General features: G+C 36.0%; 5 protein-coding genes across 5 annotated transcripts; 3 read left to right on the top strand and 2 right to left on the bottom strand.

Moving 5' to 3' along the window:
• Positions 1 to 9,107: 9,107 nt before the first annotated feature.
• On the bottom strand, positions 9,108 to 10,356 carry LOC145046080 (uncharacterized). The gene is made up of 2 exons (XM_078994393.1): positions 9,787 to 10,356; positions 9,108 to 9,614 (listed from the first exon to the last, which is right to left on the bottom strand). Exons 1-2 carry the CDS (start codon positions 10,267 to 10,269, stop codon positions 9,297 to 9,299), a joined length of 801 nt encoding a protein of 266 aa, XP_078850519.1. The 5' UTR covers positions 10,270 to 10,356; the 3' UTR covers positions 9,108 to 9,296.
• Positions 10,357 to 29,231: 18,875 nt separating this feature from the next.
• LOC145046017 (O-fucosyltransferase family protein) lies at positions 29,232 to 33,864 on the bottom strand. The gene is made up of 10 exons (XM_078994316.1): positions 33,056 to 33,864; positions 32,318 to 32,390; positions 32,074 to 32,141; positions 31,892 to 31,980; positions 30,865 to 31,062; positions 30,488 to 30,692; positions 30,241 to 30,408; positions 29,983 to 30,150; positions 29,722 to 29,912; positions 29,232 to 29,626 (listed from the first exon to the last, which is right to left on the bottom strand). Exons 1-10 carry the CDS (start codon positions 33,482 to 33,484, stop codon positions 29,467 to 29,469), a joined length of 1,749 nt encoding a protein of 582 aa, XP_078850442.1. The 5' UTR covers positions 33,485 to 33,864; the 3' UTR covers positions 29,232 to 29,466.
• Positions 33,865 to 38,510: 4,646 nt separating this feature from the next.
• Positions 38,511 to 39,442, top strand: PSAN (photosystem I reaction center subunit PSI-N, chloroplast, putative / PSI-N, putative (PSAN)). Its single transcript, XM_078994251.1, has 3 exons — positions 38,511 to 38,896; positions 38,984 to 39,109; positions 39,269 to 39,442. Exons 1-3 carry the CDS (start codon positions 38,603 to 38,605, stop codon positions 39,356 to 39,358), a joined length of 510 nt encoding a protein of 169 aa, XP_078850377.1. The 5' UTR covers positions 38,511 to 38,602; the 3' UTR covers positions 39,359 to 39,442.
• A 3,782-nt stretch (positions 39,443 to 43,224) lies between these two features.
• On the top strand, positions 43,225 to 45,662 carry LOC145045866 (receptor homology region, transmembrane domain- and RING domain-containing protein 2-like). Its single transcript, XM_078994174.1, has 4 exons — positions 43,225 to 43,742; positions 44,078 to 44,302; positions 44,413 to 44,814; positions 44,919 to 45,662. Exons 1-4 carry the CDS (start codon positions 43,619 to 43,621, stop codon positions 45,437 to 45,439), a joined length of 1,272 nt encoding a protein of 423 aa, XP_078850300.1. The 5' UTR covers positions 43,225 to 43,618; the 3' UTR covers positions 45,440 to 45,662.
• A 14,035-nt stretch (positions 45,663 to 59,697) lies between these two features.
• Positions 59,698 to 61,733, top strand: LOC145045792 (uncharacterized protein At4g08330, chloroplastic). The gene is made up of 2 exons (XM_078994127.1): positions 59,698 to 59,965; positions 61,183 to 61,733. The coding sequence occupies exons 1-2, from the start codon at positions 59,883 to 59,885 to the stop codon at positions 61,580 to 61,582; spliced, it is 483 nt and encodes a 160-aa protein (XP_078850253.1). The 5' UTR covers positions 59,698 to 59,882; the 3' UTR covers positions 61,583 to 61,733.
• Positions 61,734 to 72,089: the final 10,356 nt, after the last annotated feature.

The following is a 72,089-nucleotide window of genomic DNA, read 5'->3' as shown; positions in this document are numbered from 1 at the left end:
ATAGCTTTCAAAGTTATGGAGTTAACTTGGTACGTCATTAGTACAACTGCAGACTGTAGGAGATATCAGGGATACCTTGTGTGCATGCACATGTAGCAATTTTATACACCAACCAAGATCTAAAGGAATTCATTAGTACTTGATTTAGCAAGAGTAACTACATGGATACATACCAATCTAACATACTTCCAGTTAATGGATGTAATTTGTGGGAAGTTACTAACTTTGCTAATCCCCTACAGCCTACAGTAAGGAGAATGTCAGGAAGACCCAATGTTAAAAGAAGGAGACATGACTACGAACATGAGGATAAGTACCACCAGGTGTCTTACAAGGGAAGAACTGTACATTGCAAGAATGGTCTTCAAAGGGGACATAATAAAACAGCTTGCAAAAATCTAAAGGTTGTCCCAGAACCAAAACCCAAAAAGAAAATAGGCAGGCCCATGTTGGATCCTGATTTAACTATATGGATAGGATGTAGAAGAGAATAGGTGATAGAGGAGGAAATAGAGGTGGGGGTAGTGGATCTGGTGGAAGAAGCAATAGAGTTGGCGACAGGGGATCTGGTGGAAGAGGCAAAATAGGTGGTGTATGGGATGTGGTGGAAGAGTGAATGAAACTTCTGGAGAGGGAACTTCTAAGTTTCCAAATGTTGAGAGTTAAAATGAAGTTACTCCTACTATTGACAATGAACTCAGTCTTGAAGTGGTGAGTCCTGAAGTTAACAATAAAGTTAGAGTAGATGTAAAGAGTCATATTCAAGTCATGAGAGAGTCAAATTACACTACAGAGGAGATTTTGGACTGTTTTGGAATCAATGAAGAAGAATTAAATGAATTTAAAGGTTTAAAATAAGTACATGTAGAGATTGATATATCACAAGTATGCTTTCTAATGTTTAATTTCTGATGTTTAATTTCCCTAACAATATTTTGTTATGCTTGTTACAGGCTTTTGGATTTCCTAGTCATAACTATAGAAACAGTCTCTGAAAGTCAACCATCTGGAGCTAAAGTGATGGATCAAGAGGGTATGGGTGAGGAGGACATAGATCAACATGATATGGGTGAGGATGACATGGATCAACATGATATGGGTCTAGAGGTGATGGATCATGAGGGCATGGATCAAGAGGACATGAACAATGACGGAATCAATGCAGATGGAAGGGGTATACATGGTATGGCTCAGGAGGGAATCAATAAATATGACATGGGTATAGAGGGGATGGATCAAGAGGCCTTGGGTGTGGAGGATATGCATCAAGAGGATAATAGAAGGAGGATGCCAAAAATGAGAATACGGAAGCCTTCTGAGAGGATAACAGAAATACAGTTGAAGAAAGTCGTGATTGTCAAAAATCGGAAGGGGGTGAGTTCATCCAACCCACTTAGCTTAGATTAGTGTGTTTCTAACCCATGCTTTTGTTAATAACATGTAATTTGTTTTGGCTTTAGGAAACTATAGATAACCCTTTTTGTTAATAGCCCCTTTTGTTTATTGCCATCAAACTTTAGGCATTGAGCCCGTTGATTATGGTTTTGGACTTTTGGTTAATATTACATGTTCTATGATAAAAATGGTTTATCTGTGTTTAAGTTGATTATATTGTATATGTGTATGTTGTTAATTTCATTCCAGTTGTTTAATCATGATTACATTGTTTAGTTAAATGGAATTCCAACTTTGTTTAATTACATCCATACTTGACTCCGGCCACAAATGATTCCAATCATTTCTAATGCCATTGTTTATTCATTCAATTCACCACTAATTCCTTTGTTTATTGATTCAATTCATTAAGCATTCCATTTATGACTGATTCCATTCATTGTTAATTGATTCTATTTATTGCTAATTGATTCCATTCATTCATGATTACTCTAGAAACACTTATAAGTCCTACATAAACATAAACTTGTTAAGTCATTTCATTAAATAATGGGACACAACATAATACATATTCCAAAAGACAGTGATAGTACCCCAACATACATAACTCAAACACATTAATACTAGCCAAACAGACACAACCAAAACACTACTTCCCGTCAATTTTCTGCCTATCCTACCAATCCTTCAACATCACCAAAAAAAAAAACCATAAACACATAAAACAATGATTTCCATCTTCCACCATCATTTCTATTCAGTTGATGAATGTACACTCCTTCCATGGGTTGTTGTGCAACTGGTTGTTCGACAATGCCTCTAAAAAAAGTTCCCTATGACTTGTTGTTGTCCAAACTCCCCGAATATTGCATTGTTATCTAAATTACCATTGTTGTGAAATTCTAGTAAGAGATTTGTATACCACTGGTTTGGTAGAGAAGGATCCACCCAATGAAAGTATTTGCAGTCTTTAAGTTCATCGTGGTAATTTTGGCAGCCTATAAACCTTCTTTCTGAGTTTAACGTAGTCCATGAAGTCCATCTTCCAACAGGATCACCACAATAGCATCTACTTCTTAGACGATTCATCCTCTTCGATTTGCTTCCTACAGAAGATGAAGATGAAGATTATGGATCCTCCTCCTGCTTCAATTTCTGCCTAATTCAACTTTAGGGCACGAGTGAATGAAACTCTTCTATGTACGTATGAGCTTTATATTTGACTCTCTTTAATGACTCACATCCACCTCACCATGTATAGTCCACATAGACATTTGTAAGCGGTTAAATGAGTGTTACCGGATGAAGAGGATTGAATTGTTAGGTTTATTCGGTTTACTTTAGTCTGATATAACATTATATTTTAATATATTATTACGATGTGAGGGTGTCAGCCCCCGTTATTCTTAATTCTTGGTTATGCCCTGTTTGTTTGTTTCATTATTTATGATCAATGTGTTTTAATATCATTTATTAGTTTGCAAACTTCAAAGAAGAACAACTTTTTTGTAGAGATGAGACATTTAGTCGACATATTCTTCTGCAATATGGTTTTAAGACTACAAATTTTTTATTTTTGAAAAAAAAAATTAAAACAAAGTGTTGCAACAAAACGAGTGTTATATGCGACCTTATATGCTTTGAGTGAAATTTTCAAATTCAGTTGAAGCTTAGGCTCCATTTGATACCCGTCTGACCGGTCTGAGCCAGCGATTTCGGCTGACTCGGTTAGACGGAAGTTGTTTGATGTGTGTTGATTCGGTTAGCATGTCTGGCTGAATTAGTCAGCTTTCAAGGCCGATCTGACTGGAAAAAAAGACCTCCCTACCCCGATCTATTCTTCCCTTTATGACCTAAAAGAAAAATGACAGCCTCGCCTTACAGCTCCCATTCGACAGGTCCCAATCACCGCAAGATCGTCACCTTCTTCTTTCAGTCGCCGTCTTCTTCCATCATCCGAACATTTTCACTCCTTCCATCCATGGTCCGTATGTCTTTTCCGGCCAGAATCGTCCCGTCTTCTCTAGCCAGAATCGTCAACACAGGTAAGCTGTGAAATCCGAAAATATTTTAAATATATTAGGAAATCAAAAAATGTTAGCGTATAATATCTGAAATTCGAATCCTTTTTGCTCTAACTAAAATTGTGTATGTATAATCTCTGAAATCTAAAAATGTGTATAATGTATGAAATCAATTATGAAATCAGAAATTTTTTTTGTGTATAATCTATGAAATCAGATATGTTGTTTCTTCTAATGCTCTCATGTTAAGAATTCCCAATTTATGTATGTACAGATTATGAAATCAATTTTTTTTCTTTGTATAATCTATGAAATCTAATTTTTTTGGGTGTATAATCTATGTTCTAATGTTATGAAATCAATTTTTTTTTTGTATATAATCTATGCTCAAATGTTATGAAATCATATATATATATATATATATATATATATATATATATATATATATATATATATATATATATATATATATATTGTATAGTCATATGGTCTAATCTTATGAAATCTCAAATTGTATATGTATAAGCTATGAAATTGATAGAAAGTTGTTGACTTTGATTGTGCTATTGTTATTTAGGATTATGTTGATCTCATTGGTAGAAAATTGTTTTATGTTTAGATATTTGTGTTAGCTTGTTATTTATGTTTTAGAATGTTGGTTTGGAACGAGGGTGTGGATAAAACTTTTCTTGATGCTTCTATCCATGAACTAACCACTCATGGTCATGAGGGTTCTGGGCTTAAGGCAAGTTCATGGAAGACAATACGCGAAAAATTGATAAACGAACACGGTAAAGAGGTTGATTAGAAGCAAATGAGAAACCACTTTGACTACTACAAATGAAAATATGTTGCTTGGGTGAAACTGAAAAACAAAACCAGTAATATATATGATTCTATATAAAATAAATTTAATCTGAATGATGAACAATGGAAGGAAGAGGGAAATGTAATACTTTTTATAACAAATACTAGTATGATTATTTTTATAACAAATACTAATATTTATACAAATTGTAAACAGTTGAATAAGTTCGTGTTGTTATTAAAAACTAAACTGCTGCTATTCCCTGATCTTTGCACCCAACTATTTAGAGGCTCGACCTCAATCGACTTTCAAAGTTGGGAGCCATCTTCTACACCCCATCGTCATGTAGTAGAGTTTAGTGCCCATGATTATGATGATGATGTTCTAATAGAAACCTCAACATAACACGTAGGTGCAAGTGAAGAATCTTCAGGGTGTTCAAAAAAATAAGGAAGTTAGTGGAAACAAAAGAGTTGGTGGAAAAAAAAAGAGATGAAAGGGCATTAGAAATTGAGGATGAGATTATCAAATTTGCAAGGTTATTAGTGGAAAAAAATGAAAGAATTGAAAAAAGGAAATGGATAAAGATATTGATGCATGTATGGAGAAATTGAACAAAATGGAATTAGGGGATGAAGATGAAAGACACAAGACCGCTCTTTTGCTATTTGGTGAAAGTGCCGATGTTAGGAAAGTTTGGTTACAACTTTCGCATACAAGTTGTGAGTCGTGGGTGATGAGTGCGGGTAGGAAGTATGGTTACCTTTGATGATGTATACTAGTTTTTTTGTTGCATGACTTTTTGTTACTTGCATAATGTTTGGATGTTATGTTTGATGATGTAACGACCCAAATATCACGACTAAAATTTTCTTTTTAAAACATTACTAAAATCATATTCATAAAATCGTATCATAAATCATAACATAATTTCGTAGCATTAATTCGAAATACAAACTTATTATCAGAGTAAAACATCCCAGGCTAGCTGACTATGGTGTGTGCATTGCAATCTCTCCGAGCTCCTCTTTTGAAAACTGAGTACCTGAAACCAGTAACTGAAACTATAAGCACGAAGCTTAGTGAGCTCCCCCAAACTACCACATACCATACAATAACATATAAAGCACATACTGGGCCTTGCCCACTACATCGGACCGAGGTCCGGACTAACTGGGGCCTTTCCCCCTGCATCGGACCGAAGTCCGGAAACTGACTGGGACTTTGTCCCCTGCATCGGACCGAAGTCCGGACTAACTGGGGCCTTGCCCCCTGCATCGGACCGAAGTCCGAAAACTGACTGCGACCTTATCCCCTGCATCGGACCGAAGTTCGGGCTAACTGGGGCCTTGCCCCCTGCATCGGACCGAAGTCCGGAAACTGACTGGGACCTTGTCCCCTGCATCGGACCGAAGTTCGGACTAACTGGGGCCTTGCCCCCTGCATCGGACCGAAGTCCAGAAACTGACTGGGACCTTGTCCCCTGCATCGGACCGAAGTCCGGGCTAACTGGGACCTTGTCCCCTGCATCGGACCGAAGTCCGGGCTAACTGGGGCCTTGCCCCCTGCATCGGACCGAAGTCCGGAAAATGACTGGGACCTTGTCCCCTGCATCGGACTGAAGTCCGGGCTAACTGGGGCCTTGCCCCCTGCATCGGACCGAAGTCCGGAAACTGATTGAACATAGCATAGCATAACATATCAACTAGCATGAACACATATACTGCATACTGCATCGGGTCGTAGCCCGGAACACATAACACATAACACATAACACATAAATTCTGTCTGAGCCACGAAGGCATCAAACATACTAACTACTGCATCGGACCGAAGTCCAAAAACTACTGCTAACTGAACGGGCCAGCATTGTGGCCTTAAACCCGTTCCTACTAGAAGGAAACTCACATGATCTGCTGAATTCTGCTGGTAATCCTCGGACTGCTAACCAACCACCGTCTGAAATGCTGCTCCTCTAACTCTCCAAGCTACCAATAACAAAGCGACACTTAGCCTGACAGTCCTCTAAAAGTCAATTAACTCAACTCCGATCAAAGTCAAAGTCCTGACCAAAGTCAACCTTCCATGTTGACCCTACTCGCTGAGTCAGCCTATTGACTCACCGAATTCACTGATTTCCGAGTTCTGACCTGTCCAAATCACTGAGTCCCCACTCAACTCACTAATCTGGGCCTTGACTCGAAGGTTTTGGGGTTTCGCAACCTGACTCGCCGAGTCCAAGAACAGACTCGCCGAGTACAAGGCAATCTTCATCTGACTCGACGAGCTGTTCATCACACTCGCCGAGTTGCTCCACTAATTCATGCTACTCGTCGAGTCCACTCAAAGGACTCTCCGAGTCCATTCGAATTCCTCAACATGCAGAGGGCTATTGAGTCATGCATGGACTCCAAACTGTAGATCTACCCTTCCCAAGCCTATTCATCACGTAAAGTTGCAAACTTTACGTGTAGAGAAGGAGATCTAGACAAAATACACCATGAACTAGGGTTTAAGGCAAAGAGGCTTCACGATCCACTCAAGGGCTGATACTTTGTGCTTCTCAAGACCATCACATGCTTAGAACTGAAGTAGCAACTTCAGATCTGGCTTCTAACTTGAAAGAATAACATCATGGCTAAAAACTCCAACAACAACACATAGATCTAGGTGCAAAGAGGGGTCCAAGAACTATTTATTACCTCCAAATGCTCAGAATGAACTCAAAATACCAGATCTATAGTCCTTTCTTGCTCCTCTAAGCTCTTTCTTCCTCCTTCAAACTTTAATGCACCTTCCAAGTCAATAAATGGCTCAATCAATGGATGTGACGGTTAGGGCTTGATGTCCTAGGTGAAAGAGGCAGTAAAGGAACCTTAGGGAAAAGAATGAGGCATTTAAATAGGCTCCAAGTCCTGATTTTAGGGTTTTCCTCGTTCAAACCAGACTCGCCGAGTCACCTTGGCTTTCCAACTTTGGGTGTTATAGATGACTTTTTTGGATGGTACTTTGGATGATATGTTATTGGATATTGAAAGTTTGGTAATGTTTGATGACTTTTTTTGTTATATGACTTTTGTTACTTTGGATGATGTTTACTAGATTTTTTTGGTGCATGAATATTTTTTACTTTAACATGTTACCTAATTACTTGTAATAGGTCAAATATGGCTTGGGATGGTGAAGTTGTATCTTTTCTTTTACTTGTGATTTATTGGTTGAGGTCAAACCGGCGCAGGCTAATCAGAATTCATAGAATTAGAGATAACGATTCAGGCAGGAATGCATATACGCAAGGCTTGATGTACGGAGACCCTACACAATGTTACGATATGATGCGTCTTACACAATAGGCATTTGCATTATTATGCAACCATTTTACCAAAAAAAATTTGGTTGCAACCTAGTAGGACAATAAGCATTGGAGAGAAGATGGCTATTTTCTTACATGTTATACGACATAATGAACGTTTTCGCGCAGTTAAGGGAAAATTTTATCACTCCACACAAACAATTCATCAATGTTTTCAAGAGGTCCGAACTACAATGATGTGTTTTGCAAAAGAAATTATAGTACCAACAACTCCTAATCCAACAAGACATAACGCAGAACGACATAGACAGTTAAAATATATTTTTTCTGGAGCAATAAGTGCATTAGATGAAACTCTTGTATATGGGGTTGTACCCGTTGATCAACAATCTCGTTATAGGGAAAGAGGAAAAGGAGAATGTTTTCAAAATGTAATAGGAATTTGTGATTTTGATATGATATTCACCTTTGTTTGGGCTGGATGAGATGGTATATCACATGAGTTAAGAGTTTTGAAGGAAGTTGCATTCGATTTAACTTCTGGATTTCCATTTCCTCCACCAGGTTTGTAATCTTTACATAACTTTTATTATCTATCTTCTTTAATATAATATGTGTCACACTCATTTGCAGATAAATATTACCTTTGTGGTGTCGCATATATAAACACTTGTGAGTTTATGGCTCCATACCGCAATACTAGGTATTGGTTAGCCGATTTTCGAAGAGGCAGACCTTTAACTAGAGAGGAAAGGTTCAATTATGCTCATGCACAACTTAAAAATATTATTAAGCGTGCTTATGGTGTATTGAATGCGAGATTCCCTATCTTAAAACAATGGTTCCTTATCATTTTACAGTACAAAGAGACATAATCATTGCTTGTGTCGCGATCCATAATTTTATAAGGAAATACAATATAGAAGATGACTTGTTTACAAAATTTGAGGAGAACACTATGGTTACTCCACACGTCTAAGGTGGAAGAATTGATAGAGAAGACATACAAGGCATAGAATGGGGTCCAGAAGCCGTTTAATATATGCGTGTTGTGTGTGATCAGATTGCAAATCAACTATTTTCACCTACTTTACATTAATTTATTATGTTATTTTAAATTTAATTATCTTTTTGTTTGGATATTAAATTATTTATGTTTAATTTACATTTTGTATAACAACTTTTATTTGGAATTTTAAATGACTTGTGTGTAATTCACATTTTGTATGATAATCTGTATGTTTTTATAATTATTCAGCAATTTTATTCATCACTATATATAACAACAAGGTAAAATGATCATTTTTCATTAATCACCACATTCAGTCACATATACAATCAAATAATATGATTTCTTATCCAGTCAAGATTTATTACCCCAACAAACATTTCTTAGTTCAAACGGTGTTGCAGCCTAATTTAAGAGGCTCTAATATGCATCAAGTAGCTCTTTTGAAGCAATCAGGGTTATTCCACATCAAAATATACTTTGTATAACCAACTTCAATATTATCTATCCGTTTTTAAGACTCCACCACATCTGTCACTCACGACACATATAGTCATATACCATAAAAGCTAATATTATTCGCATTTCCATATCATACAAGCAAATACAATATTCCAAATCCAACCCTGCATGTTCACTACTATCTGTGTCAAGTAGTAGCTTAAACGAGGAGGTTTGATAATATAATATATAATATATTATGTATATAACAACCAAAACCATGTGTACGTTGCATCTTATAATGATTCAATTAGTCACTTGCGGCTTGCGGCGAGCTTCTTTAACCTTTTTCTTTGGGGCTGTAGTTGGAACTGGAATCGCAATTTCAGCATTGGCACCACCATCTTTCGTTTCTTTACTTTCGATCGCAGTTTCAGAATTGGCACCACCATCTTTAGTTTCTTTACTTACGATCGCAGTTTCAGAATTGACACCACCTTCTTTCATTTCTTTACTTACGCTCTTTCTGATGAAGCTGGTTATACTCCTGGCGTGGTTTGTATATTTAATGCCAACAGAGGATTTTATATACTCAATCATGATCCGATCCGGTTTCCTAAAAAACTGTCGCCAAAAGAAGGAAAATTTGAGGGATGAACATTTAATTACCACATTATCATGTCAAGTAGCTATATATATTGATTAACGTCATGCGACATCAACAATCAAACAATAAGCGAGAAACCAACATAACATAAAACCGTGTTTATAATTTGATTAAAATTAAAATATATACCTTTTCCTTGTAGAGTTTCTTGAGATCAGCCACACTAGTAATGCCATGCTCCACAAGCTTCGTCGAGTTTTTCGGTCCCACTTCTGGAATTTCCATCAAATCTAGATCTGCGGGGAGAACGGGCGCCGGAGAATTATCCAATCCCGTGGGCTTCACCTCCAAAGAGGACAACCATGTATCAGCGTCATAACCACTTTGGCCTTCAGTACTTTTCTTTGCAGAAATCAAAAACCCGTTATGATCAGATGAAATAGAAGAGATACGAGCTAACCAGGCCAAAGGAGACCCACTTAGACTCCCCTTAAACACAACACATGCTCTGTCTGGAAGAACTGTAATACGAAACCGATTACCAGATCTCAAAGTGTAACGATGGGAACTCAAAGAAGAGGTATAATTGCACATGGAAATCGTGGGTTTTGGACCACTAAGAGTGAGCATACCGGAACTAGGCAAGTGTAACGCGGTGGCGGCCGGAGTCATTATGGGAGGAAAATGAATAGGGAATGTGTTGTTTAAAGCTTAGAGAATGTAGGCGTTTGGTGCTTTTTGCTTAAACCCTGGAGGGATAAGGAGAAAAGGAGGGGGGTAATATAGTAGATGGAGGCACATGATCGGGGGCCCTGAACAAGGATTTCAACGCTGTAGCTTATGCATAACGTGCTTACAAGTATTTCCTAGCAAAACTCACTCTCGCTTCTCTTTTTTTTTTTTTCTTTTGAAATACTGGCACTGCAACTCAAAAGGACACTGCGTAGGAAAACTTCAACAAACCGTAGAGGATTATTTTTACAAGAGTAAAACTAAAAAAAAAAAAAAAAGAAAAGACAGAATTTAATGGATATAATACTTGTTGTTTGTTTGGCTTAAAACTGTCAAATGTAACAAGCAAGAAACTCCGACTAAAAACTGGACGAAATTAAAGGCGAAGGGTCTTTATGAAACTATCGTGAATGGTTTTAGAAGAATGGGGTAAAAAGCCTTTTGGTGTGTTTCACACCATTACCTATTTGCTTTCATTTTCTTTTTTTCGCGATAATATTTTTCAGACATCCATTAGACTTTAGTACTTTACAAGCTATAAAAACAAATCTGGATGGGTGGTGAGGGTGCGCGAAAAATTTCCAAACTCCCACGTAAAAAAGTTAAAAAAGTGATTCAGATTTTCGCATATTTCTAGTTAAATAAAACGATTTATTATTTCATATATATCTTTGGAGAATTTAGTATATATCTTTGTTAATTGCCTAACCAAAAATCTAAATATCATACTTGTTTTTTTTTTATCTTTTAAACTATCGTATTGCTCAAATTTAGTTTTTAAACATTTTTTAAACTCTTTTAATCAGTTTTTATATTTTATAGTCCTTTTAATTTATCAAAAATGCTAATTGATCAAACTATCCTTCAATTTTAATGGTATTCGGAGTTATGAAAGCTTTGTGTTTGTTCTGGGTAATGGGAGGATATGGTGAATTAAGAACAATTTTAAGTGTTTTTATGAGCGTTATAGGGATGTTGTGGTGATGAAGTTCAAGAATGGTTAGTTTAGGAAGCGGAGAGAACTTGAACATATGTGAGACGAAGGTGAGAAGAGGAGGCTAGGGAGAATAACTAGCTAGGGGTAATTCGGTTAATCCACTGTATGGCAAAAGAGTTTTAAAATTAAATAGCAATTTCATCAATTAGGTTTTTACGATAAATTAAGATGATTAAAAATATATATTAAAAAAAACAGATTAAAAGAGTTTAAAAAATAAGTTTTGACAAATACCATATTTTAAAATTTAAAAAAGATAAATATGATATTTAAAATTTAAACCGTTCAAATATGTTATTTTTGTTGGTGATTTATTTTATTAATTGTATTTAAGTATAATGAGTTGAAATGTTGATCAAAATCAAACTTGATGAATATAAAATAAGTAAGGAAGATGCAGACTGCAGAGTGTACACTTGTTTAATTTTATTCAAATTAAAAGTAGATTGTCATTTAGGGTGAAGCCCGTGAACGAACGGAGGTCCGGGGGCAGCGCCTCTAGGAGCGGGGTCCAAGGGGCAGAGCCCTTGGCTGGAATCGAGCTGACCCGTTTTTGGGTTTGCATTACTCATTATAAAAACCCCGGATTTATGACGGTCTTTGTTTGTTGCAAAAACTGTTTATAACAATTTTGACAGTTTTTATCAAGGTTGTAAAAAACGTTCGACGTTAGCTAGTTGGTGGACTGGGGTTAAGGGATTAATCGGTTAGGCGGAGATTAAACGGTGGATTAATCGGGGACTATTAATTGATAATTTATTGTATTTTAAAAAATTAAATATGAGTAATATTATATCAAAGTTCGTAAGTACCACTAATATCGTAACAAAATTGGTTAATATGATTAATACACAGTAATCAATGCCTGAAATAGTTTCCATTGAGATAAAAATTCTTCAACATGTGAAAATTTTATCGTTTTATACGGTTTAATTTATTATGTATGCAGGGATTAATCGCTAGGCGCCTTCTAGTCGGTCGAGTAGAGCCTAGGGATTAATCGGAGATTAATCGAGATCTAATCAGGATTTTTACAACAGTGGTTTTTATACATGAAACTGTTTTGTAACAGTTTTTATACAAAGGATGTATTTAATCGATTTTTGGTCAAGTTTTTGGTACTCACGAAATTGATACTCCTCATTTTTTGTTCTAAATCTTATATAATCAAAGATTAAAAAGTATCACCCAAATACTTTGATTTAAAAGTGAAATCACAATTCTTAGATTATCTAAGTGTCTTTATTACCGCAAAATTCTAACAATTTTAAATCGAGGATTTCATATATATCCTTAAACATTAAAATATCATATTTATCAAATTTAATTTATTAATATTATATTTACCTTTTATAAACTTTCAAAATATTATATTTGTCTAAATCTTTATTTACAATGTTTTTAATACTGTATAATGATTTTTAATATTATAATAATTAAAAGTTTTAACCATATTATTCTTATGTTTGTAACGATGGAACGTCTACCTCTAAATATTTGTTGTTGTTGAATATTGTCATGTTGTAAATAGATGATATTTTAGATATTATCATTGATATTGTGATATTTAAGAACGAGATATTCATGATATTTTAGATATTATCATTGATATTTTGATATTTAAAGATATATACAATATTTTGATATTTAAAAATGACATATACGGTATTTTAAAATTATATGCATGATAAACATGATATTTATAAATTAAATTTAACAAATATGATATTTTAATATTTAATAAAGATATATACAAAAACTTTTTATATTTTAGTACTCAACAAAAAATATATACAAAATTCTCCTATTAAAACATAACGCTATCCAATGACTTATTTATTTATTTATTTATTTAAGATAAAATTGTAAAAATGATCCCTGTTGTATGCATTTTTTTGGCGTTTTAGTCCAAACAATTACTTTTTTGGATTGGTGGTCCTTTTGAGATGGTTCACTTGTGATTTTGGTCTCTCGGTAAATTGAAATGACTATAATGCCCTTCTAATTTATTTTTTTTATGTTTTTTCCATTTAATTCAAATGAAAAAGAAAATAAATAATAAAGTTGGCCCACCTCCTCTTCCTCTCTCTCTCTCTTTCTCTCTCTCTCTCTCTCTCTCCTAGAAGGGCGTGTCTTTGATCGCTTTCTCCAAGCTCTGTAAGAACTAGAGCCAGTAGCTCTTGGATGAGCTTGACCAAAACATCCATTGTTGTGTACACAAGCACCACTCATTCCCATGGTTTTGCCTTCGTTTTCAGGGATAAGAGACAATGGTATCAAAGATGAATGTGAAAATGATGAGAAAGCCATTCGATTTTCAAACCCCTTTGATAAATCTGGTACACTGCCATCATCAGTTCCAAATTGATCCATGGATCTCGCTCGTTCTTGCTTTATTGGGGGGGGGGGGGGGGGGGGGGGGGGGTCATTTCCCCGAATTTGACCTATATTCAGATGAGAGCTTGAATTATCACCATCCCCGGAGATGAATCTCGATAAAATGCGTTCCGTTTCGGGGTATTATGCCCGAGGGTTGAAGAATAGGTCAGCGTCTTGGTCTTCATACATGTCACTGCTTATCAAATTTGAGAAATACGAACTTGGTGTTGATCTTTATCGCATCAAACCAGAGTTCATAGTTTGTTGCCCCTGCCCCTGTTGTTGCAATTAATGTTGATGTTGCTGTTGTCGTTGATTATGAAGATCTGAATCTGTTAGAACCCTAGAAGTTGCTCCATTTGCATATGGTGTTATTTTTGCAACTGTCGAAATGTGTACAGATGAAGAATATGTGATGACGGGGAGAGAGAGAGAGGGCCCAACTTTAATATTTATTTTCTTTTTCATTTAAATTAAATAGAAAAAACATAAAAAATAAATCAGAAGGGCATTACACCATTTCAATTTATGGAGGGATTAAAATCACAAGCAAACCACCTCAAAAGGACCATCAATCTAAAAACATCGTGGTTTGGATTAAAACCCCAAAAAAATGCATACCACAAGATCCATTTTTGCAATTTTGTTTTTATTTATTTATGTTAGATATGTTTTTTTTTATGTTAGATATGAAAATCCAATAATATGAATAACGGCCCACCAAATGTTATGGATGATTATTCATTCAAAATTCAAATACAAGAGGGTTGGATCGAAAATGACCACAAATGATGCGTTTGTTGACCACAAATGATGCGTTTGTTGGGATTTCCCTAAAGAAAGGCGTTTTGTGTGTGTTTCACAAAATCATTGTTTGTTTTCTTTTCAAATTCCATTCAAAATCATGTTTATTCAACCTCCATAAATTAGAGGTTCATATCATTTCGCGTCATACAATATGCCACAATAGTTGGGATGATCATCGGAACTAGATACCCGTTATCAGAACCGAAACCGTCTTGGAATTGTCGGTTTCAGAATATGAACCGCCTTAATCAGTTCCAATTATGGTTCCGGTTTTCGTTTTTACGGAACCGCTACCTGATAGGTACCCATCTGAACATATATATGGGGCAAGATTCATATGAGATCACTATATTTTGTTAAACGGGGAGATATAATTCTAGCAATTAACTTTGTAGATAAAAAAACATTTTTAAAAGACAAAATAATTGAAAATTTTCGAAAAAAAATTAAAAATATTATTTTCATTACTTTTTTATCTAAAAAATTAAAAAAATTACCGTTTTTTTTTTCAAATATTCTAGTAAAATATTACAATATTCAAGTAGAATATTAAAATATTTTACATTTGTAACAAATTTACTAAAATACTTGAATATTCTAACATTCTAAAAATCACATTGGAATATTTACAGTGTAATATTCTATTAGAATATTTAAGGTATTTTTCAAAAAATGGTATTTTTTTATTTATTTTTATTTTTTTAGGTAAAGAAAATGACAACAATAATAATTAAAAAAATAATTTTCGAAATTTTCCTTTTATTTTGCGTTTTAAAATTTTATTTAGATTGCGTCTCACGGTTTCACAAAATTAACATGGTCTCAAATAAACCTAAATACAAACACACACACACACACACACACATATATATATAGGTTTATTTGAGACCATGTTAATTGTGTGAGACAGTGAGACGCAATCTAAAAATAATTTTAAAACGCAAAATAAAAAGAAAAATCCAAAAATTCTTTTTTTAATTAATTTTTCATTATTTTATTTTTACCTAAAAAAATAAAATAATAATAATAATAAAATTCTCGTTTTTTTTTAAATACGTGAAATATTACAATAAAATATTACACTGTAAATATTCTAATGTGATTTTTTGAATGTTAGAATATTTTAGTATTCTACTAGATTTTATCAGACATGTGAAATATTCTAATGTTTTACTAGAATATTTCACAGATATTTTGTTGAGATATTTATAGTGTTGTGTCAATATTAATTTTGCATGTATTTAGTCTTTATCGGATTTGGTATGTTCATCCGTCATTATGGTGTTAGGGTTAGACTATAAATATAACATGCATGTATCGTTTTAGGGTTAATGTTTTTGTAGCCCTACATATCTTTACAAAGAAGTTCTAATCGAACTCTTCTAAGATATTGATAATAAAGCATTTGACACTCTTTCAATCACATTCAATCTTTGTTCTTATTGTTTGATTCAACTAAACTGTTTTGAATCTATTGATCATTATTTTATCGTTTCAACAATTGGTATCAGAGCAGGAGATTGTGTAATATATACGCATATCTTCTGTCGAGCTTACTAGGGTTTTGAGTTTTTATCAGATCTGTTCTAGTCATCTTCATTGTTTTCATCGACTATAGACGTTAGATATGGGTCATTGTTTTACCCTAAACTCGATTAATATCTTACACATCCGATTCTTTACAGTTTCGATTATCTTGTCAAAGATGAATCTAGAGATCCACACACCGTTTCTTTCAATCTTCCTAGCAGCATTGGATCGACTACCAGGATCCCAATCAATTTCCCTCAAGACTATGAAGTTTGGGCTTTACACTTTGAAGACTATGTTCTTGGTCTTGAAGAACATGGAACCCTAATATGGGAGGCTATCACAACGCAAACTTTCTCTCACACAGCTTCAAGGATGGTTGTTAAAACCCAAGCAAGTTACAACGTCATTCTGATTAATCATAAAGATACTCCTATTGATGAAAAAGACACGCTTTTAATCAATGTTAAGGCGATGAGAATCATATGGTTCGCTCTTCCTCCAGACAATTTTCGTCTGGTAAGTGCATGTGAAACAACCAAGGAAATATAGGATAAGTTGAAGGAACTTTACTCAAGCGATGCAGATCTAGAACAGTCTGTGCAAACCTTTCTTTTATCAGAGTTTAGTGCTTTTGTTCAGAAGCCTGAAGAGAAACTCGATCAGACTTTTAATCGCTTCAATCATCTACTGAGCATGATGCTTAAGCACATTCTTAAGCGTGAACAGATTAAGTAGAAAGTTACATTTATGAATGGTTTAAGGTCTGAATGGAAAGCATTTGTATCAATTGTGAAAGCTCATGAACACTTCAAGAACTATTCTTTGGCACAACTTGTGGGTATTCTTAGATCTCATGAAGACGAAGTGATGAAGGACGTGAAAGTTGTGTCTAGCATGGAATCGTTGGCACTAGTTGCGAAGGCCAAAAAGGTTTTAGAAGAAGATTCGGAATTTGAACTCTCAAATTTTGAACTTACCAAGGAAGAACAAGCACTAATGGTTTCTAATCCTAAAAGGTTCATCAAAAAGTACTTTGGACGATTCAAAAATAGAAACAGGTCAGGAAACTTTAATTCGGAGAAATCAAAGGATGAAGGATTTAGAAGCTCCCAAAAGGATGAAGAAAAGCAAGAGAAAAAGCTGCTTGGTGATTCTGGTTACGATTGTAACTACTGTCATGGTAAAAACTATTTTGCCAAAGAATGCATGCTGAGAAGGTTGAATGAGAAGAAGGAAGAAGAGAAGAATGAAGCTTACTATCTTCAAAAGATAGAAGAACTGAGGAAGAGAAAGAATGTTCAGAATACGAAACCTGCCTTGATTGTGTAGGAGGATGGGGTTGAGTTTGGATGAGTTGAGATATGGTCAACTTATTCAAAAAATGAAGAGGTCTGAAAGCCGATGCATGGTGCAAACCGGATTCTCGGAGCAGAAGGAATTCGCAACTGATGCACGTCGTCCTACTGAAAGTTGTTTCGCAGCGAAGGCTGTCTCAGAACAAGCGAAGGAGTGCGAAAATGTCATCAACAAGGTACACTCCATACTTCAATCTTTTAATATTCCTGCTACACGCTATGAATCTGAATTAGATGATTTGAATTATACTTTCTCTAGTTTTACTGATAGTTTAAAGAGAACCTGTCTAAATAATTCTAACCTAATTTATCAAATCAACAGGATAACAAGTAAAAGTCAAGAGAGATGTATGTGGATAGAGAAGCTGGAGATTGAGTTGAGTAGGTCTAGGGTTGGTGTCATTTATTTGAAACGAGACAATTTAGCGCTTTTAAAACAACGCAATATATTTGTTCTAATTACAAAGCAGTTATATTTTAACATTACTCAACTGCATCTTGATGGTGAAATAGGCAAAAAGATTCACAAAATGATTTTACACTTTCTTGATTTGAAAGAGGATGAAATCAATGAAGAGTGCTATAAATACGAATCCATAGTATCTTTCGAAAAGGTTTCAGACGCATATCGAGTTGGTCTTGACAAAATTGAAGCCTACATACAATCCAAAGACCATAAGAACATGTTAAAACAAGTTTTGGATGAAAAATATAAAGAGAAAATTAAATTTGATATTGTGCAAAAATTTGACTCGTTGTACACGAAATTGAGTTTAGAAAACACCTTTGATGCTAACAATGTTTATGAATTTGATAAGAGCAACATGAGTGAAATTTCTGTAGATGATGAGATTGACTGTTCAACTTTTGTTCAAAATGAAAATGAACCTAAAAGTAAATTAATTTATGAAAACTCTATTGAATATGTTCTTACTATAGAGAATAAAGGTTCAGGTGTTTTAAAAGAAAAGGTTGCCATTTTCCTAAAATTCAAAATAGTTCCGAACCAAATGTTCGTAACAACTGGACTGGACACAAAAGATACTCCAGAACTAACAACCATCGTTAATGATGATAATGCTGATGGTTGTCACAAATTTTTCTGGGATGATCTTATAGACATTGTAAATGAGATAAGAGGTCTACGCGAATTGACCTCTTGGAAGACAAAAGTCAGATACGTCTCAAATCACATCAACTCTATCAATCCCTGTTGCGATCAGGCAAGTCCCAGTGGCACCAAAGATGTCCCGTGTGACACCTCTTCTGAAGCGTCCTGTCCTAAGATCCGAAAGGAAAATCCTAGATCTAAGGTTCATTTGTCTGTTGAAGAAATGATTGCAAAGAAAAGGCAATTTAACAATAGATACAAGAAAAATCAACAAGCTAGGAAAAAATTCTGGAAAATTCATTATTCTAATTACAATATTGTTCATTCAGTAAGATCTCCGGTTTGCAATATGAAATCTACTCCTCTTTAGAGTTCGAAGCCAAATTCTATTCCGAAACAGGTTGCGAAACCTACGGTTGCAAAACCTGTTGTGAAACCAGAAAAGTATGCAAAATCTCAAGTTTCGAAACCATTTGAAAAGGATAAACCAATTTTTTCTCATAAATCCAATTTTTCAAAAACTGCCAATCCATCAAAAGATGTTAAAGGCAAAGGCAAACTAGTTTCAGAACCTAAAATCTCTTCCAAGGATTCTGAAGCTTGATTGAAAAAGGATGAAAAGAAAACTGCTAAAAAGGTTGTCAAGCAACAAATAGCTTCAAAACAAACAAAAATTCCTTTAAAAGAAATCCCAATGATGAAAGGATTATTGTTTTCAAAATCATGAAAGGAGGGAATTCTACATTAATAAAGAGATCTTATTCAATAGATGAATCTATAACATTTCATGTTCTTAAGAATACCTCACAAGGACCCAGGCAACTTTGGGTTCCTAAATCTCTCTGAATTTTGTAGGTGATACGTGATGAACAATAAGACTTAGAATGATACATTGACAATGGTTGTTCACGTCACATGACATGGAGGAGGGAAGAGCTTAGGGAATTCCAAACATTGAAGGATGGTGGCAAAGTGAAGTATGGAAATAACGCCAGTAGAGAGATCAAAGGATACGACATGATTACGAATGGGGAATTCACTATTTGGAAGGTAACTTTTGTAGAAGGCCTGCAACATAACCTAATAAGCGTTTCTAAATTGGTTGTAGGCGCAAGGCTGAAGGTTTTGTTTGATGATGAAGGATCAGAAATAATAGAGAAGAAAACAAAGGTGGTGCTATTAAAATCCAAAAGAAAAGGAGAGATTTTTCCTTTGAACATTAAACCAATAGTCGGGAAGCTAACCATTTGACTTCTTGCGAAAGCATCTTCGGATGATAGTTGACTTTGGCACCGAAGGCTCTCGCATTTAAATTTCAAGGACATCAACAAACTCATTCTTGGCGACCTGGTGTGAGGACTTCCTCTTCTAAAGTATGACAAGGAACATCTTTGTGCAACTTGTGAACTAGGAAAGAAAAGTCAGAAGATTCACTCCACAATTATCAATACCCAAATTATCGAGCCACTTGAAATCTTACACGTTGATCTTTATGGCCCATCTACCATTGAGAGTGTTGGTGGTAACTAGTATATTTTGGTTAGTGTAGATGATTTTTCTCGATTTAACTGGGTTTATTTTCTTAAACAGAAATCAGATGCTACCTCGAGGCTAAAGGATTTTATCAAGCTGATTGAACTTCAATTGCAAAATCAAGTTCGAAACATTCCTAGTGATAACGGTTCAGAATTCAAAAACCAAGTGTGGAAGAATTCTTGGCTGAAAAGGGAGTTGCTCACAACTTCTCTGCTCCTTACACTCCTCAGTAGAACGGAGTCGTTAAAAGATGAAACCAATCTCTCTGCGAAGCTGGGAGGACCATGCTTTCATTTGCGAACTTACCACTCTATATATGGGCTGATGCGATCGGAACAGCCTGCTTTACTCAGAATCACTCCTTGATTAACAAAAGATTCTCAATCACTCCTTACAAGATTCTTAATAAACGAAAACCTATCCTTAAATTCATTCATGTTTTTGGTTCCGGGTGTTTCATTTTCAACTCCAAAGAGCAAAGGAACAAATTTGACGTGAAAGTAGACGGAGGAATCTTCTTAGGGCATTCTCTTACTTCTAAGGCATATAGGGTTCTAAACAAGAAATCCAAAAGAATTAAAGAAACCTACTATGTCAATTTTGATGAAAACTATCTCAAGAAGTATCTCAAGCAGTGTTTGAAGTAGACATCCGAAAAGAAAGATAAAGTTTAGATTAGATTAAGGATCCTTAATATAACACCCAGATGAAATATTAAGTCTAGGACCCAACACAATATTCTACAATTCGGAAGAGGGATGTCGTAATCCAATTTCAAAATATTTGAAGGTGGGTAAATGATGATTTACCAATTTCCCATGAAAAATGAAATTTAGGATTAAGTTTTAAATGAATTGAAACTCCTAGATCTTTGAGATTCAATGAACTTTTCAATGGCATTTTTAAATCTCGATTATGCCCTTCAAGTTTGTGACTGGTACTCTTGATGTCATTTATCACCTGATCAATGTGCCGGTTAACCACATATGGTCTATTGATCTATGACAAACATCAAGCTACCCTTTTCCACCCTTTCTAGTAGAAGTTAGTGTGTCGGTTACGCACACACACTCCACTAACGACTTGGCAAGGTGCAAAGCGCAATTTCATGGAATAGCATCAATTTCACATTTTTCCTAAAGTAACTAAGATTGGGAATTTATAAAAACATTTAGTTACTTTTATAATTATCATTATACTTTTTAATGAGAATTAATGTCTTATCTTACCCATTCGGCTAACAACCCTCCACGAGTCAAGGAAGCGGTGGGTGAGAGTGGACACTCATTCAATTGTCATTTTATAAGCAATTTCCTTATACCCCCTTATAGACCAGCTTCTTGAATGAGCCTACTAACGGTAAGACTAACTTATCTTTTATATATATATATATATATATATATATATATATATATATATATATATATATATATATATATATATATATATATATATATATGTATTAGTCCTTTAATATTATAATAGTATAAGGGTCGAATTTTAACCTTTTAAAATTCTAGGGTTTAGAATTTAATGTTTCATAAATGAGATTTTTCAAATTCCAAAACTTGAGGTCAAGTTTTGAAACTCTTCATAACCTCTTGAATTTTAGAATTGATGTAACGACCCGTTCCCGGTATGTTGATTTATTGGTAATTATAGTGAGTTTTCTAGAGGGACTCGGCGAGTTCTAGCCTGACTCGCCGAGTCGGGTCGCGTCTGAGGGCACGCGTGAGCCGGGGACTCGACGAGTCCATATCCCCGACTCGGCGAGTCCATCTGTCTGGGTGAAACCCTAAATTCCCCGGGTTGCCCACTATTTATACCACCTTATAGCCCCCATTCTCGCCTCCCTCACCCTGAGAACACAGTGAGAGAACCCTAAACCTCCCTTGAAGAGCTTATATGTGTTTTGGTGCCATTTTGTGAAGGTGTGAAGAAGGAGAAGAAGAAAGAAGCAAGGAGAAGTGTGGTGGTGCAAAGATCCAAGGGCAAATCTGAGTTTATTGAGGTATTTTCGGAGTTCCCTTCTTGTTATATGCTTTAAACTTCCATTAGAGCTCTTCTAAGAGCTATTTGATGTTTGTTCCAAGCCTTATGGTTGCATGAATGTCTTAATAAGTCGAAATACCTTTGGATCTGAATGTTGGGGTGTTGTAGAGCCCAGATCTACTGTCTTTTTGGAGTTACATTGCATATTAGCCATGGATCTACTCATTTTGTGCATCTTTTAGCCTTATTTCCCTTATTCATGAGGTTGTGCACGTAAAGTTGGAAACTTTACGTGGTAAAACAGCTTATTGGACCCAGATCTATCATTTGCATGTGTTGGATTCAAGAGAAATCGAGTAAAAACTAGCTGCATGGCAGCGACTCGGCGAGTCGGGTCGCGAGTCCCCGGTTCCTTCGTTTTTTAGCTGTGCCGAGTGCACCCAGTGAGTTAGAGAGTGGACTCAGCGAGTTGAGGGTAGACGCAGTGATGGAGGGACTCTTCGACTCGGCGAGTCGGATGAAGATTGTCTGAGTTCTTGGATCAAGAGGGTACTCGTCGAGTCGATGCCAGACTCGACGAGTAGCGGTGAGTAAGAGTGAAAAGTAAGAGTGGGACTCGGCGAGTTGGGTGGCCCAACTCGGCGAGTCAGCCCAAAAGATAATTGACTTTGACCGAGGGTAAAAGAGTCATTTTACCCCAAGCGCAGTGTTTAGTGTTTGATTGAGTGTGTTTATGGACTTGTAGCCGAGGAGATTCAGGAGCAGCCGCCGTTAGCTTCCCGAGCCACACACTCAGCAGCCAGCTTACGAGGTGAGTTTCCTTCCAGTAGGGACGGGTCTAAGGCCACAATGACGGCCCGTCCAGATAGCAGTAGTTTCCGGACTTGATCCGATGCAGTAGTTAGTATGTTTGATGCCTTTGTGGCTCAGACAGGATTTGTGAACTATGTTTTATGTGTTATGTATTATGTGTTCCGGGCTACGGCCCGATGCAGTATGCAGTATTTGTGTTCATGCTAGTTGTTATGATATGCTATGCTATGCTCAGTTCCGGACTTCGGTCCGATGCAGTCAGTTCCGGACTTCGGTCCGATGCAGCCAGTTCCGGACTTCGGTCTGATGCAGTTAGTTCCGGACTTTGGTCCGATGCAGGGGACAAGGTCCCAGTCAGTTCCGGACTTCGGTCCGATGCAGTTAGTTCCGGACCTTGGTCCGATGCAGGGGACAAGGTCCCAGTCAGTTCCGGACTTCGGTCCGATGCAGTTTCCGGGCTTGTCCCGATGCAGTGGGCAAGGCCCGATATGTGTTTATATGATATTGTTGTTGTATGGTATGTGGTATTTCGGGGGAGCTCACTAAGCTTCGTGCTTACAGTTTCAGTTTTGGTTTCAGGTACTTCCGCAAGCAAAGGGAAGAGCTCGGGATGACGGCATCGCACACACCACCGCCTCAGCTTTAGCCTGGGATTGATTTAGTTGTTTGATTTAATGTAGTATGATACAGTTTTCCGCACAGTATCTTATCATGTTTTGGAATACATCACGCATGGTTTTATTATATGATACTCTGATTACAGTTTTGATTATATTAAAAACAAAATTTTTTTTGGGTCGTATTTTTGGGTCGTTTCAATTGAAATATTGGATGTTTCATAAATGAGACTTTTCAAATTCCATAACTTGATGGCAAGTTATGAAACTCTTCAAAACTTTTTGGGTTCCAAAACTTGATGGCAAGTTTTGTAACTCTTCAAAGTCATTTAGATCAAATTTTTAAACAAGTAAAATAATCACATATTTCATCTCTTACTAATTTGACATAATTCAACTCACATAGCAAGACAATTCAAATCAAATAATACAAATAATCAACTTATTATCTTAAAATTTGATAATTATCTTTTAATTGGACGAGGATAATCATCACCATATAAGAAAAAACGAATTTTATGATGCAAAACAGTTTTTGGTAATGATCCTAATCCAATTTTGGCCCAAAAAAACTCGAAAAACTGCAAACAGGAGATCATACTCGTCGAGTTCATCACATATGACGCAACTCGTCGAGATCCCTTATGGGACTCAACGAGTCCAACAATCATTGGCCAAAAATGACATTTTTTCAGCTATGAAAATCAAACAGTTGCATCAATATATAATAGAAAACACCCTAGGCTCTAATATCACTGATGGGTTTTGAGAATTATAACATCCCTATGGTGCACATACAACCCTAATGCTTTGGATCTAAGTTTTCTCTAATTATACATGCAGTTTCATTTTTCCAAAGCCTGAAGCCTAACTAGCATACAACTTTGATAATTAAAACATAAAAACAAGTTAGATGATTACTTCTTTGTTGTAGTTTGTAGAACGTGGGCTTACAAGATCTTAGCACCTCAAGTGTAATGCCTCAAATGTTACACAAAACACCAAGAACAAATGGAGGATTATGAGAGAGGTTTAGGAGGCACCCAAAATCGTCTATATTCTTCTTAGAATACACATATGTCTAATTTTAGGGCTTAGGGGTTACATATATAGTGTAGAATTCCAAGGGTCACTATAAACCCTAATCCATCCACTTAGGCTTTTGATCCAATAATTCATTTGGACTAATCACTTCATGGACTCTCACATAAGCTTAGTCCATCACTAATCAATCATGGATCATTAGCTCAAACTATATGTATCATTAATTTACATAATCAACCCCTGTTAATTTAATCAGTCTCTTTTGATCACTAAATTAATTCTTGATCAATACCAATTAAATAATATGATTTCTAATTAATATATTATTCTTATAATATATTAATAAATCACAAATAACCTCTTTCTCAAATATCCTTCCTATCAAATTGCTTCGGTGAATGCAACCCAAATGGACCATGCTACTATCGGGTCAAGTACATACCAATTATAGTTATGGGCTTAGACACCTAATCCAACATTCCCAACTCTAATCTATGACACAAGCTCTCAACATATCCTCAAGCGTCTAAATGGTCAACTCGCTCTAAACATCAGTCTGCGGATGACAAGCAGTGATAAAGTGAAATCTCATAACCAGTTCCTCGTGGAACCTCTGCCAAAACTGTGAAGTAAATCGAACATCTCGATCAGATACAATAGAGACTGGAACGCCATGTTAATAGACGATCTCGCATATATACACATCGGCCAATTTCTTAGCCGATGAACTCTCTTGAATAGCTAGAAAATGGGCACTTGGTCAGACGATCCATAATGAACCATATTATGTCAAATCTTTTATCAGTCCTAGGTAAATTGGTGATAAAATCCATGGTGATATGTTCCTATTTCTACATGGGAACCTCCAAAGGATGTAGCTTTTCGTGTGGCCTCTGGTGCTCGACCTTGATCATTCGACATGTCAATCACCTCTCCACATACCAGGCTATCTCTCTCTTCATGAATGACCACCAATAACTAAGTCTCAAATCCCGATACATTTTTGTTGCTCTATGGTGTATTGAAAATATAGACTTATGTGCCTCCTCCATCAATGTCTTCCTAACCACACCAAAATCTGGAACCCAACCCGCCCGCACTGAGTCAACAATCCATGGCTATCAGTATAAAACCTGACAATCTCACCCTTGATTCTCCTTCTTGACTCCCTCGGCATGAGTCTCTTTGGTAAACTCCATAAGCGGTGAATAGATAGAAATCCTCATGCATAGACCCCCAACATAAGTACTGGCCAACTTGCGACTCAAAGCGTCAACGGCCACATTCGCCTTTTGAGGGTGATACAGAATCTCGCAATCATAATCCTTGACCACGTCAAGCCATCTATGTTGCTTCATATTCAGATTCGGCTGGTCCATGAGATATCTCAGACCCTTATGATCTGTGTAGATGGTATATTGGAACCCATATAGATAATGTCGCCAAATATTAAGTGCAAACATCAACGCGTAAGTGCAGTAAGGAAAACTCAATGTGCCAGCGTTGGTGCCTTCAACCCGTAAGTACATTGATGAAAACTCACCTCTACTAATGATAACTGAAACAATACTCAATCTGCAGCGAACACTGCTCCTCACACTAAATCAAAACCAGAAACAAACCCAATCAATAATTAGGGTTTAACCCAAACCCATGGTCTAGTCTATAGCTCATCGTGATGAGGGAAAAAGACCATTTTGCCCTTTATATACAAGCCCAACTAAACTAAGCCCAAAACCCCTAATGGCCTAAGGCCCAAAATCGATCCATTGGGCTTTTGCTGAGAGCGCCTGGCGTTCCACCCTATGACGCCTGGCGTCCGAACGTTGGGCATTCCCATGCAAACGCTTGGCGTTTGCTCGCTGATTGCCAACTTCCAAACTAATGTCTTAATGGCTTAAGATCTCATGTCCAAACTTCAGATCCAATCATAATGGAACATTTAAAGCCATAAAGTTGCAAACTTTATGGCCATGCATGGCTACACTAAGCCCAACACCAAGATCCTCACTCAAAATCAATTATTAGGCTCCAAAACTCTTGCATGGAAGATTATTAAGACCCAAGATTGCATTTTTATGATTCTAGACTCACTGTTATGCTTGAAAGGACATTCCAAACCTCTGAAGCATTCCAAACTTACAAAGATCAAGTCTTTGGGACCAAAAAGAACATAAGCTAGCCCTAAATCAAGATCTAACAAATGAGACTTTAAGATCTGAACTTTATACCTCAAAATGATGCTCCAAGATGTTAAGAGTCCAGATCCGCAAGCTCGAGAGCAACCACAATACTCTAAAGATCTTCCTTCTCTTATCAAGAACACTAAATGATACCAACAAGATGAATCAAGGCTTCAAACTCTCATACACACTTAGGGTTTTTGAAATATTGATGGAGGCTATAGTGGTGAAGGGTTTTGAGGCCATAATGTTCTTTAAATAGGGTGCAAACCCTAAAAAAGGTTTGGTCTCTGTGTGCAAACGCTTGGGGTCCATCATAGAACGTCTAGCATTTGAACTAAGCGTACTATGCCAAACGCCAGGCATTTGGATAAAAGACCTCATCATCGGGATGTTACAATCATCAACCAACATCATTAGTTTTGCCTCATCGTTTGCAGATTCATCAACATCAACTATATGAGAAGCATCAGCAAGAGCCATACCTTTATTCCTATAACCACCCCTTAGGGCCGGCTCAAACAGTTTTGGGGCCCAAAGCAACCCAAAAATTTGGGGCCCTTTGATAATTAGTATAGTTAATGTTATAAACTTTTCTCCATTATCCGGGTTGGGACCGACAATAATAAACTAAAAAGTTTATAAATGGCGGAGTATTTTATTAATAATAACAATTTGGTATTTTTCTGTCCCAATATTCAATAAGTACTTCTTATAGGTTTAAAGCTTCTAAGATGTATTAGTTTAAACCTTAACAATTTATTCCACATAATATCGACTCTTAAATTTGAATAATGTATTTTTGGTTAAATTCTTTTTAATCTTGCAAATTAGTTTTTATTTTTGCATGTTGTAATTAATCAAACTTGAATGGGTTTAACGAACTAAAACAAAACATACATAAGAGATAATTAAACTAATTAAAAAGAAATAGTTGAGTTATGATCCTATTACTCCTCTGTTTGATAGAGAGAATACACGATAAGATACATTTTTCAGTGAAATTTGAAAACAATTTCATGGCATTTGACTTCAAGAACAAGTCTATAATAGAATCATATGACATGAAAACAAGATTAGATGAAGAACAGATGGATCATGGAACTTGGAAGAAGTCGTATATTACCGTTTATGGAGAAGGCTTCAATGAGAAGGAAGAAACGGCTTCAATGGAGAAGGAAGAAGCCAAAGAACAGATGGAACTTCGAAGGAGCCTTGTGCTGTGAAATCGTGAATCAGAAGAAGAATAAGATCAAGCCGAACACAGAATCCTTACGCAAATTGCAGAATTGAATAATGGAGAGGAAGAAGATCAAGTGTCGTTTTTTCTGGTGCTACGATTAGTTTAGTGGTTTAGCGCCTTAGCCGATTAGGAAATAGGAATATACTACATGGACTCCTTGGTTTGTGGGGCCCTCTATACGTGGGGCCCTAAGCCCTAGCTTTGTTTCAATAAACATAAGGCCGACCCTACCACCCTCATCTACAAGGTCATTATAAGAAGGAACATGGTTCATTGTCATAGGTAATAAATTACATATTTGGTTACTTCCAACACCAGAAGACCCATTTTCACCGGAACGATTTTCCCCGGCAAATCGATGAATACCACTGTTCATAACATTACTAATAACAAACAGTTGTAATGTGTTGAGAGGCATACTACTAACAAAACTATATATATATATATATATATATATATATATATATATATATATATATATGTTATCACTATCGTCTAGAATCCGCATAACTATATTTGATCAATGACATTGAAAAGATAGACGTGTTTGGTTAGTGTGTAACCTGGACTTAGAAGTAAGCAACGTAATTAACCTGACAAAGTTGATATCATTGTTTATATCTACATTAAAGCATGTGTAGCCTGAAGCAATATATTGCATGTCATTCAATACGTTGTCATTACCCTCCACTAGAAACTGACATTTGAAAAAATCTCATATATGTACCCATTCTAGAACGTGTAGTGAAAGTATCAAAAACACAAATATATTGCTTATATAGAAATTTATAGAACAAAAACACACAATACCCTAATTATAGCTCTCCGGAACAAACCTCTGGAATGTACGGCCATTCTGGAGTACAATCCGGAATACACTTTATCAGTTTGGAATGTACAGGATGTCAGATTCCAGGCCTAATTCCTACCAACCACCACCCACAACTCTGGAATGAAAATAAATACTCCGGAATATCGTGTTCTGAAATACTTTGAGCGACCCAAGTACAGAATGTTCTTACGTGCTCCGGAATACACTATTCCGAATAGAGTTGTCATTTCTTAAAAAAATAATAACAATAAGTTGGTTAATTTTAGTAACAAAGTCGTTTATAGTTTACTCGATTTCCCATATAAATATGTGCCCATTAATCATTATGAATAAAAAAGTATAACTACATTGTTGTTTTAGGTAAATAAAATAAAGTATATTTACCCATATTTGTAGGCAGAGGTTTGTTATACTCACGAAAGAGTACAAACAAACCAATTCGAATCCGAAGCAAAATCTGTGTATCTAATTCTCTTGCAACTCACTTTAGTATGTAGTATATACAACAAACCAATGTGCATGAGTTACCATATAGCACACCAGCAGCTCAGGGTTCATATTAGCACACCAGCTCAATAACCCGATCTAAATACAAATCAACAATCATAAAACATATGACTAACTACACGTGTAAAAAAAAAATTCTAATCTTAAAGTTAAAATCCCCAAAGGCATATATTTATATATCTATAAGTTTATCTTCTTAGTTTTGTTGAGTTTTTTGTAGTTGCTTGCTTACACATGCAATCCGGCATGGGGTAAGTGAAAAGTGAGGCAGTTGGCTTCTTCAGTTCGCTCCCCTTTACATCACTATGATGAAGCATTTCCCGCAGTTGCTTTTGAAAGCTCTCCCATCTAAACATCACAACAATGAGCAACATCATCCTTTGTATCGTTTTTTTGAGAAAATGTTAAAACTAAGTTATCAGTTTCATGATTTGATGTTATACCTGATATGGGGGCTATCAAACAATTGAGCTAATTTTCTCTTGTCAGGTATTATTGTCTTTGCATGTCCTTCATAAAAATAGCGTCTGTGACCAATTAAAAAGTGTGGAAAATTTCCTCCCTGAGTAGTAACAAAAACCTCACTATGTAGACATAACGTATAATCAAGAGCAGCCAACCTAGACGAGTACCCCTGCATCAAAAACAAACAGTCAGCAACTAAAGTTGAGGGACCAAAAGTGTAAATTTCAGATGTATATTACCATAAATGGAGCGAGCTCCTCAGGTGAAGCTAACGTATCCTTTGTTTCTAACCGAGGAAACATTTGTTTAAGTGGGGCCATATATTTTTCCGCCTTGTAGATTTTACCAGCTGCCACATATACAGAAGTATTGTTATCAAAGCCCATGCCTCTAAGCATCATTCCAACCTACAAATTAAACAAAGAAAGGGAACTTTTAGTCTTTCAAACATTATAGTTTCAATTATTAATAGGCAAGAGATTGTATTGTTATTGTACCTCGAGGGGGGTTAAAGGGCATTTTCCATCCATTCTAATTGCACCGGGTTTTATTATCCGATTCTTTTTCCGGAACTTTCCTCTCCAACTTCTTTCACGGGCAATATCCATTTCTTTTTGTTCTTCCTCCCCACCATCATATATGCAACATGAAAAGGCAACCATGTCCTTCAAAATAACCAAACATTTTTTCAGGACCATTTAATAAAGATTTGGGTTAAATGCATTTAGTCTTCAAGTTGTGCACCTCTTCAAAACGGAGATGAACAGAAATATATTTTCCACCACTGCTAGAACTATTACGGATCATTCTATCAACCATTTTTGCTGCAAGTGTGCGTATAGGTTCTGAAAACCTAAGTGCCCCAAAGTTGGAAAGACATCTATGCCCCTGGATATCTGAAGGAACAGCATGAGCCAATCTGTTAGAGAATGGCGCAATACGTACAGCCCTGCACAATCAATAATGTCGCAGCCCTGGTTGTTAAAATAGACGGAAATAGTCAACAGTTTTATGATACAAAAAAAGAAAAAACTACAAATTTTATTAAAACATAATCTATTGAGTATATTGGTATGATAATAATAAAGGAAAAAGGTTTGTAAGATGGCAGATTTACATACCCTAATTCCAGGAGCTTTGGCAAGACCTTTTGAAGGTAGTAAGTTGGACTTGACCAACCTTTGACTCTCAGATTTACAATGTTGCTTATGTTGTTGTCAAAACGTGTGAGTACATCTTCTGGTAATTCTCTAACCACATTCACATGACTTCTCAATGCGTATATGAAGAACTCCTCATCAAATATATCCCCAAACTTGCTGCAATTTGGAAACCGGGAAAGTATATAATGCACAGCATGAATAAAGACATGTTACATGGGAAATAAACATTTTGTTAACATGTTAGATGGGTACCATATTATAATAATGCACCCTATGTCCCAAATCTAGAATACTCATCAACAAAGAAACCTTATGGACCAAAATAAATGCAATAAATAATTCAAAAATTAGCTACACGATATTCTTATTAATCATGAATATATACAAGATTACAGGGATAATTTGGGCAGGATACACCAAATACAAATATAAGTCCAATACAAATACAAAGCCTATTTATAATTTACTAACAATAACAATTTACAGCAATTTCCTGGTCAGAAATAGGTTTAAAAAGTTGGGTAGCTTAACTGTCCAAAAATTCCTATGTGTAGCCTGAATGATAAAAAGTGAAAAGTAGTGTTGCCTAATTATATAATATTCATTGTATTTATTTGCAAAATTGCAAAATAGGAGGGTTTATTTATTTGATCAGGTAAGCTTCTTTGAACAAAGCAGAACTTATATTTATGACTAGTTAAATCATTATTTTATCACCAACTTTAATAAATTAATCACCTTCACATTAAATACAAGGCTCCACATCTGTCATTATACGTATATACCAAAAAAAGCTATTATCATTCTCCTTTGCAAAGATACAAACAAATATGGATAGTATGATTAATCATATACCAAAAAAAGCTATTATCGCCCTCGTAATCATAAACAGTTTTTGCCAAAACATTTAATATAAAAAGGAAAAACAATGGGAAGTTAATTTAACAGAATTTAAAAAATAATAATAATAATAATAATAAGCTACCTTGAATCACGCCATACACTGTTTAAATGAAACATTGGAATGACAAGTGTAGCATTCAGTAGCCCTGCCACTGCCACCGCATCACATATCTGATTTTGAGAATATATTAATTAACTAAATAAGTTTTATTTCATTAATTATATAACTAAATACCAAATTTAAAGTAAGGTTAGAAAAAGTACAGATAATCTTTGTTGGTTCAACCCCCCATTTGCTTCAATTATGAGGAACCCATTTGATTTTGGTAATTCTGGAATTGAAAAAAGAAGTTATATAAAGATATGATTTAGAGCAAGATAAAGAAGGAGAATCAGTTAAAAGATGAGTTCACAAACATCTAGTAATCAATCCCTTTCCATTTATAGTATTGCATGTTTGACATGTGTTCTACTTAATTATGGATTAAATTACTTGAAAAGCACTAACCTGCTTCAGAATTCTGGAGGGGAATACAGGGCTTCCAAGATTGACGTGTCTTCATGTTCCACACATTCATCATCTGTGATTTCCATTTTACATGCAGAAAGTTACAAATTTAGACACCTTCAAAATACAACTCTAGAAAACATGAAAATTAAAAAACAAAAGAAACTCATAGCTTCTTCTACATATACAGAGACTACAATTACAAACTACAAGGTTAAAGAAAACTAATTGCTTGCTATATGGCTTATCAATCATTAAACAGGATGAAAGGGAAATTAAATGAAATTGATTATATATTCTTCATAATAACAAACCAACTAATTAGTAATTATATATTCTTCATAATAACAAACCAACTAATTGCTTGCTATAGAAACCTATACTAATTAGTAATTACCTTCTTGACTTCTAAACATTATGCTAATCCTAAATTAGGTAGCATGAATCAAACTAAAAGCCTCTTATGATGAATTCCGATTCATTAAATGAGGGTTTGCCTGCATTAATTATTTAAAGTTTAAACCCTCATTTGAGATGACTGATGAGAAAGCTTTTCTGATTACAAACATTAGGCACAATAAAGGTTTCCCCTAAATTCAAACTCTACTTTTCATGGAAATTTTGGAACTGATGACTATTTTCATGTGGATCACACTTTCCATGTGCAAAGAAAAGAAAGATGTTAAAAACAAAAGCATTGCATAAATATAACAGAGCAATGGATAAAAAACATATTACCAAGTCATTGCTGCGATTATTTTCAGCTTCCATATACGGCCACAGGTGTTCAAAAACCTGCGGACTCCGATACAAAGATCCAACCGGAGCTGTTTTTCCGGTGCTACTTTCACTACCTTTACTAATCATACCAACATCAAACCCCATTGTACCCATATACAACAACATTGCAGAGATATAAAGCAAGGGAGCAAATAATAAAATCCCTCGCCGCCTATACACCGCCGATATCACAACATACACCCACCGCTCCACAAAACTCTGCAGCTTCGCGTCTACACCACCACCTCCACCGCCTCGGAAACAGCCTCCACCTCCACCGCTGTTGACTTTGTTACGACGAAATCGAGGGGAGGAAGGGGGTGATGGGGACGGCGAGATGCTCCCACTTCCGGTGCTTGGCCGTCCTAAGCGGCTGTAGCCGTGCATTTCGTGGGATCTTTAAGTTGATTACAACAAATCGGATACCACAAAGATTCCAACTTTCTTCGGATTTCTCACAATTTCAACTTGCCCCAGGTACAGAAGGTTGAAATTGGGAGAAACCCAGATGAGAAAATAAACTAAGAATCAATTACTGTACATGTAACTATACCGAGACGGATTTGGGAAAAAGAATGATAATAATAGTATAGTGTCAGTGTCAATTACAGCGAAGGGGGCATGGTAGCTTTTCTTGAAGAGGTAACAAAAACAACCGGGGGGAATAGAGTTTGGAGTAAATTGGATTCAAAGCGCGTAGCAGCGTCAGAAGCTACAAATCCCATTAAATTCCCACTTGTGATCTTCAATTGCGAATAACTTTATTAAAAATTAGAAAGTGAAAAGTATAGTGTGACTTTGGGTTTTCTAACGTGGTGTTATTTATGACTTTTAAGTTTTAAGTAACGCTCTTCTTTCTTCTGGAGGAGCTTCACCGACATTTTCATGGCATCTGTCGGCAGTGATTATTCCTATGGCTGGTCAAAGTTAACCGTGGACGGTAAAATGGTCAAGTTACTAGTTGACAAGAAAGGAAGTGATTTCAACACAAATCATAGTCGAGAACACCAGATTTGAAATGTGGATGGTGTGACATGACATACTTTTAACTTTGACATTAACAATCATGGAATAAGAACCATTGCAACTTGTTTTCATGTGAGAGAGAGAGATTTATAAGACATAAAAGAAAAAACCTTAAGTAGGAGGGAACTATAAAATGAGGAGCGCCATAAATGGCTTCCCTAGTCTTAAATTGGGGTTATCTCCTCACAAAAGCGAACCAATGGCTTTCTGGATTATAGAATTGTTTCTTGAGACACAACAATAAACAATTAGAAAACTCAGTCCCACAAGAATTGAATTAAGGGGGGAGATAAGAGTTGGGAAGTCAAAGTTGTTTCCAAAGTAAACATTCTGCTAATATAAAAAGAGAGAAAAGGAAATGGATAAAACTCATGCTCGGCGCGTATGATATCTGCATATTAAATAACTTAGTACACCATGTATAAACAATAAAGCATGAAACAAAAAATGTTAGGGGTGAACATGTGCTTAAAGTATGAAAACACAAACGATATGAGTAAATACTATAAATAAATCATGAGCCATGCATTGGCCATAAAGCTTGTAGCAATAATCAAGAGAAAATTAATGAAATAGGGGGTGTTTTAAATAAATAACAATGAAATTTTGAGTTTTGGAAAATGATCATAAGATCCGTAAAGAGGGTTCTGCAGATCCCTTTAATTCTCTGAGGAACGACGTACGGTATTGCGGAAATGACATGGCACCACTAAAAGACAAAAAAAAAATTGGGGCTTTAATGGTTCTGCAGAGGTGTCTCTGCGGATCTTGTGAACACCGCTGTGGATCACTTAATGTCTCTGAAGAATGGGTAAATACTTAAAAATCCCAAAAAAATCTCTTAAAAAATTACTCATACTCATTCCTCAAAGACGTTAAGCGATCCGCAGAGGTGTTCACAAGATCCGCAGAGACACCTCTGCGGAACCTTAAAAACCAAAAAAAAATTGTATTTTAGTGTTGTCACCTCATGTCCTCATAGGTGTTCTAAGTTTCTCAGAAACATTAAGTGATCCTCGGAGCCCTCTCTGCTGATCTGATGGTCATTTTACGAAACTCAAAATTTCATGGTTATTTGCTGAAAACACCCCCTAACTTTTTGTTATTTAATGAATTTTCTCAATAATCAAACTCATAGGACTATAGACAAGCACACAAACTCGGGTCGGTCTAGAAAGGAAACAAATAAGGGTAAATTTTATATTCAAAAGTCTACTCCATTACATTGATTATATGCTTCCGCATTATCCTTATCTGACATTTCGGTGACAATTTGGATTTTTAAGGAATCTAGATGTTTCCATGTTGACGAGCAAAAAACAGTATTGAATCCAAACAATATTATGCTTGAAACAAGTTTATATAAAATTGAAACCAATCTAGTTTGAAGTAGAATCGTTGGTTAGTGATCGGTTTGGTATTAGACAATTGGAATCGGTTTGGCTAAAAAAACCAGTTTTCTTATATACCCCTTGGAAAAATTTATTATTCTTTTGGTCTAATGAGCATATAACCGATTGCGATCGTTTTAATTAGGTTGTCAAGCTTGTACCAAACCTAATCAACCAACTAACCCAAGCAATTCGGTACCCAATATGTTTGGTGGTTAACATGTTTTTCATGTATTATTGTACCAATTAAGTACACACATCCTACTTGTTTTGTCTATTAGTATTTTTATCAATTGATGGTACGTCGATTTCTCCAAGGGTCGAAGCGCACATGCTTGTTATAACCACTATTAAAGTCATCATTGTACTTCTAGGTCATTGGATGCTTGAAATTCAATGAGAAAGAAAAGAGTGGGCTTTACAGTATTCTGAGTTCTCAAGCTTTACCTTTTGAAGCACTGAGTTAGTAGGGTTTTGTTAAAAGAAGTTTAGTGTAGGTTTATGGAAGAAAATGTTGCATACCTCATACATTGAGCGAAGGCATGTATATATAATTGCATATCTAGATAAGATGGTTATTGGTCAGGCCATGACTTGTCATTTTTACTCAAGTCTGTAACTTTGTGGAGTAGTGGGACGACCATTGCCACACTTGGTAGCGTTTTTCAGGGGCATTGTTGGCTTAGTGTCCCATGTGTGAGTCTTTGACCTGCTCCATTAAGGCCAAACAATCCCAAAATCTTTTATCGTTTGTCTTTTATTGGCGCTTGTGTCCATAGTAGGGATGAGCAAATAACCATTACAACCAAGACCAGTTGGAACCGAAACCATTTGGGAATAGAATATGTAATTCAAATCGGTTATTGGTTCTTCCATATCCATAAATTCGATTATCGATTTTTCAGTTCCGGTTTGATTCGGTCTAGTTTTGGACCTTAATGACCAGAAGCAAGCAAAATACTTGTTGGAACTGTAACATCCTCCTTTCAAGCCTAGACATTTTGCATATGTTTTTAGTCAAATAATTTAAAATAAAAATAAAATATTATAAATAAAAATAAAACACTCAAACTAAAAATAATTAAAGTATCTGACAATTTCTTTATCTTAAATTTGAATGTAATCAAATAAAGGATTAACATTGATTTTGAAAACAAAATATTCAAAATGTCTTTGAATTGTAGAAAGGTGATTAGTAAACAAACATTAATTATGTAGAAATTTGACATGTAATATGCAATTTTTCTATTTTAGCCGAAATTTCAAAATTTGTTGCAAATTTGCTACGAACTTTAAATTTTGTTATACAAGACTAGTCTTTTTACAAATTTATTTTATCAAAATTTTTATAAACTTTTTTACTATTATTTTATACTTTTTTAGAACTTTTCAATGCCTTTTAATATTTTTTAGAACCTTTTTATTATAATTTCATTGGAAACTATTCACAATATTCATAACTTTCGCACATGAACGTTAATAGGAAACGATTCACATTTGGATATCTGAGTCAATTTTAAGTGTCTCAACTCTCAACCACACAAGTTTCAATTTTTTACCCTAATATGAATGCACATGATCATTAATAAAAACTCAATTTTAAAACCTTAAAGTTTATACCCATTTCAAATCTCTTTCAATAATCTCATTTTGTGAATGTGTAGGTGATGCATATAATATTTCTTATAGTATATGCTCATAATATTTCAAACAAGGAAAGTTCAAAATACAATATATAACAAATTAATAGATAGGTAATGAATTCATCTCAACTAATGTGGATACCCAACTCCACTTCTAGAGATGTTTGGATGATTAGTTGTCATCAGTCACAATTGTTTAAGTAATTAATTGTTAATTGCATTTTTAACCATCTTAATCAACGTTTCTAGTCATAAACATCTTCATTTATTTCTTTGATATCATCCATAAGTCTATAGAAGAGAGTTATGGAAGCATCTATATTTGAAATTGATCAAGAAGTTTGAAGCAATGTTTTAAAACCCGGGTCAACCCGGCCGGTTCAACCGGTTGGACCGTGATCCGGGGCAGAAGGCGGGTTAATTGAGACCGGTTTTTTGTAAAAATACGAACCGGCCGGGTTTCCCCTAAACCGCGGTTCGACCGCTTATGTTAAACCGGTTAAACCGGTTTGACCCGTTTCAATAGAGTTTGGATAGTTGGATACAAGTAACGAACGCCAAAACAACGAGCCGTTTACGGTTTTTTCAATGTTTTCAATGTTTAAACTTTGTGGACATCAAATTATTAGTTTTATATGTTTATGCATTATGCATGAAAGTAAAAATATATAAAAATAGAAAAAGACCATAAACCGGGTTGACCCGTGAACCGGTCATCACACCGGATCAACGAAAAACCCGGGTTTTAAAACATTGGTTTGAAGTCGAATGACAACAGAATTTGACTCGCTCTAGTCAAATGACATGATCAACATAATTTTGAGTTTAAACCTATAAATGGTTGTCATTTTGATATATAAGCCTCCAATTTATAAATCGTTTTAATAATCATTTTAATGTATGATTTTTTTAATTAGCTCTGTTAATGAATATCAGTTGCTTGCATTAGTTGTCACGTATAAAGTTATAATCAAGTCATGCCTACACGCGTAAATTAAGCTGATACAAAACGTTGACGGTGGTATGTAAAATATTATTTCTCCCCTGTATAGTCCTAATGTCCTAATTTAAGTATTTTTTTTAGTTACTTTACTTAAATATTAATGTACATTGTGTCATTAATATACTATATTTAAATATACAACCATTAAGCTTATATTAAACCATATAACAAAAAACTCAAAACTTTAATCACCATTTTTTATTTTTGCATATTTTATTCGAAGAATATAAAAAATAAAAAGACAAAACAGAGAAATATTGCATATCAACAAGAGAGGAAGATGTGCCAATAAGAATGAAGCAATCTCACCTTATCCACACTCCCACCACAGACCATTTTCATATCCATCAGTCTCACCCACAAACTTATATCTCTTACAATTTTCTTGTATATAAAATTCCACCAACGAATCAAAATCATTCCTAAACACCATCGATCTAATATGGCCACAATGAACTCCAGTGTATTGGCCTGCAACTACGCAGTCTCCGGTGGTCTTGCTTCCCCGGACTTCAACTCAAAGCCTTCCTCCGCCGCACCTGCAGTCGTCAGTTACAAGTTGCCGGTCATCAGGGCTAAGCAGACTGTGAGTTCATCGTCTGGTTCCATTGATCAGTCGCAGCAGGGAAGAAGAGCCGCTCTACTTTGTCTGGGAGCTGCACTCTTCGCCAGTGCCACCTCCTCCGCCAACGCCGGCGTCATTGACGAGTATCTTGAGAAGTCTAAAGCTAACAAGGTTTGGTTTCTTTCTCTAAAACCGTTTTTAAATTAATACATGGTTATATTTAATTAATTGTTTTTTATTTGTAATGGAATAATTAAGGAATTGAATGACCAAAAGAGGTTGGCAACAAGTGGCGCAAACTTTGCAAGAGCATACACAGTTCAATTTGGAACATGCACCTTCCCCTACAACTTCACAGGCTGCCAAGATCTTGCAAAGACAAAGGTTTGAACTCTGATTATTAAGAACGAATTCAATAACATAACAGATTAACAGTGTTATAGATGTAGATTGTTAAGAGTTTAATTTGCATGACTCACAAAGATCTAACTTAAAGATCTTGGGTATATGTGGTTTTGATTGCTTGATATGTACGTAATGCAGAAAGTGCCATTCCTATCGGAAGATCTAGAGTTGGAGTGCAAAGGGAAGGACAAATTCAAGTGTGGTTCCAATGTGTTCTGGAAATGGTGATGAGTCTTTTATGTAAACCTTGTTTGTATTTATGTGTGAAGAACTTCACTCTTTTGCTATATCTATATCACTTTTAATTTCCCATTCTTTTCCTTTCGGTAATCAGTATTCTTGACTATTGTATATAATGTGAATTTGGATGCCATATACTATACGGGAACCCTTTAATTATCGATAAGTACTTCTTGTCTTCAACATAATTAATAAAACTTTAATTTTAAATCGAGTCACTTCACATCTTTTGACATGAAAGTTTTAAAATAAACGAATTGGCCACTAAAAATACATGATAACATATGGTTGAGCTTTAAAACCGAAAACCTAAAACCAGTCTAGTTATCAGGCTGGTCATTGGACTAAAACCAAGTATCGGGTCTGAACCGTTGGATCCTGGTGAACCAGAAATTTTCTCTAGGTGTAGCATAATTTTTTTTTTTTCCTATTCTATTGTTTCTATGAAAGTGTCTACAATGCGACTTGAATAAAAGTGAGCAAGTCGTTTTAAATGTTATAAAAAAAAGTTTGACATGTAAAAGTTCCTAAAAACCAAAAACTAAATGTTTTGGCAACAAACAAAATCATGAGCTAATTAACCATGCTAAAAAATACATGTGTTGACTGCAAATAAAGTGAGCTAATTAACCAACAGTACCCAAAACTCATCTAAAGATTTTACCGGTAAAAAAAAATCCGACTTGCCTATAAACCTTGCTTTATCATCTTATTCATAATACAATTAAGCCAAAAAGTTCCCAAATACAAAACCAAAATGAACAATTAAAAAGCAAGGAACGGAATCACAAACTTACTAGAAATACATATTAGTCCAGAACCTAAACTTACTAGAAAGACATATTAGTCCAAAACCTGCCCAACTATCAAACTTAATTTACACTTTAAATTAACTTTCCAAAGTAAAAACTAGTATATCTATGAGATAAGTTTGTCAATCTTGTTACAAGACTACCACTTGGGCAAAGGAATGCTAACATTTAAAAAGAAACCGCAAAGATTATTGTTTTGGATCATTATGCTAGTAATATAAACAAGTCTTGTTCTTTACACGATTAAACATACACTTTTTACTATCACAAACATAAGACTATAAACTTACACCCTTTATCTTTTAAGACATTTCATTTAAACATTTCAACGAACAATTAATATGAACAGACTTATTCAAGAAAGAACACTTGTTCATATGAACTTAAAATTAGGAGTTTGAAATCAAATGACTAAGAAATTGTGAAAAGGATTACATACCTTTCAGATATACAATTCACATTGTTTTTAGAAACTCCGCCTCCAAGAATGATGAATTTGTTGATTTCTCCTACATTGTGAAATATTTTTGCTCCACTTCAAACTGTCATAACAGATTTGTTATGAGTAATATCAACCATGTTTTGTTTTCCATAATGGAGTTCAATGTTTTTTATTCTCAAATTTTAGACTCCGAAAACATCTTATTTGGATATGTATTGACTGGCTTACAACTCTAAACATGGGGTATCAAAGTTGATTTGTTGATGTTTCTACAATGTTCATAAATTTTACTTCACTTTAAACTGTCATAAACAATTCGTTATAAATCTGACCGGCTTGATTTTTGTTGTGAGGAAAGGACTCTCCCTTTCTGGTACCTTAGAATGTTAGTTGGTGGAGATATCTCGAGAATGTCAAACTGAAGAGCTCTAATTAAAAAGTTTCTAGCATAAACTTTCAAATTGGAAAGCCATTGATTCTCTTTCGGATGGAGATAATGCTTTGTAAAGTGGTTCTCGGGAGCTTGGGATCGTACATGTTATCTCTCTACAAGGCTCCCGCCAAAGTCATTAATAAACTAGAAACCATTTGTTGAAATCCTTCAATCACTTAACCTAGCTCTGCTCTCAATATGGTGGTGGACGTTTAAAAAAGAAGAAAGATCTTTATGGCCTGATGTGATAAAATCCATTCATGGCCCGGATAGAAAACTTAGGGTTTGTCACTCAGTTGTTGTTGCATATAGGAGAAGGGAAACATGTTTTACAGAACTAATGAAGGCTAGGAGTGGGCTCTCGAAGATGATAGGATTTTCATGATTTCTTCCATCAAAAAGATCATCGACTGCCACACTATTGAACATTTAGATTTCCATACTTATTGAAACAAGTTGACTACCAATAGAGAAAATGTGCTATTTTGGAGAACAAGGTTGGTCGTTTACCAACATTGGAGAATTTGGCAGTGAGAAATTCTCAAATCGGATCCATGCTTTGCCCTTTGTGCCACAATTATGAGGTGAAGGAGAACCACCTGGTAAGTGTTCGACAGCTAAGGTAGTAATCGCTCTTCTTAATATGTAGAGTCAAGAGTTCCCAACCAACATGGTTACGAAGATATAGACTTGACAATTCTCAACACGACCCACAACACAACACGAAATAAACGGGTTTGGGTTGAGTTTTTCAACCCGCCAAATCGTCAACCCGTTTATTAAACAGGTCATATATGAGTTTCTCAAAAAAATATACGGGTTGACCCGCCACCCTGTTTAGAATTTTAATAAAAAATTATATATTTTTTAAATGTATTAAGTATTATACATTATATATTTTATATTTTATACTAGGATATGATACTCAATATCAATGACCATTTGACTTGTAGGTAACCATTTGTTGATTTGCATTGCAACGTGGTTTGTGTTTGCCCTAAATAATTTAAATATCCCGCAAAAAACGACTGCATGAATGATCGAATCATTATCGAACGACGTCGACGCATGCGATTGAATTTATTCATGTTTGTCTTAATGTTTTAGTTTGAACATATTTTCATAAATGTTTATAATTTTCATTTGGATGTTTAAGACTTAAGTTTTTAAAATTCGGATATGTTTGCATCAAGAATTTATTCATGTTTAATTATAAACTTTATTTATGGAATCTAGCTCACAAACATACGAACCCAACTCTGACCTACGAACCCACCAACCTGTGAACCCATATAAATAAATAGGTTGATGGGTCATATATGAGTTTATGTTCCAACCCGTGATCCGCCAACCCGTGACATGTATAATTAAATGGGTTGTGTTTGGGTTGGTATAATTTAACAGCCAACCCAAACACGACATGATTGTCAGGCCTACGGAGATATGTTCCAAACTATTCAGAAGGAGGATGGATATAAGAAGGATAAAAGAAACTGATTCTCTTGGCTTTCATATGAGTTTTATGGTGGTATATGGACAACATGATTTCAAAGAGCATGGTGATGAATTGTAATTTCATTTTATGTGAAATTAAAACCACCGCTAAAAACAGGGTTAGGAGATCGTTATCGTGGGACAACTGGAAAATCAATCCCAGCTTGCCTTGTATTTCGGTTAATGTTGGTGTAAGGCTTTCTGGTATGCTCATCACGAGAGGGTTCGTGGTCTACGTGGCCACTAACCACGGATGTGAACATCATCCCAAGGTTTTAGTGGTGGAGTTATTTCGTTGTCATATGTGGTTGGAAGAACGGAACACCACAGCTAATAAACTTGCTTCTCTCTATCTCTCTCTATCTTTCTTCATCTCTCTCTACAATTTAATTAATTAAAATATATATTTTTTATTTAATAATCAAAAAATAAAATGAATATAATGGTGAGTATCCCAAGCTTTTAATGGTAGTTAGTGGTAATGAATTGACATCCACCACTGTAATGGTTAGTGATAAATATAACGAATGACTTAATAATATTCTTACCGTTAAAAATAAATAAATAAATAAAAATACCACAATTAATAACTTTTGATTCCATGCTCTTGTTTATAAAATGTCTGCTAAACGAAAAGATCCAGCACATAAAGAAACGATCTAGCACATAAACCGAAAGATCTAGAGCCCACCTGGCCCAAGAACAACCTATGGGCGAATGGCGGCGGCTCACTCCATTTTCACGGTTCGTTCATCACTGATCGGTCATCACTAAAACCCAAATACCCAATTGATAAATATAAAGTAGGATTGACATGTATAATTCAACTCCGAATCTTTCGATTTGACTAAAGAGTCATCCACGGACTCAAACTCTCTCATCACTCATTAGCCTCAAATACCACAGAATACCCTAAACTATAACATGCCAGAATAGATTACATATCTATCTATGAGTATGGAATCTGATGTTGCTATCCGATTCTAGTTTCCCTGTATCTGGCTGGTAACCAAAGATTCAGTGGTATAAGATCTTAGGGTTTATGTGGGTTTGTTGATTCAGAAGAGATGTTGAATCTTTGCGTCTTGTTATGTGCCTTTTCTTGTTTAACGGCTTCTGGGGCCTTTGCTAATATTCTCTTGATCGGGAATAATATCAGCTTGTCGTTCACATCTGTTCCAGCTAACTTTGGTGAGTTCTCTCTCTCTCTCTCTCTCTCTCTCTCTCTCTCTCTTTTTTTTTTTTTTTTTTTTTTTTTTTGGTTAAATCGAGTAAATGGTTGAATTGAAATTCAACAGATTAAATAATTATGGTACATTAATCCCAAAAGGCCCGAGCTTTAGTAGTAGACATAATTTTTCTAAACTTTGATCTAATATTTTCTGCTACTGTAAAATGTAAATTGCATCCTACAAAGATTCTATAATTTGACTTTGAGCGTCAAACATATTGCTTTTCTATTATTAAATCGTTGTACTTTTCTTGAACATTCATTAAGTAAAACGATTGAATCTTTTCTTTTTCAGGGCGACCTGTGACAGGGTCTGGGGAACATGGAACGATATTCCTGGCATCCCCAGTTGACGCTTGCTCACCCTTGACTAATACTTTAACTAAAGACAGCATCAACTCCGGGTATTTACTAATAATCAAAGGAGGATGTGAATTTGTGGATAAAATCCGAAGAGCACAAGCTGCAGGATTCAAAGCAGCAATTGTTTATAACGATGAAGACACCAATTTGTTCCCAAGTATACCCTTTTCCCTATATGTTTTTCTAATCATTATAAATTATAGAATCATAATCAGGATCAGATAGTCAATTGATTAATAATCTAATTACAGCTCATTGAAACTGCAGTGATGAGAGATCCCGGTGGTATACATATACACGTTGTATTTGTTTCACAATCAACAGGATTAAAACTCCAAGAATATGTTGGTGTCAAGGAAATTGAAGTATTGTTTGTCGAAAGCTACGAGAACTCAGCATGGTCAATTATGGCCGTGGCATTCATTTCGTTACTTGCCATGTCAGCAGTAGTTGCAAGTTGTTGTTTTGTCCGCAGGCATCGAATAAGACGAAATCGCCCCCGAGGCCGTGTTCAGGAACACCGTGGGATGAGCAGCCAGTTGGTGAAGGCAATGCCGAGCCTTGAATTTACTGAAGATTTGGAAGATAATTGCACTTCTGCAACATGTGCTATATGCCTTGATGATTATAATGTCGGAGATAAGATTAGAATTCTGCCTTGCAGCCACAGTAAGTTTTATCACCTATGGTAATTAATGAGTTTCTCTGTTCTACGTATTTCTGGACAAGTGCCTCAACTAATAATCATATGTTTTAATCTTGAATTTTGACAGAATTTCATATGATTTGTGTGGATGCATGGCTGACATCATGGAGAACATTTTGCCCCGTTTGCAAGCGCGACGCCAACACCGCCACACCCGATCCACCAGCCACCGAACGCACACCCTTACTATCGTCCCCACCCGCTTCCGTGGCATCAACATCCATGTCATCATCTGCCAGGTCATCATCCTACGTGTCATCAAGACCGATGCAAATAGGGGGCTCGCCTACATCACTATCGTACGCCCCTCGACAATCATTCCCGAGTTACCATGAATCGCGTTACCCGAGCTCAGCTCAAAGCTCATTAGACATGAGAAATGCATCTTCTTCATTTAGATCTTCTCGTGGCTCTCATTTTAACTCCAATTCATTTGCCAGCCCTTCTTTATCGCCTCTGAATTCGATTTATATGGCGTTTTATTCGAATTCAGGTGATGGTTCATCGAGCTACATTCGGTCTTCGAGTCAGCAGGCACAGTCTCTGCTTCAAAGAGAGTCTGCAGTTCAGTCCCCCCTACAATGTTGACTATGTCGTAAAGTAGAAAAAAGGTGTATTGTTCATAGTCTGCTAACGTATCACCAAATTAAATGGCTTCTCATTCTTGCCTGTATATACTGTTTTTGGTTTGGTTTTGCTTTGATTTGATATTTGGGTTTCACGCAATGATTGGGTGTTTGATTACGTAGTTGTAAGATAGTTGTAAGGGTGTTGTATCTTATGTGGATAACTTAGTTTTTTTTAGATAAAACTGCACAAATGGTCTCTGTGGTTGGCTGAAAATTACTATTTTGGTCCAAAAAGGTTTGGAATAGAACTAAAGATCCAAACTTTTCATTTTGTTTCGAGTTTGGTTCAATTTGTTATGAACTTTTTCTTAATGATGATTTTGTCATTATTTTTTGTTCTTTTGCAATTATTTTATTACTTAATTGTTTTTTTATTAAAGGAAAAAAAATTAAAAATAAAATTTGTATTTTTCTATTTTATTTTTCCTTCTTCATTACTTTTCCTTTACGAAAACTCTTTAATGGTTTCTTCCCCAAAAATTTATTAAGAACATCAAATTAGATACAAGAATTTGCTATCAAAACAAGAACAACACCAAATCTCATTTCAAGCTTTTTCCAACAAAACCTAGATCTCATGTCAAGCTTCTTTTGGTGAACCTCTAAAGATATGGCTCCCGCTTATCTAGTTCCTCAAAACCATCGAGACCTGCAAAACTACTCACCACTTCCATCGAACACACCACACCCACCAATAGCTTTACCTGAAACCACAAACCATGGAATCAAATTTCTTCCTTTGTTGGGTCCATCTGGGCCTCCCCAAAATCTATCAATTCATTGATAGGTTTGGGGGTGAATCTAAATGGGTTGCATCATCTCATAACTGGCTCATCATTCAGGAGAGATTTGGTGTTGTTGGTGGTTGTGTTTGGACTTTTTCGCCATTAAAGCAAAAGAATCATTAAGCTTGTTGCTTGAATTTGTTGGTATTAGAGCTTTGTTGGTTCTGCAAGTCGAGAGAGATATGAGAGGAACAGATAAATCACAATCTTCCTCCGTTGCTTCTTCGTCATGTTTTGAAGATTCAAGATGGTTAAATCTGATGGGTGTATCTATAAATTACCACCGAGCCACAATAGTACACAAAAACAGATACACATACAAAGATAAGGTTCATAAATCAAACAATGTTGCAGAGTTATGGTTCAAATAAATCAAACAATAGTTCAACACATTCACGGTGGGGGGCATAATGGTAGCTTCGAAGATTTGAGTATCAATATCTCCAATTTGAACTTCAAACTGATCTTCGTGACTCACTTCGAACAGAGAAAGAAGCTTTCTACTCTACAATCCAAGGTTTGTGGGTAGAGGTGGAAGTTGATCTGCTGGTAAGAGGAAAATAGGCGGAGCCGATCGGTGGGTAGATGGTAGATTACGACAAAAGAATGCAAGTTCAGTTTGTGTTGGGCTGGAGAAGTTGCATGTAACGCCCGTGTTTCTAGGCTTGCCATTTTTAGCAATGTAATAGTCTAGGTTAACCTTGTAACTCAACTTGAAATAATAAGAATGTATTATTTGTGAATTATTTGAATTATGTGATTTATGTGTGTATTTTCTTAATTTTATAATTTAATAAATTAAGAATAAAATAAGCGTCAAAATTTAAGTGTGAGATAAGCCCGACATCTTTGCATAAAGTTGTAGTGGTCGAAACAAGGATTCCGGAGATATAAGGAATGCCAAAATCCGAGTTATAACGAAGAAGTTATGACCTGTCGAAGTTTCGCGACAGAACCGACACGACGCGGACTGACGTAAAATATGAATTTAAGATAGAGCGATATTTAGCCTTAGCGATCTAAACGAAAGTCGTAGATTTCGTTAAACCGAGAGCGTGCATAAAAGGAACGCCCAAATCTGACTTCGTATGAGGAAGTTATGATTTTATGAAGTTTCGACTTAGCAGTATACAGCCCGAATACTCGATTTGATATCGAGCGGTTTTTAGCCGAAACAATCTAAATGAGAATCGAAGATCTTGTTGTTAGTAGCGAAGCGATGAAAAGATAGGCGAGAACGGACGTCGGACGAAGAAGTTATGATTTTATAACGAAGTTTTCCTGTCCGAGCCTTCTAAAAATAAATAATAAAAATAAAAGTCAAAGTTAGCCGACGCAGTCTAAACGAAAGTTGTAGAGCGTAGTCTCACCTTCGCGTGGATATAAAGAACGTCGAAATCGGAGTTCGTATGAAGGAGATATGAATTTTTGAAGTTTTAATAAATATTTTATATTTATTTTAATTTAACTCCGATATTATCCGAAGAGAAGGAGAGGCGGTCTATCCGAAGTACGCAGCGCGTACTGCTGTACGCCCCGCGTACATCATAGGGCACTCGAGTTCTACGGTAGTCCGAAGTCGTAAGCGATGACGTAGAGGGCCCGGTGACGTAAGCGCTGACGATCTGCGAAGCATTACGCCCCGCGTAACCCCGAGGATCAGCCTATAAAAGGAGGTCCGAAGCAGCTTCTTTTCTTTTGCAAATTTCATCATTCTCTCTGGTCCTTTGCCTCGTTTTGCGTGCCGTTTATGCCCCAAATCCCCGGTATCATTCCCGAGCCCCGAAGCAAGATCCGAAGCCCCGAGGATCCCGAAGAGCGTTATTCCCGAGCCGAAACGCTGCTCACGAGGAGCCCAGTTTTGTGAAGATCTACGGAGAAACACCTCTTCTGCAAGCCGTAGTGCTGCCCGATCATCTTTTGATCAAGTGAGTGTGTAGTTATTTTCATTCCAACGCAATATTATGAAGTATTTCATATAAAATACGTGTTAGGTGCATATATTTGGTTGTTATACGTGTGAGTGTATATTCACTCTCTTCTATCTTCTAGATCTGATGTATTCTCTATGAAATACGTGTTATGTGTGTATGCCTCATCTATTATGTGGAATATGTATTGATTAAAGCATGTTATACAGGTTTTTAAACTATGTATAAAAATATATATTTTTATCTACTAATATGTTGGGTAGAACATGGGTAGATAATTGGTGTGTAATAAACAGATGAGAGGCCTCGGTGTTATTGGTGTTATTCTAGTCATTCAGCAGAGTATGGATGACGACCACGGACTATTCTAGACTGTCCTGTGGAACACTAGCAGGCTCATTACCTGTAGGTGTTGTGAACGACGTGTTCACCGGTGTACTCTATCCCCCACATGGTTGCCTACAGGATACTTATTGTTGAGGAAGCCCCTCTGCAGTAATGTCCATCCCGATGAAAAATCCTGAAATAGGTTCCTTATAATAGACGTTATTTTTAGGAACGTAAGGTGAGGATAACGGGAATGGGTAATCGGGTTTATTGTTGATTGTTGAAATTAAATATAATTATTGTGGGTTGAAAACCCTATATGCTCACCAGGCTCCCAAGCCTGACCCACTCAGTTGATTTATTTTACAGGAAGTGGCGCAAGAGCTTAAGATGGGCGAACATCAAGTTGTTTTGTTTACAAGTCTGTATATGTATATATTTGTTAAATGACTTGTAATGCTATCGTTTATGCTTTATGATCTGTATCGGAACATGACATCCCGTCTTTTGATTATGAAATGAAATCATATTTCTTTATGAAATGTTTTGATAAATATCTATTTTATCATGTTTTGTTTTTGGGAACAAATTCCGCATCTCTTTTAAAATTAAAAGGATTTACTCTGAAAATTATTTTAAAAAGCATAAATGAAATCGGTCTTTTCTAGCCGAGATTTTGGGGATGTCACAGTTGGTATCAGAGCATTAGTTTAAGCGAATTAGGAATGTGTAGGATTTCTAAACTTAAACTTAGGATGCTAAGTGGAGATTGCGAGGTGTGTGTCTGTTGGATCTTAGACACAAGCACTAGTTTATTTTAGGAAAGTTGCCTAAAATGCTTTTATGTGCTAAATGTTATATGTTGCCATATATGATATTGTTTGTTCGGATCTACGGTTTATTGCCAACCGGATCTGAAGGTTTATGTGTTTAGGATTCTAAGCGTATGTATACGATATTAGAACTAGCATGTTATCATTTGGAGTAATAAGGTGAAATTATTCGGTGTATAGATCAAAATGGTGAGAATAAGAAGCGGAGTTGGAAATGCTGATGAAAATAGGAATCAACCGCCTGTAATCGAGCAAGTACCTGTCGTAGCTGCTGCACCTGAGCCGATAACAATGGTTGGTGTACAAATGATGATTCAAATGATGTTGGATCGTCAGATGGAAGAAACAAGACGCCTACTTAGGCAGAATCGTAAAGAACCGTCAATTCAAGCGGAAGAGCCCGAGGAGAATGGAGGGCAGTCTGAAGGAGAAAACTTTAGTGGGATCATTGGTCAAGACGAACAACCAGTGATTAGACGCGATAACCAGTATGGAGGAAATGATGGTCGTGGGTGCAAGTACAAGGATTTCATGGCGTCCAAACCACCATGCCTATCCGGAAGCCCGACGCCGGTACAAGTTATGGACTGGGTCTCTGAAATGGAGACTATGTTTGAAAGTTGCGAATGCAGCAACAGGCAGAAGACCGCTCTTGCGATCCCTCTGCTAAAATCTGGCGTGTTAAGTTGGTGGAAGCTGTTAGCTGACTCTATGCCCAAGGGAGAAGCAAGCAAAATGTCTTGGGAAGACTTTCTGGAACAACTAAAACTGCAATACTGCTCCGAGCAGGACCTTCTGGAAATCAGTAATGAGTTTCAGAATTTGAAGAAAGGGAAATTGAGCGTTACTGAATATGCTACAAGTTTCACGGAAAAGATGAAGTTTATCCCATATTTGGTGCCTACAGAACTCTCTAAGGTCAACAAGTTTGCCCTTGGACTACCAGCGGACTATGGTCCAATGGTTAAGCAAGCAACCACATTGAAAGCCGCCATCTGGGCTGCTAGAAATGTTGAGACCCAGATCAGGGAAAAAGGTCTAGAAAGGTCAGAGGTTGGTGAGAAAAGGAAAATCGATGGATTTTCAGGGTCCAGCAAGAAAAGTAAATTCTCGAAGTCTAGTTCGAGAGGAAGTGGAGGAAAGGTAGAGGCGAAATGGTGCGACAAGTGCAAGAAGAAGCATCATGGGAAGTGTGGCGAGGAAACCACATGCTACAAATGTGGAAAGCCAGGGCATTATGCCAACGAATGCACTTTCACCAAGAATGTTTGTTATGGTTGCGGTGAGGAGGGGCACATCTCAAGGGATTGTCCGAAGAAGAAGGAGGCAGCAAGACCCAACATTCCGCCAAAGCCAAAGGCGAGAGCATTCCAGATGACACTGGAAGCTGCTAAAGATGAAGCTGATGTTGCTTCAGGTACCTTTCTCGTTAACAAATTGCCTGCCCAAAATTTTATTTGATTCTGGAGCCAACTACTCCTTTATATCACATGAATTTGGTAGAAAACTAGCTTTGCCTATTGTGAGACTAGATAATGCTTTATTAGTCGAAGTTGCTAGTGGCAAGATTGTACCTGTTAGCCATCGTATGAAAAACATTTTAATTGATTTGAATGGGAATAAGTTCCACGAGGAATTATTACCTATAGAACTTAATGGTTTCGACATCGTTTTGGGAATGGATTGGCTTAGTGCCAATGATGCCGAAATTTTATGCAAGAAGAAAATAGTGAAAGTGAATCCACCTGGAAAGGAATCGTTTATGGTGTATGGAGATAAACGCAGAGTAAATTCTGGAATCATTTCTCTAATGAAAGCCAGAAAGTGTTTGACTAAGGGATGTACATCATATTTAGCATTCGTGATTGATGCTAAGAAGGAAAAGAAGGTGATGCAAAATATTCCTGTTGTGTGTGATTATCCGGAAGTATTTCCCGAAGATCTTCCTGGATTACCGCCCGATCGACAAGTAGAATTTCGTATTGACTTGTTGCCCGGAACAACGCCAATTGCAAAAGCACCTTATCGATTAGCACCAACGGAGATGAAGGAGCTAATGATGCAACTTCAGGAGTTATTGGACAAAGGTTTCATTAGACCTAGTTCATCACCCTGGGGAGCTCCGGTGTTATTCGTAAAGAAGAAAGATGGAAGCATGAGGATGTGCATTGATTACCGAGAGCTGAATAAGGCAACAATAAAGAATAGATATCCGTTGCCGAGGATTGATGACCTGTTCGATCAGCTACAAGGTTCAAGTTATTTCTCAAAGATCGACTTGAGGTCAGGATATCATCAACTAAAAGTAAGAGAGCAGGATATAGAGAAGACCGCATTCAGAACCCGATATGGACACTATGAGTTTTTGGTTATGTCGTTTGGACTAACCAATGCTCCAGCAGCATTCATGGATTTAATGAATAGGGTTTGTAATCCGTTCCTTGATAAATCTGTGATAGTGTTCATTGATGACATTCTGATTTATTCAAAAAGCCAAGAGGAGCATGGCAGACACTTGCGAGAAGTTTTGGAAGTCTTGAAGAAGGAGAAGCTGTATGCGAAGTTCTCCAAATGTGATTTTTGGATTCGAGAAGTCCAATTCTTGGGTCACGTGGTCAACCAAGAAGGTATAATGGTTGATCCAGCAAAGATTGAAGCTGTAATGAAGTGGGAACAACCGAAAAGTCCCACGGAGATTCGAAGCTTTTTAGGATTAGCCGGATATTACCGAAGGTTTATCCAAGGCTTTTCTTCGATTTCTAGTCAATTAACAACTTTGACCCACAAAGGAGCTACTTATGCTTGGAGTGATAAGCATAAAGAAGCATTCGAGAAGCTAAAGAAGAAACTATGCGAGGCACCGATACTTTCTCTACCCGATGGAGTTGAAGACTTCGCTGTTTATAGCGATGCGTCTGGTGTTGGATTGGGTTGTGTTTTGACCCAAAGAGATAAGGTGATCGCGTATGCATCTCGACAGCTGAAAGAGCATGAAAAGAACTACCCGACTCATGATTTGGAATTGGCAGCGGTAGTTTTCGCTTTGAAAATATGGAGGCATTACCTCTATGGCACGAAGTGCAAACTTTTCACTGATCATAAGAGTCTCCAATATCTCTTTAGTCAGAAAGAATTGAATATGAGGCAACGACGCTGGCTGGAACTACTTAAAGACTACGACTGTGAGATACTTTACCACCCCGGTAAAGCCAATGTTGTTGCTGATGCTCTCAGTCGGAAAGTCAATCTTGAAAAGCGAAGCCAAGAGCGTTGAGAATTGAAGTTGCCTCAACCATTTTGGAAAGTATAAAGAAAGCTCAAGAGGAAGCTTCGGAGAAGAATGACCGGAAGGAAGAACGTTTGGGCAAAACGTTGGTGTTCGGTGTAAACAGTCACGGACTGAAGGTGTTCCAAGATCGGATTTGGATACCTAAGACAGGAGGAGTCAGAGATCTTCTGATGGAAGAAGCTCACAAGACCATGTACTCAATTCATCCCGGTAGCACTAAAATGTATAGGGACCTGAAACCCTATTATTGGTGGCCGACGATGAAGCTCGACATTGCGAAGTATGTGGCCGAGTGTGTGACTTGTGCAAGAGTCAAGGCACAACATCAGAAACCGTACGGGAGTTTAGAACCATTGCCTGTGCCTATGGGTAAGTGGGAAGACATTACTATGGATTTTGTCACTAAACTGCCCAGAACAAAGAATGGTCACGACATGATTTGGGTGGTCGTCGATCGATTCACTAAGAGTGCACATTTCATAGCAGCCAATGAGAAATGGTCTATGGAAAAGCTTGCGAATTCTTATGTGAAGGAAATTGTGAGACTTCACGGTGTTCCGCTAACAATTGTGTCGGATCGTGATAGTCGTTTCACCTCAAGATTTTGGAAAAGTCTACAAGAGGAATTGGGTACCAAGTTGTGTTTAAGTACAACTTACCATCCGCAGACTGATGGTCAGAGCGAACGGACAATACAAACACTTGAAGATATGTTGAGAGCGTGTACCTTGGAATTCCTAGGTAATTGGGATGAACATTTACCTTTGGTAGAATTTTCCTATAATAATAGTTTTCACTCGAGCATAAAGATGGCACCTTATCAAGCCTTGTATGGACAGAAGTGTCGTACGCCGTCTTGTTGGCTTGAGGCTGGGGAAAAGCAGTTTATGGGGCCGGAGATAGTCCATCAAACTGCTGAAAAGTTGAAAATAATTAGGGAGAGAATGTTAGCAGCTCAGGATCGTCAAAAGAGTTATGCTGACAAAAAGCGAAGACCGATGACTTTTGAAGTTGGAGATTCGGTTTTGCTTAAAGTCTCGCCGTGGAAGGGACTTATAAGATTTGGAAAAAGGGGAAAGTTAAGTCCAAGGTTTATTGGACCGTTTAAAGTTCTTCAGAGGATTGGGAACCAAGCTTACAAGCTCGAACTACCAGAAGAACTGAATGGAATTCATAACACTTTCCATGTGTGTTATTTGAGGAAGTTCACGGGAGAAGTTCCCGACATAATTCCACTTTCAGAGTTGAGGATTGATGAGAACAAAAGGTTAATTGAGGAACCGGAGGCAATTGTTGACCGAAAGACTAAGAAATTGCGACGTAAGATGGTGGAGTTAGTGCTTGTCCGATGGAAACACACGAATGGGCCAAATCTCACCTGGGAGACGGAGAGTGACATGATGAGTCGCTATCCGCATTTGTTTGCTGGTGTGTGATTCCGGGGACGGAATCATTCTAAGGTGGAGAGAATTGTAACGTCCGTGTTTCTAGGCTTGCCATTTTTAGCAATGTAATAGTCTAGGTTAACCTTGAAACTCAACTTGAAATAATAAGAATGTATTATTTGTGAATTATTTGAATTATGTGATTTATGTGTGTATTTTCTTAATTTTATAATTTAATAAATTAAGAATAAAATAAGCGTCAAAATTTAAGTGTGAGATAAGCCCGACATCTTTGCATAAAGTTGTAGTGGTCGAAACAAGGATTCCGGAGATATAAGGAATGCCAAAATCCGAGTTATAACGAAGAAGTTATGACCTGTCGAAGTTTCGCGACAGAACCGACACGACGCGGACTGACGTAAAATATGAATTTAAGATAGAGCGATATTTAGCCTTAGCGATCTAAACGAAAGTCGTAGATTTCGTTAAACCGAGAGCGTGCATAAAAGGAACGCCCAAATCTGACTTCGTATGAGGAAGTTATGATTTTATGAAGTTTCGACTTAGCAGTATACAGCCCGAATACTCGATTTGATATCGAGCGGTTTTTAGCCGAAACAATCTAAATGAGAATCGAAGATCTTGTTGTTAGTAGCGAAGCGATGAAAAGATAGGCGAGAACGGACGTCGGACGAAGAAGTTATGATTTTATAACGAAGTTTTCCTGTCCGAGCCTTCTAAAAATAAATAATAAAAATAAAAGTCAAAATTAGCCGACGGAGTCTAAACGAAAGTTGTAGAGCGTAGTCTCACCTTCGCGTGGATATAAAGAACGTCGAAATCGGAGTTCGTATGAAGGAGATATGAATTTTTGAAGTTTTAATAAATATTTTATATTTATTTTAATTTAACTCCGATATTATCCGAAGAGAAGGAGAGGCGGTCTATCCGAAGTACGCAGCGCGTACTGCTGTACGCCCCGCGTACAGCATAGGGCACTCGAGTTCTACAGTAGTCCGAAGTCGTAAGCGATGACGTAGAGGGCCCGGTGACGTAAGCGCTGACGATCTGCGAAGCATTACGCCCCGCGTAACCCCGAGGATCAGCCTATAAAAGGAGGTCCGAAGCAGCTTCTTTTCTTTTGCAAATTTCATCATTCTCTCTGGTCCTTTGCCTCGTTTTGCGTGCCGTTTATGCCCCAAAGCCCCGGTATCATTCCCGAGCCCCGAAGCAAGATCCGAAGCCCCGAGGATCCCGAAGAGCGTTATTCCCGAGCCGAAACGCTGCTCGCGAGGAGCCCGGTTTTGTGAAGATCTACGGAGAAACACCTCTTCTGCAAGCCGTAGTGCTGCCCGATCATCTTTTGATCAAGTGAGTGTGTAGTTATTTTCATTTCAACGCAATATTATGAAGTATTTCATATAAAATACGTGTTAGGTGCATATATTTGGTTGTTATACGTGTGAGTGTATATTCACTCTCTTCTATCTTCTAGATCTGATGTATTCTCTATGAAATACGTGTTATGTGTGTATGCCTCATCTATTATGTGGAATATGTATTGATTAAAGCATGTTATACAGGTTTTTAAACTATGTATAAAAATATATATTTTTATCTACTAATATGTTGGGTAGAACATGGGTAGATAATTGGTGTGTAATAAACAGATGAGAGGCCTCGGTGTTATTGGTGTTATTCTAGTCATTCAGCAGAGTATGGATGACGACCACGGACTATTCTAGACTGTCCTGTGGAACACTAGCAGGCTCATTACCTGTAGGTGTTGTGAACGACGTGTTCACCGGTGTACTCTATCCCCCACATGGTTGCCTACAGGATACTTATTGTTGAGGAAGCCCCTCTGCAGTAATGTCCATCCCGATGAAAAATCCTGAAATAGGTTCCTTATAATAGACGTTATTTTTAGGAACGTAAGGTGAAGATAACGGGAATGGGTAATCGGGTTTATTGTTGATTGTTGAAATTAAATATAATTATTGTGGGTTGAAAACCCTATATGCTCACCAGGCTCCCAAGCCTGACCCACTCAGTTGATTTATTTTACAGGAAGTGGCGCAAGAGCTTAAGATGGGCGAACATCAAGTTGTTTTGTTTACAAGTCTGTATATGTATATATTTGTTAAATGACTTGTAATGCTATCGTTTATGCTTTATGATCTGTATCGGAACATGACATCCCGTCTTTTGATTATGAAATGAAATCATATTTCTTTATGAAATGTTTTGATAAATATCTATTTTATCATGTTTTGTTTTTGGGAACAAATTCCGCATCTCTTTTAAAATTAAAAGGATTTACTCTGAAAATTATTTTAAAAAGCATAAATGAAATCGGTCTTTTCTAGCCGAGATTTTGGGGATGTCACATTGCAACCCATAAATTGATTTCTTCCAAAATAGAAAGATTGTTGATGGGTTTGAGTTGCAGGGAGGAAGACCAAGGGAAAGGGGAATGTGTTTTTGATTGTATCTGTTGTTCTTGAACAATCGTGCGCGCGCGCGCGCGCGAGAGAGAGAGAGAGAGAGAGAGAGAGAGAGAGAGAGAGAGAGAGAGAGAGAGAGAGAGAGATTTGTTTTTTTTAGTTTTTTTAAATTTTCTTTTAATTAGAAAAATATTAAAATAAATAAATAAAACTAAAAAAACAAAAACCAAAGGCAAAATTGTCTTTATAAAAAGGTTCAAAGCAAATCGAACTAAACTTACAACAAAATGAAAAGTTTGGATCTCTAGTGCTAATCCAAACTTTTTGTCCAAACTTTTCTGGATCAAAGTGATAATTTTCAGCTAACCACAAGGACCACTTGTGCATTTTTTTTTTATTTTTTTTATTTTTTTTATTTTATTTTATGTATCACCTCTCGTACTCAAATACTCAAGGTGATGAGGCAAATCCTCATCCAAAAATGATAAGAGTTAGGAAAAAAAAAAAAAAAAAAAAAAAACTTGTTCACTATGACGCAAGCCCTTGAGACATAAGTCCAAAAAACCAAGAAAAAGGTATAACTATAAACGTATATATCACGCCTCGACCCCGCATAATCACAGTCAATAAGAAAAACAAAATCACAATATTAAAAGTTTAAAACAGTGATACCTTAACTTTTACATGAAATATGTTTAAGAGTAAATTACAGAAATGGTCCATCATGTATGCATTTATCTGCATTTTGGTCCAAGTTTTAGGAGATTGATGCAAATCATCCTCATGGTTTTGCAAATCCAACATTTTTGGTCAACCGTGACCATTCATGCCCCTCCATTAGAACCCATCCCATGCTACACACAAGGGCTTTTGAGTATGTTCCACCCTTTCTCCCGCGTTACATGGCTACCCATCCTTTCCTTGAAAAATCCAATCCTCTTATTCATCTTCCAAAGGAATTGTTTGGTGGACATTCTAGCGTGACTCAAATAGTATTCCTTTTTGTGTATTTTCAAGGGTAAATTACACCATTCGTCCCTCGTGCACATGCCAGAAAGCGTGTTTAGTCCCTATTTTCAGAAATTAACTCGGATAGTCCCTCGTTCGTTTAAAACGTGCACGTTTCGTCCCTCTAGACATAAAAAGACAATTTTGTCCTTATTTATTTCTTTTTTAATTTTCTTCTTATTTGTTTATTATTTTTAGATTAAAAAAAAACAATAAATAAACATACATGAACCCACCCCTCCCCGCTTCCCCCTCCTACGTATTCCTCTACGTTTTTCCCCCATTCTTCGGCCACTCCCAACGCCGACAAAGCCCCATCAGCCCCACCTTCACCTTCACCTAAACGCGATAAACCAAAATCGGATCAGTCGATCTTCATCCTCCTCCAATCGCCTCTATCAAACCCTAGAACTCAAGAAGGAACTGTACATGGAATCATCAACAGCACCACCATCGCCGGTGGAATCATCAACAACACCACAATCACCACCACCATCTCATATCTCCACTTAACCCTAAGTCGCCTCTCATTTTAATTGTTCTCAATTTGCAGCAAATTAGAATATCGAAAAGAGAGAAGTAAGTTGCGATTGATCCTTTCCCCAATTTCCTTTCTACTTCTTTGAATTTAATCGGTCATCTCTCTCACTTTGTCTCATAGACTGCTAGCACCTCCTGTAATCACCACCGGTCATTACTCAAACCTCAAAAAATGAAACCTGAACCTGCAAATGAAACCAAACTAAACCCTAAACTTATAAATCGAAGATGATGGAGATTTAGATCGGAGAAGCGGGTTCTGATCGAGCCAAAAAAATCTAAACACAATTGGTGCAAATCAGAATTTTCATTCTTATCATACCTTGTTCGAATGGTGCAGGTTGTACGAAGGTGGTTCCGACTGTGGTGGGTTTTCCAATTTTGAAGGTATGGTTTAAATTGGGTGTTGGTACGGTTTGTGATGATGAACAGGGGTGCAGCAAGGGTGTCCGATGGTGATGTAACCCGAAAATGGAGGAGGTAGGAAGCTGGTGGTGGGTTTTAAGGTGTTATAAGGTATATGTTTGACGAAGAAGGTTTGAATTGGGAAGTTGGCGATGGATGTATGGTGTTTGAGAGATACAGGTGGTGTTCATCCGATGATTTGTTGGGGGTGGGGGCATGAAATGGGGCTATATTGTTTTTTCTTTTATTTTTAAATTAAAAAAATAATAATTATAACATAAAGTAAAATTGAAAAGAAATATAAAAGGGCATAATTGTCATTTTAGGTCTCGCAAGGGACGTAGCTCGCAAATTAAAACTAATGAGGGATGTAGCATGCAACTATTAACCAAATGAGGGACGGTCCGAGTTAATTTTTGAAAATATGAACTAAACACGCTTTCTGGCATGTGCACGAGGGACGAATGGTGTAATTTACCCTATTTTCAACACTAAACCATGGTCCCCTTTATAATTTTTTACACTTATAGTTGTATATAATTGAAGTATTCATCTATATTTTGGTTCCCAAAAACATTTTGATTCATTATTTGTTTAATTTTTACATAATTTCTTTGATGTTTATATACTTAAAATTATATAGTCGCAAGGATTTGCTATAAGCATTTCAATCGAAATGTTTCCAACAGTCAATGGTTGCCTCAATATCCTATAGAACCAAGGAATAAATAATGAAACCAAATAAAACTCATGATTTCCTTGATGAAATTGCCCAATAACATGAAAACCATAGTTAAATTATTCATGTAATTGGAGGGTTTTAATAAGGATAATAAAGCATCAACTCACACCAAGACGTTCGTCATTTTCATTTCGTATGATCAACACCATTTATATTAATCATACATACAAAGAGACTAAAAAGAGAAGGATTCAAATTGCTTATGTGTTCATAATATATACGTTATGGTGTTAGGAATGTTACTACTCCTTTTAACCTTATGGGTTCTACCGGAGGGACATGGATTGTAGGGACCAAAAGTGCACGATTTAAAAATGGTATCAATTTTCCAAAATTTTGACAAAAAAGATAGATACATATATACCGATGGACTATTTCAGTAAAATTAATCTTCCCAGGACAAATCCCCACAAAAAAAACAATGACATGTGGAGTGTCACCTTAATAAAATAAACCTCTATCATGTTTGACAAATCAATCAATGCGGCCCATGGACCCACCACATACAAATACAATACAACTCGGTCTCCTTTCACGCTCCCATTTGCCCATTATTCCCAACTGCTGCAGTAAGCAGTTGCCTTCGCTTCGAATCTTCCGGAACGGTAACATTTACAGGCACCGGATCGATCCAGCACCACTCCTCCGCTGCTTTCTGCCACCCTCCGATCCTCCGTCTAATAATTTCAAAAGTAGGGTTCTTCTCATATATGGAAATCTCCAATGGTTATCTGAACAAATCTCATCATAACGCCTCTTTTGCTGCTTCTTCTCAGCGTGACGTCACTTACAGGTCCCTCTTCCTTCTTTTTTCTAGTATAATCATCAAATTTCATGCCTTTTAGTTAGCTATGTTATTGTCGTTGATTTGCAGAGTCAAGTTACATTGTCGTTATCGTAATAGTTAATTCGAAGCTTCCTGTTTGAATTTTGAAATTACTGTGATTTATGGAATTACCTTTGATCATAGTTGGTTTGGTTTGGATGTCGCAGATGTCAGTATCGATGAGTCCACCTGTGTTCAATGGTACTCGGATATACCTTTTGAATTCGACTATTTTCTTTCGCTTATGATTATTTGATTTTCTAGGTTCTTAGTAGATGTCCAATATATTCCCTTATCCAATTGAAAATTTACATAGTAGGCAGATGCTGAAGAAATCATAAAAACCCTGAAGATAGGTATGCCAAACGGGTTATTGGTGAATTCATCAAACTTGAAATCTGTTTCTATCTCATGTCATGGCAATTATTGTCAATTTGGTGAATTGATAACAGTAACATATGGTCCTATTTTGATGCCTCATTCCAACTTTCTGACACTCGTAGGAAGAAATAGCAAGTTAGGTGTTGTTTCTTTTTTACTGAATGGACTTAACAAAATCAGAAAAAAAAAAAAAAAAAAAAAAAAAAAAGCTCTATACTGTTAGCTACTTCTATCTTCTAGAATTTCATCCATTTTAATTTCACAAACATGGAATTTCAGTTGGTATGCTGTAGTGTTTGGATCTTTTATGATTGAAATAATGAGAAAGCAGCAAATGGTGACAATACTTTAGAGGTCAATATTGTGGAGAGATTGGTTGGATTGATTATAATTAGGTTGAAAACCGCATGTTATGTTTGTGCTGGGGAGCCACAGACACTAGTAAAATACTGTGGACAACAAATTTGATCTCAGTTAACATGATTATAAACTCTTTATACATTTATCTATTTGTAAGGAGGGTTATTCACATTGTACAAGAATAATAAGTTAAAGATATAATTTTTTTTTTTTTTTTTAAAAAGTGTTTTTACATCTCTCATAGTCAAAGGGATTGGAGGTGTCCAGTTCTATGGCTTGAAATGCCAATGTCTTTGTTGGTGCCATGAGATCTTCTTTTACCAAATAAATAGAAATGTGAAATCACAAGTTTGATGTTCATCCCATTTAACTCTGATACTAGCAAGAAAATGACCATTTTACCCTTGTGTCTGGAATTAACATTCCATAATTGAATGGTGCAGATGCGGGTCTTGCGGATACGACTTGAACCTAAGTTCATCCGCACGCAATACGGCAACAATCGGTTCAAAATACGGTAAATCCATAAAAACAGGAAAAATATCATTCTTCTCAATCGACGAAAGTAGATTCACTCAGGTTGAAGAGTTCAAATGCGTACCATACTTCATTTCAAAACACTTTTGGGGTCTATTCCGTAGAAAAACCAAACTTATGTGCCGAAAGTGTAATAATCACATTGGTAATGCTTATGATGACACTACCTCATCATACCCCCTTGTAGCAGATGGATCAGATTCAGCCTCGGGGAGTGAAGTTTCTTCATACAGAAAATATGATGTTAGAATCCGAGCTGTGCAACCGTCTTCATCAATGGAAGCTGGTCTTTCACTTGTCATGTGATGATAGCTTTTCATATCGATCAATATCATGGGAGTTATTTTGTGGGTTAGTTGATGGTAGAGCTTCATATGTCCAATAGTATATATATTTATATATAAATACACATGTATTATTATTATTATATATATATATTTTTGTGAGCCGTTCTTTACTCTAAACGTGTAAAAGGTTAATGTGTAAGTTTTGAATCATGCAAAAAACGTTTCATTCTTGTCATATAGGATCGGTTTAAGATCTTGGATTCAACTGATAACGGAAAAAAAATGTTTTTGTTATGAATGATTATAGAAAAAAGACCATTATTTAAGCTCGGTTTAAGATCGGTGTAAACAGTTTGATCAAGAAAGAGTGAAATTGTGAAAATGATCACAATGTTTGAAACTCATGAAGCTGACTGTTGCGAAGCGAAGTCGAAGGAAAATTAAATATCATCTTATTATTTTTTTACTCTATCTTTTTAGTCATATAAAATAATATTTTATAAGATGTGTAGAATCCATTTATTCTCTTTCTTAATCTTTTTTCTTGATTTTGATTTCTGTTTTGATGTAGCTGACATGAATATGGGTATGTACAAAAGGTATGATGATAACTTTTCCTTGTTATGGTTTTTCAATTCCTTTTCAACTCTTCATTTTCACAATTCCTCAAAAAATAAAAGGAAAGGTAGCTCTTTATTAAAATTATCTATGTATTTATGATGACTTGTTTCTTTACTGTTATGAATTATGATAATGAATATGCTTTGTCTTTCTTCATGATAAGATTTCGAGCTTTAACTTTGGTGGTTTCATTAACAAGGACCTCCTAAAGCCCGACATGCATTGTCGAGTGCTCATTTTAGTAAAATTATCTAGGACATGGAAGTACATTTCAACAAGATAGTTCGACAAAAACGTTATTTAATTGTCTCCGAGCACTACATGCTCATGATTTCTGTCACACCCCAAAACCAGAACGGCGGAAACGTTCGGGGGTAGAGAACGTCATGTCAAGTATCACGAGATATGTATATGGTAAGCAAGTAATGAACAACCATTTCATTTAGAAAGAAAGTGTTTACAATGTATGTGTTCACAAAACATAGAAGTCATAAACAAATAACAAAACAAGACTTGAAGCTATAATGCTCCATCTTCTGAAGTCCCAGCACGAGCACCTGTCTAATAGTCTCCTGAGAATACAAGTTAATTGAAAGAGTTGATCAGCAATTAAGCTGGTGAGTTCATAAGATTTTAGTGATGTGAGTAAGCTGTAAAAATGTGGTTGAAAATATATATGTAAAGTATTGTAAGCTGTAAGGTGTTGTTTTGTAAAGTTTGTATGTTCCTCTAGAAAATCATATATTTCCTACTTAAAATGGGAGTTGAGTAAAATGACACTACAAGCCTTTCTATGCGTAATAAGTGGGTACAAGTTATATGTACTTGGAGTAAACAAACAATCAATTGTGCGCATCTGCCCTCAACCCACAACCCAACGGGGTACAGTAAGTAAGGCGGATAGCACACATTCCATTGGTTGTTAGATCGTTGTCATATATAACCTTGGTGGATTCACTTGTTACTCATGGAGTTATTTGTAATGGTTCTTTTATATCTAATGGAGAGTTTCTTTTAAGAAAATCTATATTTCTTATAGTAAAATATTGACTATGGTGATTACTTTTATAATAGCTTTGTTTATACTGCTATATATAATTTGGTATCGGGTAGATAGTAGATTGGGTGACCTCGGTGTAAACCCACATCCAACGGGAACAGGACGTACAACGAAGAACACACATCCTATAAGCTGTCGGATATTAGTTTTATATATAAACATGGTGTATAAACTAAGGTGTTATAGAGTTAACTCACTTAAAGTCTTTAAAACTGTACTGGCTTAATAAAATGGATTATGTAACGACCCAAACTTTCAAAAAAATTAAACTTTTCAAAAACATCCCAATTCATTAAGTTATTACAAAAAGGTTTTCAATACATTTATTATCAGAGTATTCCCAGATCCATTTCATAAAACATAAACACGAGGAGCGGTACGATCACACCTTTACCTTGCCACAGTCTCCTAAAGAACCTAAAAAACATTAAACCACAACTGTAAGCCCGAAAGCTTAGTGAGATACCCCCAAAATACCAACCACATATACCATACACATAACATGCTATATCCTAACGAATCACAGAACAGCCATGCATATCGGGTCTACTGGGAGACTGGTCCGCCGTGTCGGGCCTTCAGTCCACCTAGTCCACCCTCCGAGTCCAATCATGTCCCTCGAGTCTTCAGTGTGGTTGGTCCACCCGCACCGGGCCTTCAACCCACCTGGTCCACTCTCTGAGTCTACAGTATGATTGGTCCGCCCGCACCGGGCCTTCAGTCGGCCTGCTCCACTCTCCGAGCCTCGGCACGTCTGGCCCGGCCTCGTGGAGCCTACAGTTTATCCGGACCGCTCGTTGGGCCTTCGGAACAACCGGTCCGCCCTGGGTATCTTGGCCTACAGCACGAAGCAGGACTCGCCTCAACCCAACTCCAGTCCAAACAACCATGTGCACATAAACATACAATCACATAACAATTCATATACAGTCAAACCGATCTAGCAGATCACATAACACAACATACTCTAACAGGATACCGACCTAACCGGTCACTAGCATAGCATCATCCTAAATACCAGGATACCGACCTTAACCAGGTCTCTAACGAATACCATCCTAACTACCCGGATGCAAACATATCAAAGCAATAACATAACAACAGATACCCGGATCTCAATCCGATAAAGGGCCGGCCTTGGTGCCTTATACCCTGTTGATATAGTGAGGATAACTCACCTCGCAACTGCTGACTGAAAGGATAAGATCACGCTGCTGCAGCCTCCGACCCGAACTCCAACACTATCAATACCCAAAAGACTGAATCCAATAATTACCAAATTACCCCTGGAAATCAACTGGTCAACCCTTGGTGAAAGTCAAATTCAAATTCTACCCCTGACTGACTCTACTCGCCGAGTCCTCATACACAGAACCTCCTTCAATTCGCGACCCAACTCGTCGAGTCACCCCGAGACTCGCCAAGTCTAACTACTTTGAGCCCACTCGCACACAACTCACCGAGTCGCCCCTTGACTCACCGAGTCACAACATTTCCAAAAGGAACTTGGACCCTACGACTAGACTCGCCGAGTCCAAGAACAGACTCGTCGAGTCTACGGCTATCTTCAACCTACTTGTCGAGTTGTTCTTCCAACTCGCGGAGTTCCAGGCCATCTTCATCCAACTCGCCGAGTTGCTCTTCCAACTCGTCAAGTTCCAGTCTTTCTTCAAGCAACTCGTCGAGTCCACCCATGTGACTCGCCGAGTACCACCGGGTCTGAATCCATACAGAAGCTTTCCAAGCCATGCAGATGATCCAAACCATAGATCTACTTCTCCTAAGGCCATCCATCGCGTAAAGTGGCAATCTTTACGTGAATCCAAGCAGATCTAGGCATTTTCACTCTAGGTTTTGGGTTTGGGACAAGATAGCTCCATCAATTACACAAGAACATGGACTTTAATGCACTTAAGACCTTCTCCACCCTAGATCTGAGGTAGCAACCTCATATCTATCCTTCAAACTCAAGATACCACAAATCTAAGCTTCCCACACAACCCCAAAATGATGAATCTAGAAGAACACGGCCCAAGGACGAGATATTACCTCAAAATGAAGCCCCCAACAGCAAGAAATCTGAATCTAAGCAAAGCCCTTTGATCCAAATCTCTTCTCCTTCAAGATTTCTTCAACAAGCACTTCCCCAAGCTCCAAATGCACTCCAATCTTCCACAATCACGCTTTCTAGGGTTTCTGGACTTCAAGGGAGATCAAAGAGGCTGGGGAGAGGGTATGATGTCCTTTAAATAGGGCTCATCGTCCGGATTTAGGGTTTTCTCCACTCAGCACCTACTCGCCGAGTCCATCTTTGGACTCGCCGAGTAGGCCACTTAACACGCGATCAAAGTCGCAACCCTACTCGCTGAGTCCACCCATGGACTCGCCGAGTTGCCCTCATACAATTTCACTTTTAGCCCTTCAACTCTACTCTTGATATTCCGGGATGTTACAGATTAAGCCCTTAACTGGGAAATCACTAGTTTTTATACCAAAAGTACTGACTTTGAAACGAAAGTTTTGTACTAGAAAAACTGTGCATTGACTCTAGTGTCCTATGACCTAATCCATACCTGGCACCCTTATGATGACTTAATGTATACTAAGCATATATATATATATATATATATATATATATATATATATATATATATATATATATATATATATATATAGATTGGGTGACCTCGATGTAAACCCACTTCCAACGGGAACAGGACGTACAACGAAGAACACACATCCTATTAACTGTCGGAATCTACTTAGCATATATGTATCCTATAGTGTATACATTACGGAATCATAAGGTTAGCATCAAGGTCCTAACTTTTAAAAAGTAGCCTTCTACAAAGACCCGATTGTTTTGAAAGCAGTCTTCTACCAAGACCCTACTGTTTTGAACGCAGTCTTCTACCAAGACTCTACTATTCCTTTGTAAACTGTAAACTACATTCTCCCTAGTTTATAACCTATCTCGAATAGAGAATAGATTAACCTTCAAGTGTTACTGACACTTTATGAAAGTAATGGGAGAAATGAGACCCTGATGTCGTTTATAATGACATACGGAGGTACTATCAACCTAAAAACATATTTGTTTTATTACGGTCATAATGTGAAAGCTGGAACCCCTACTAACCGCTCTCATGTATGGAGATTGAGGGAACCAAACGTGACCCGAGAAAATCCATGCAAGCCGTGTAATTCACATTAAAGTTAGATCATGTATGCGTGTTGTCATGCTATAGCAAATTAACTTGTTTGTTATGTTATGTTCTGGTGTTGTTTGATTCTCTTCTTTGTTTGTTCTGTTCTGGTATTGTTTCTTTGTGTGCTTCATTGTACTAGAAGTAATGAATAGTATTCTCCTAAACTATACCTATAAAAGTTTACTAATGTTCTAACTATACTGATGATGAAAAGACTCATTTGTCTACCAAGTTATGCTTATACTTTAAAAATGGAGTTCTGTACAACTATAAAGTAACAAAACCTTTAAAAGAGTTTTGAAATGTAAAGACGACTTATAAATGACATAAGTAAGATTTTGAAAGATGTTTGTAACAATATTTACACAATTAACATTGTGTTCAACTTGTATTACCCCCCTTAAACAGTTAAAATAGTTTAAAAGATTCATTACGGGGTATGAACTCACCTGATGTGGGTGATTCAAAAGGGTATGCGCATACGGATGAGAAGTTCCACGAATGAAGTTCCGAGATACAATAAGTCCTAAATGATATTTAAGGACACATAATGACATGAATATTGTGTTTATAAACAACTATATGAAAGATAACACCTTCCAGGACTAGGAAACACCTTGGCTAGGTGTTGGAATCACATGTGATTCAACATAGGAAGGTATAAGGTACACACATGAGTTTACTACCATGATTTCATGGCCCAAGGGAGTTTACGGACGTAAACTCATGGCCACACATGTGGGAATGCAAGTTTGAAAGCTAGGGAATGTTTTAGGGACATTAGCTTTAACATAGGATGAGAAAAACCACCTTCTTTGGAGTTTTTGAGGAGTTCACGGCCTAAATGAGTTTACTACCGTAAACTCATGGCCATTTATGCTTATGAGGGTCCTAAAGGTCATAAGGAAACATTCTAAATTCATGCCTAAGCCGTAGGAAGTGTTTGTGGCATCAAAACACTCTTATCTTGAGTTTTCGGCCCTTGGACGATTTTGGCTGGAGCTTGCAGCCGTAATCACCTAAGTGTGATGATATTTTGATTGTTTTGAGTCCTAAACACATCTAGGTAAATTTCTATGCTTGTCTCTTGGCTTATGGAAGTCATTTAGGGTATTGACCTCATTAGAGATCTCAGATTTTCCTTATTAGCATATAGAATCCATATTGGGTTTATATGTGGTTGTTGTTCATCGATACTAGTTGAAAGAGAATGTATGTAGTGAGATAGTTTGTGACTCAAAACGATAAGTGTCAATACCATAGATTAAGTAATATAACACTTAATTAATATCATGACACGACTGAACGAGACTTATTCAATTACATTGAGCAAGTTATTTATATAAACCCTTTGGCCTTGTACGAAAACACAATATGTTTGTGGAAGGAGTTTGCCCCACTAGTTAAGTATCGGTTCCCAATTTAAGTAGCATAATACTTAAAGAATACCACAATATGAATTTAAAAAGTTTATAAATTTGAAACTATAAGTTTTACATATAAACTATACAAATGTTTGTAAATTGTTTCAAGAGTAAATTTGGCTATTTTATGTTTTCACAAAAAGTGATATGACTTTTTTTTATATAAACTGGTATTCAAAAATCCTTATATAAAAACATTTTGGTCACGAGAACCGTGAAAATTTGTTATAAGACTGATTTACTTATATACTTAACAAAGGTGTATTTTTGGATTTGAGCAAACAATATTTTTAAATGAGTCTAAATATACTTTTATGACTCAATTATTTTATACTTTTGATAGAAAAGTATGTATTTATATAAGCTGATCAACCAGATAAATTTTATAAAACACTTTTGATTATAAATTACTTTGTGTCAAAACCTGTACAATTTACCAACAATTTTTGTTGGCGTATCTTAATGTCTGCATTCTCAGGTTAATTAGCAGGTCGAAAGTGTTCACTCAGAAGACTCCCCGTTATTTTATTATACTATTGTAAACGCCAGATTGTTAGGCGTATGACTCAATTTAGCAATAGTAATTATCAATGTAAATTTCTATTTCGATAATAATATAATATTATTCTTGTACTGTTCAATAACTGTAATTACTGATTTATGCCACACACCTCAACTAGCATTACACCATATCTTCCGTTTTTTTTAGACAAAATCCTAAGAAAGCGTCTTCATGATCGATTAGGGTTATAATGTTTTCCTTATTTTTATTGGTTATTGCTAATTGGTTATTATGTGTATGTAAATAGGTATATAGCAATTAGTTTTACGCATTTGAAATTTTAGTCATTAATTTTGGTTTTCATCAGGTAGTCGTCACAAAAGACCGTATATTTCTGGCTTGTTAATGATAAAATTATGGCTTTTTAGTCAAAAAAAAAAAAAAACGTTTTTTTTTTTTATCGTACTACAATATACTGTAAGCTAATATCTTGTGTAAAAAATCGATTTTATCATACTATAAAAGTATAAGATTGTGGTAAGATAATATAGTAACATTAGAGTAAGATAAGATTATATGTGGCAAAAGAAAATACAATTAATTATAGTAAGACAATATTATTTTAAAATAGAGAAATATAATTAGATTACATAAAGATATTATTCTTATTCAGTAAAATTGTAGCAAAATAATATTATTTATCATTTGTAAGTATGATAATATTATTTTAATGTAATATTATGATATTCTCTTTATCTAATTTATAATTCTATTCGTATATAATCGCTTTTTTGTTATTTTTTATTGAGATTTTAATTTTATAATAAGACAAAATCATGTCATACAAAAAGAATATAATAATGTAACAGAATAACATACTTTTTTTTTATTGTTAATAAACCCAAAATGTAAATATTTTTTAAAACTTTTTCAAAAAATAATATGAGAGAAAGAAAAACTACAGTTACTTCATTCTATATCTTCCTAATTTTTGTCAAGCAAATAAATAAACTTATAAAATGATATAAGAAATATGATTCTCAAACCTTTTATTTAAATATTTATATAAAAGATTAAGAAAACTACAATAGAGGTCTAAATGGAACACTTTTTATCAAGTATAGTGACTTAAGTTTAGGAAAAGAAATCGATGACTTAAATATAATTAATCAAAAGTATGTTTATATTAACTAATTAATCAAAAGCATGGTATGTTTATATTAACCTTAAAATGTAATAGGCCAGCGTTTAAAAAGAAAGATAACTTTCTTTAGATAACAAGGTCAAATAGTTGAGAAAACATGCTAGGCTTGGTTTATCCTATCCGTTATCCCTCCAAACATTCCACATGACATGATTCTTCTACCTTTACGCTTCTTTTTTTTTTGCTTTAGTTCACCTTTTTCCAACTTAAAAGCACACAATCATCCCACTTGTGTTTCCATGCATTATTGTCCAATCTTCTTTGTAAAAAAAGAATTATTTTCATTCTAACATTTGTTTGTTGATGTATTGCTGGTAATTTATTTAATAACTAATAATAGCTAGTGAGACATCAATACTCCTATATCATCATATGTATATATACTCAAAATGTTCCGTATAGGGTTTGTATTGCGGGTCTCCTTATAAAATGTGTAAGAATGGTTGTGTATGCATTCGAATGAGATAGTTCTATCTATTTACCAAAAATGAGAGCTGGGTTTCAAATATGTTTTTTACTTTTTAGGGTTCCTCCTACCTCAAACCGAGTTTGGTTGATATCAAATCCAAGATTTTCCGGTTGAAAGCTTCTTCCATATTTTGGAGAGGATGGATGCTGACAAACATGTTTGAATGCTAATCAATAGATGTTGGGGTTAGTTGCTTTCAAAGGACGAAGGGACCCAGGACATTAACAGCTTGCAATTTGTTTCAACACAAGTAATCATAGAGATGGGTCTCCTTGGGCTAGGGGTGAGGTACTATTCATGGTAAGTCGTGATCGTTCTCTAAGAGAATCATTAATTAATTGGGTAGGATGCATGCACAGGTATGTTAAATTATTATCAAAATAATTAGAATGTGTATACCTAACTTTTGTGTTGTTCAATTTAGTCATGGGACACATGAATATACATCTTTCTTACTAATATTTCATACTATTTTAGTATTTTGCATTGAATCACAAAATATGCCCTATAATGCGTCCATCTCCTAGACCGTGATAACGTGTCATCATTCAATCCTCATGAATCTAACACCTTAGGTTTATTTTTTATTTTTATTTTTCATTGTGGGTTGAGTGTGACTATCATGCATTGTCGAGGGACCAATACCGTAAATAAATATTAATAAAAGTTAGTTTGACTTTGTCCATTCATATATGTGGTGTGTACGTATATCACAGACGGTGAGTTAATATTCCAGTTAGTTGGCCATTTATTTTCATCCTGATTGTATTTTGTTCTTTTAACTTTCCAACCCTTAATACTATATTAATGTAGTTATTATTGTTATCTAGACATCTTGAGTTTAATTTATTTTCTACGATTGAACTCGGATCGATAAATATGGACTTGAAAATACAGGGTCTAAGGACAACTTTCCTAGTGGCGTCTGAGGGGAAAAAGTATTTTCCCCTGTAATTACCATCCACCGGTCATTATTAGTAAGCTACAGTTTTTCCTTATAATTGCCACCAACCGCCATTTTCCATGTAACTAATTATTGTATTATTGAAACAAGATTTTATTAAATAAAATAAATTTAAATAAAATAAATTTACTTTTAACACACATCTAAATAAATATTAGAGTGCATTGTGAAAATATTAAGCATACATTTGAAAAAAAACATATACTACACAATTATGCATTGAAATTGTTTTCCACAAATGGTCGATTAAAGTAAAATCCAAATGACGATAAAGTAATTGTTGTAATGGATGATGATCATCTATCCTATTTTTTACATCTATCGATAACACTTTTCTGACGACTTCAATTGGTGCATCAAGATCACGATTACCCTCATTTATCATATTATGTAAAAAAAGACAAATTTATTATGTCATGTAGTCCCTCTTTGTTCCAAAAATGATATGGCCCATTTGTTATATTATTATACATCGGCGTGACATGATCTTATAAATAACTATATATGTTAGAATCATTCTCTTCACAATGCTTTTTGGAGAGAGGATCTTAGGTTTTTTTAGAAATTTTTTGTTTTTTATGTATTTTTAATTGATGAAAATGTATTCATTAAAGAATGAAAACGCATTCTATCTATCATATTTTTTTTCAAAAATATTTATCCTAAAATGTTTATGTTTTTTGCAAAAATAAAAAATAAAACAAAATAATCAGTTCCTAAAAAATCTAAGTTTGATTATTTTATTGTCTAAAATAAGGATACACAAAATGATCATATTACCATTCATATAGATTTTAAATTTGAATTTAAAAAATAATAATAAATGTAAACGTATTCTTTCAATAATCTTTTTTTATTTGAATTGTCAATATTGAGTTACACATTGATACAATAGATTCATTTATATTCGAACCTAGCGAATATATATATATATATATATATATATATATATATATATATATATATATATATATATATATATATATATATGTATGTGTGTGTTTGGATAACACCTTCAAATTAGGCATAGAAGTTTTGGTCATTTTTAACAAAATATTTTTTGGGAATAAATC

The sequence above is a fragment of the Lactuca saligna genome, chromosome 1 (assembly GCF_052625555.1).
Source record: "Lactuca saligna cultivar CGN05327 chromosome 1, ASM5262555v1, whole genome shotgun sequence".
NCBI classification, from domain to species: Eukaryota; Viridiplantae; Streptophyta; class Magnoliopsida; order Asterales; family Asteraceae; genus Lactuca; species Lactuca saligna.
Note: the sequence above shows the minus strand (reverse complement) of the source record. Positions and strands in the feature narration are given on the sequence as shown.

Bases quoted from the DNA above. Each gene is read 5' to 3' on its own strand.
- LOC145046080 (XM_078994393.1), bottom strand. From the start codon at position 10,269: ATGACTCCGGCCGCCACCGCGTTACACTTGCCTAGTTCCGGTATGCTC. The intron at 9,615-9,786 runs GTATATATTTTA...TTTTGGCGACAG, and splicing joins AGAAACTCTACAAGGAAAAG to TTTTTTAGGAAACCGGATCG.
- LOC145045866 (XM_078994174.1), top strand. From the start codon at position 43,619: ATGTTGAATCTTTGCGTCTTGTTATGTGCCTTTTCTTGTTTAACGGCT. The intron at 43,743-44,077 runs GTGAGTTCTCTC...TTTCTTTTTCAG, and splicing joins ATCTGTTCCAGCTAACTTTG to GGCGACCTGTGACAGGGTCT. The intron at 44,815-44,918 runs GTAAGTTTTATC...GAATTTTGACAG, and splicing joins AATTCTGCCTTGCAGCCACA to AATTTCATATGATTTGTGTG.
- LOC145046017 (XM_078994316.1), bottom strand. From the start codon at position 33,484: ATGCACGGCTACAGCCGCTTAGGACGGCCAAGCACCGGAAGTGGGAGC. The intron at 31,063-31,891 runs GTAGCTTATTAT...TCCAAATTGCAG, and splicing joins AGTGTATGGCGTGATTCAAG to CAAGTTTGGGGATATATTTG. The intron at 30,409-30,487 runs GTGCACAACTTG...GTTATTTTGAAG, and splicing joins TTCATCTCCGTTTTGAAGAG to GACATGGTTGCCTTTTCATG.
- PSAN (XM_078994251.1), top strand. From the start codon at position 38,603: ATGGCCACAATGAACTCCAGTGTATTGGCCTGCAACTACGCAGTCTCC. The intron at 38,897-38,983 runs GTTTGGTTTCTT...GGAATAATTAAG, and splicing joins AGAAGTCTAAAGCTAACAAG to GAATTGAATGACCAAAAGAG. The intron at 39,110-39,268 runs GTTTGAACTCTG...TACGTAATGCAG, and splicing joins AAGATCTTGCAAAGACAAAG to AAAGTGCCATTCCTATCGGA.
- LOC145045792 (XM_078994127.1), top strand. From the start codon at position 59,883: ATGGAAATCTCCAATGGTTATCTGAACAAATCTCATCATAACGCCTCT. The intron at 59,966-61,182 runs GTCCCTCTTCCT...TGAATGGTGCAG, and splicing joins CAGCGTGACGTCACTTACAG to ATGCGGGTCTTGCGGATACG.